The sequence below is a fragment of the Delphinapterus leucas genome, chromosome 19 (genome assembly GCF_059928025.1).
Source record: "Delphinapterus leucas isolate spDelLeu-1000000601 "Yukka" chromosome 19, BTC_Dleu_Yukka2, whole genome shotgun sequence".
NCBI lineage: Eukaryota > Metazoa > Chordata > Mammalia > Artiodactyla > Monodontidae > Delphinapterus > Delphinapterus leucas.
The window spans coordinates 2,162,841-2,234,929 of record NC_143147.1 but is presented as its reverse complement, the minus strand read 5'-3'; positions in this window follow the sequence as shown (position 1 = coordinate 2,234,929).

Below are 72,089 nucleotides of genomic sequence, written 5' to 3'. Positions count from 1 at the left end.
TCCTGCGTGGTTCACAGCCCCTTGCTGATGTGGGCACTCTGGTGAGAGTCTGATCCTGGCTGGGTTCCTTACCCTTCTGTGAGGTGGGCCCTCTGATGTGAGGTCACTCCTGCCTGGCTGGCTCACATCGCCTTGGCGATGTGGGCACTCTGTTGGCCATGAAAGCATGCTGGGAGCCCCCTACCCTCTTTAATGAGGGCCCTGAAAAAAGGCATATGCACTTTTTGACCAAGTGCATCATTGTCGACGTTCTGCCTCTTCTCCTATGCTTTAAATGCAATTCCCGTCTACCCGTGAAATCGTTTTCCTGCAATTCTGCCCCGCTTACAAGTCCTCTTCGCAGCATTCTTTCAATATTTTTTTGGGCTATAGCAGTCATTTATAACTCTGCAGGTTTTTGAGTTACAGTGCCCCTGAGCTCCTTTCTTCAACTCGCTATCTTGTGAGCTGGCCGCAAATCCGCAGGATTGCTTCAGGCCCTAATCTGGTTCCGGCACGGCATGCTGAGCCTTTGGTTAATTCCTCTTCCTGGTGGGAAATGAGCATTAAATTTGCCCGTGCAAACACCTACAGCTAGTCTCTCATTGGTTCTCCCTATTCCTGTTCATCTTGTGCAGAAATTGCAAACTGTGCCAAACAGGAGATTAAAGGCAGTGACTCTCCAAGTGGGGAGAGTGTTAGGAAAGGGTCTGGAATGGTGAATCCGAGTAAAAGGGGACGAAAACTGAGATGCATTTGAAAACGTTTCCCGGTCACACGGTGCACCATACTGTGGGTTTCCCATGCATGTTTTAGCTGAAGGAAGAATCCCTGAAACCTGGAGAGTTGGGACCCATGGAATGGGTACCATGTAGTATGACTTCAAAAGGTCTGCATTTGCTCATCGAACCTCACCAATGCTATCAGCCTGAAGTGCCCAACCTTATGTCTCACTCAGCTCTGGGTGTAGATGTGGTAAATCCAGGTTGCATCACAAGCCCTGAATGAATTATTTAAGAATTGCTCTCTATTTCACTGTCCTTGTGTTTTGTTTTTGTAATTCATTTTGATAATGGGATTTATCGGATTTTCTCTGCTGCATTCATCCCACTGTACACACTCTTCATTCTCTTATGGAGACATATAAATCCATGGGTTTGAAGATTCTTACTAGTCAGGTGTATTCCTAGGCTTTGAATATGGGGTGATTAGTCCATTTCGTTGAGCAAGGTGTAGGTCTTGACTATTACATATTTGGCTTATGGAAAGGTATCTGTGCTAATTTCTATCTCTGGTTTTATGCAGCACCCCAACTCACCTTTCCCCTTTAGCAAGCATAAGTTGGTTTTCTAAATTTGAGACCCTGTTCTGTTTGGTAATTCCGTTCATATGTAGCCAAGATTACATTCGGTGTATTAGTGATATCTTATGATGTTTCATTTTCTGTGTGACTTATTTCACTTAGAATCATCGTACCTGAATCCACTCATTATGCTGCGACGGGCCTGATGACAGAGATTACATTGCTGAGTGATATTCCATTGTACGTAGGTAAAACAACTTCTTTATCCATTTTTCACATTCTGGGATATTTAACTTGTACCGTAGACGAGGTTCTTGTAAACAGAGCCGTCCGAAATTTTGGGTTGGCTGTGTGTTTTTGATTTTAATTTCCCTAAGCTATAGGACCATAAGTGGAAGTGCCGTAGGCTCCGTTGCTTTGTTTCTTAGGTGTTCCAGGAAACACCATACACTTCTCCAGAGTGGCTGTTGGCAATTTACATCCCGCCCATCAGCATAACAAGGCTCCCTGTTCTCCATGGCCTGTCCTGCATTTCTGGATTTTACACTTTTTTCAGATGGCCCTTTTGACCGGGGGGCAGGGAGACTTCATTGTAGTGCAGATTTCTTTAACATGCTTGCTTGGTTGGCCAAAAAGGGCGAATGCGTTTTTTCCTGAATATATTCAGGAATAAACGCATACACTCTTTTTGGCCAAGAGCATCATTGTCGACGTTCTGCCTCTTTTCCTATGCTTTAAATGCAATTCCCGTCTACCCCCTGAAATCGTTTTACTGCAATTCTGCCATACATAGAAGTTCTCTTCGCAGCCTTCCTTCAATATATTTTTGGACGATAGCTGTCATTTATAACTCTGCAGGTTTGTGAGTTACAGTGCCCCTTAGCTCCTTTCTTCTACTCGCTATCTTGTGAGCTGGCCGCAAACACGCAGGATTGCTTCAGGCCCTAATCTGGTTCCGGCATGGCATGCTGAGCCTTAGGTTAATTCCTCTTCCTGGTGGGAAATGAGCGTTAAATTTGCCCGTGCAGACAGCTACAGCTAGTCTCTCATTGGTTCTCCCTATTCCTGTTCATCTTGCGCAGAAATTACAAACTGTGCCAAACAGGAGGTTAAAGGCAGTGACTCTCCAAGTGGGGAGAGTGTTAGTAAAGGGTCTGGAATGGTGAACCCGAGTAAAAGGGGACAAAAACTGAGATGCATTTGAAAACCTTTGCCGGTCACACGGTGTACCATACTGTGGGTTTCCCATGCATGTTTTAACTGAAGGAAGAATCCCTTAAACCTGGAGAGTTGGGTCCCATGGAATGGGTACCATGCAGAATGACTTCAAAGGGTCTGCATTTGCTCATCGGACCTCACCAATGCTATCAGCCCAAAGTGTCCAACCTTATGTCTCACTCAGCTCTGGGTGTAGATGTGGTAAATCCAGGTTGCATCACAAGCCCTGAATGAATTATTTAAGAATTGCTCTCTATTTCACTGTCCTTGTGTTTTGTTTTTTAATTCATTTTGATAATGGGATTTATCGGATTTTCACTGCTGCATTCATCCCACTGTACACAGGCTTCATTCTCTTACGGAGACATATAAATCCATGGGTTTGAAGATTCTTACTTGTCAGGTGTATTCCTAGGCGTTGAATATGGGGTGTTTAGTCCATTTCGTTGATCAAGGTGTAGGTCTTAACTATTACATATTTGGCTTATGGAAAGGTATCTGTGCTAATTTCTATCTCTGGTTTTATGCAGCACCCCAACTCACCTTTCCCCTTAAGCAAGCATAAGTTGGTTTTCTAAACTTGAGACCATGTTCTGTTTTGTAATTCAGTTCATGTGTAGCCAAGTTTACATTCCGTGTATTAGTGATATCTTACGATGTTTCATTTTCTGTGTGACTTATTTCACTTAGAATCATCGTACCTGAATCCACTCATTATGCCGCGGCGGGCCTGATGACATAGATTTCATTGGTGACTGGTATTCCATTGTACGTACGTACCACAACTTCTTTATCCATTTTTCACTTTCTGGGATATTTAACTTGTACCGTAGCCGAGGTTTTTGTAAACAGAGCCGTCCGAAACTTTGGGGTGGCTGTGTGTTTTTGATTTTAATTTCCCTAAGCTATAGGACCATAATTGGAAGTGCAGTAGGCTCCGTTGCTTTGTTTTTTAGGTGTTCCAGGAAACACCAAACACTTCTCCAGAGTGGCTGTTGGCAATTTACATCCCGCCCATCAGCATAACAAGGCTCCCTGTTCTCCATGGCCTGTGCTGCCTTTCTGGATTTTACACTATTTTCAGATGGCCCTTTTGACCAGGGGGCAGTGAGACTTCATTGTAGTGCAGATTTCTTTAACATGCTTGCTTGGTTGGCCAAAAAGTGCGTATGGGTTTCTTCCTGAATATATTCAGAAAAAAACGCATACGCCCTTTTTGGCCAAGAGCATCATTGTCGACGTTCTGCCTCTTTTCCTATGCTTTAAATGCAATTCCCGTCTACCCCCTGAAATCGTTTTCCTGCAATTCTGCCATGCATAGAAGTTCTCTTCGCAGCCTTCCTTCAATATATTTTTGGACGATAGCTGTCATTTATAACTCTGCATGTTTGTGAGTTTCAGTGCCCCTGAGCTCCTTTCTTCTACTCGCTATCTTGTGAGCTGGCCGCAAACCCGCAGGATTGCTTCAGGCCCTAATCTGGTTCCAGCATGGCATGTTGAGCCTTAGGTTAATTCCTCTTACCTGTGGGAAAAGAGCGTTAAATTTGCCTGTGCAGACAGCTACAGCTAGCCTCTCATTTGTTCTCCCTATTCCTGTTCATCTTGCGCTGAAATTGTAAACTGTGCCAAACAGGAGGTTAAAGGCACTGACTCTCCAAGTGGGGAGAATGTTAGTTAAGCGTCTGGAATGGTGAACCCGAGTATAAAGGGAGGAAAACTGAGATGCATTTGAAAACGTTTCCCAATCACATGGTGGACGATACTCTGGGTTTCCCATACATGATTTAGCGGAAGGAAGAATCCCTTAAACCTGGAGAGTTGGGACCCATGGAATGGGTACCATGCAGTATGACTTCAAATGGTCTGCATTTGCTCACCGAACCTCACCAATGCTATAAGAACGAAGTGTCCGGCATTATGTCTCCCCGTCTCTGGGTGTAGATGTGGTAAATCCAGGTTGCATCAGAAGCCCTGAGTGAATTATTTAAGAATTGCTCTCTATTTCACTGTCATTGTGTTGTGTTTTTGAAATTTATTTTGATAATGGGATTTATCAGATTTTCACTGCTGCGTTCAGGCCACTGAACACACGCTTGATTCTCTTACGGAGACATATAAATCCATGGGTTTTAAGATTCTTACTAGGCAGGTATATTCCTAGGCGTTGAATATGGGGTGTTGAGTCCATTTCGTTGAGCAAGGAGTAGGTCATGTCTATTACATATTTGGCTTATGGAATGGTTTCTGTGCGAATTTATATCTGTTTTTATGCAGCACCCAAACTCACCTTTCCCAAAAAGCAAGCATAAGTTGGTCTTCTAAATTGGAGACCCTGTTCTGTTTTGTAATTCAGTACATGTGTAGCCAAGTTTACATTCCGTGTATTAGTGATATCTTATGATGTTTCTTTTTCTGTGTGACCTATTTCACCTAGGATCATCGTACCTGAATCCACGCATTATGCCGCTATGGGCCTGATGACATAGGTTTCATTGCTGAGTGATATTCCATTGTACGTACGTACCACAACTTCTTTATCCATTTTTCGCTCTCTGGGATATTTAACTTGTACCGTAGACGAGGTTCTTGTAAACAGAGCCGTTCCAAACGTTGGGGTGGCTGTGTGGTTTTGATTTTAATTTCCCTAACTATAGGACCATAAGCGAAAGTGCCATAGGCGGTGTTGCTTTTGTTATTTATGTGTTTCAGGAAACACCATACACTTCTCCAGAGTGGCTGTTGGCAATTCACATCCCGCCCATCAGCATAACAATGCTCCCTGTTTTCCATGGCCTGTCCTGCCCCTCTGGATTTTATACTTTTTTCAGATGGCCCTTTTGACCGGGGGGCAGTGAGACTTCATTGTAGTGCAGATTTCTTTAACATGCTTGCTTGGTTGGCCAAAAAGGGCGTATGCGTATTTTCCTGAATATATTCAGAAAAAAACGCATACGCCGTTTTAGGCCAAGTGCATCATTCTCGCCGTTCTGCCTCTTTTCCTATGCTTTAAGTGCAATTCCAGTCTACCCCCTGAAATCGTTTTCCTGAATTTCTGCCCAACTTCCAAGTCCTCTTCGCAGCCTTCCTTCAATATATTTTTGGACGATAGCTGTCATTTATAACTCTGCAGGTTTGTGAATTACAGTGCCCTTGAGCCCCTTTCTTCAACTCGCTTTCCTGTGAGCTGGCCGCAAAACCGCAGGATTGCTTCAGGCCCTAATCTGGTTCCGGCACAGCATGCTGAACCTTTGGTTAATTCCTCTTCCTGGTGGGAAATGTGTGTTACATTTGCCCGTGCAGACACCTACAGCTGGTATCTCATTGGTTCTCACTTTTCCTATTCATCTTGCACAGAATTTGCAAACTGTGCCAAACAGGAGGTTAAAGGCACTGACTCTCCAAGGGGGGAGAGTGTTAGTAAACCGTGTGGAATGGTGAACCCGAGTACCAGGGGACGAAAACTGTGATGCATTTGAAAACGATTCCCACTCACAGGGAGGACGTTACTCTGGGTTTCCCATGCATGTTTTAACGGAAGGAAGAATCCCTTAATCCTGGAGAGTTGGGACCCATGGAATGGTACCATGCAGTATGACTTCATACGGTCTGCATTTGCTCACGGAACCTCACCAATGCTATCAGCCCGAAGTGTGCAGCGTTATGTTTCACCCAGCTCTGGGTGTAGATGTGGTAAATCCAGGTTGCATCACAAGCCCTGAATTAATTATTTAATAATTGCTCCCTATTTCACTCTCATTGTGTTCTGTATTTAAAATTTATTTTGATAATGGGATTTATCGGATTTTCACTGCTGCGTTTATGCCGCTGTACACACGTTGATTCTCTTATGGAGACATATAAATCCATGGGTTTTAAGATTCTTACTAGTCAGGTATATTCCTAGGCGTTGAATATGGAGTGTTGAGTCCATTTCGTTGAGCAGCGAGTAGCTCTTGACTATTACACATTTGGCTTATGGAACGGTATCTGTACTACTTTCAATCTCTGGTTTTATGCAGCATCCCAACTCACCTTTCCCCATTAGCAAGCATAAGTTGGGTTCCTAATTTCAGACCCTGTTCTGTTTTGTATTTCAGTTCATGTGTAGCCAAGTTTACATTCCGTGTATTAGTGATATCTTATGTTGCTTTAAATGATATCTTATGTTGTGTGTCTTTTTCTTTTGAATTATGTGACTTCGAACGATCATACGTAACTCCTCTGGAGTTGTTACAACTGGCCGTATTTCTTTGATTTCCAGGCTGAGTAAAATTCCGGTCTACATAAGTACCACATCTCTATCCATTTTTTCCCTCCAGAGACATTTAAGTTATATCCTAGTCGAGGATCTTTTAAACTGAGAGGCGGTAAATATTGGGGTGCCTGAGTCCTCTCGATTTTTGTTTTTCCCAAGATATACGTCCATGAGTGCTAGTGCCCTGTGCCCTGTAGCTCATTTTTTAGATGCTTTAGTAAACACAATACACTTCTCCAGAGTGACCGTTGGCAATATACGTTTCCACTATAAGCCTCACAGGGCTCCCTTTTCTCCTTGCCCTGTCCTGCATTTCTGGTGTTTACACTTTATGAGGAAGGCTCTTCTGACTGATGCGAAGTGATATCTTTTGTAGTATTGATTTCCAGTGCCCACCTGTTTGGTTGGCTAAAAAGTGTATGCCCTTTTCTTGAATATATACAGAAAAAAACGCATATACACTTTTTGGCCAACTGCAATGTTGGCAATGTTCAACCCCTTTTCTTGTGCTTAATGGCGAGTCCTTTCTACCTCTTCCAATCCCTTTCCTGCCATTCTCCATTGCTTACAAGTCCTTTTCTCTGACTTTCCTCAAGACATTTTTCAGTGATAGATATTTTCAACTCTGCAGTTTCGTGAATTTTAGTGCCCCTGAGTTCCATTTTTCAAATTGTGTTTATGGGAACTGGCCACAAAGCAGTGGAATTTCCTCAAGCCCTATTCTGTTACCATGGGCAACCCTAGCCTTTGGTCAATTCGTCTTCCTGATTGGAAATGAGAGTGACACGTGCCTGTCCGAACACCTAGGACTTGCCAGTCATTGTTCCTCCTCCTTCCGCTTCATCCTCTGGACAAATTCCAAACTGTATGCAACAGGATTTTGACAATGCTGACATCTCCAAGTGGGGAGACTGTTATTAAAGACGCTGGAGGGGTGAACCCTAGTACCAGGAGATGAGGAGATGAGATGCCTTTTCCAAACTCATCCTGATCAGACGGTATACCATCCTCTGGGTGTGACAGGCAAGTTTTAGTTGTAGGAAGGGTCCCATTCATGTGAGGAGAACACCAGGGCTTTTTCAAAATCAGTGTCTCTCCACAACCCAAACTGGGGAATTTTTTAAGCTACGGCTACACATATGTTCATTAAGGGCCTTGGGAAGTAGGCAGAGTCCAAGCTTTAGATGATTGAAGTCTTCAGGGTCAGAAGCACTCACCACCGGCTTCCCTTAGGTTCCATTTTAACTGTCATTGATAGATGATGTCAATAAAAATATCTATTCTTTTTCAGATTATTTCCCCTTATAGGTTATTGCAAAATATTGAGTGTAGTTCCCTGTGCTATACAGTAGTTCCTTGTTGATGATCGATTTTATACATAGCAGTGTGTATGTGTTAATCCCAAACTGTTAATTTATCCCTCCTCCCAACTTTCCCCTTTGGTAATAATAAATTATAAGATTTTATACTTCTCAGAAATGGGGGAGCTGAAAGAGAGGTATCATTTTCAATGGAAAAGCATTTAAAACAAGATTCAAGCTTTAACCAAGGTTATTAGATGTACATCCTTGGAAAGAAATCACTTCGTTTCTCTAATATTGACCTGACAAATAAGACAAACCTTTTCACTGAACTTGCTTATAATAAAGTGATGGAAATATCAAATGGAAGTGTTAGAAACATCTTATTTTACCCGAGCCTTATACACTGTTCTATGTTAATTACAGTTTGGCTCACACATCTGTTCATTGAAGTTACAATGTTCTCAATTTCTGTTACTGATCCTCCAGAGTGGACCCCAACAAGTGTCCCCCTGCCCGGTGTCATTGGAGCCAACAGATCGAGACTGAGTTTGGTTCAGAAGCAAAGGAAACTTTATATTTTGATCAGAGAATGGAGAGGTGAGAGCATGTGTTACCCTGTGGGCTGTGGGCTGGGCTGCTGTGTAGAGATCCTGTCAGAGTCAGTGGGAGGGAGGGGGCGGAGCTCTCGAGGGCCCGGTTGGCTGCAGCTCAGGATCTATATCACGGAGTCTGCACTGGGCCCCAGGAGCTGATGTGTCGACCCAGCCATTCTGCACTAGAAAATCTGGTCTGAAGTGCCAGGTGTGGAACCAATGTATGCGGGACTCTAGGAGCACGTGAAATTAGACAAAGCACAAAGGATAAAAAAGTTTAGACTTTATTTTATTGCCCAGATTCTATTTTTATCTCACAGGGATTTTTAAGGGGTTTGCCTGGGACAAACCCCTCTTCTGCCTTTTGTCCCCTTCCTCATTCTTGGAGTGCTGAGGGTGCAGACCCTTCTTCTGTAACTGCTGAGTGCTGAGTTAGGAGCCCTCATACCCGCGGGTGAGGGTCAGATCTTCTCCCCAGTAGCCTGCAGATGACATTGATTGTTCCCAGGCCTCCTGCCTCCCTCTTCGTCCGCCTGAGCACCAGTATTGGAAGTGTGATAGATTCTAATGACCTTTAAGGGTCCAGGAAGGAGATGTGCAGTGATGCTGTGAGGTCCAGTTTCACCCCGCCCCACATTTGTTCGGCCAACTTAGGCTGACCTTTTCTGCCAGGCTAGATGCTCTGACCAGTAGTCTGTGCTTTCTTCAATTAGACCCCTGAATTAACGTAAAAACAGCACCAGGTGTCAGGACTCTGCCCGCTCAACTCCTAGACAGTCCAGGGTCAGTGGTGATGATGGACCATGATGGCCACTGAGTTAACAGCCTTTTGAAGTAAACAGGAGTCCAGCCGGTCTTATTGGCCACCATCATCACGGTGTCTGTAGGCTTTTCTATGGTGACAGCGTGATATACGGTTCCCCCGCCAAGATTATTAGGTCCGCTCTGGGTGCAGTAAGTCCTGCAAGCAGTAGTCTACTCTTTTGGGACACACTCTTGTTGTTTTATGAGAGAAACTCCAGGTCAAGTGATGGTCACACGAGTCGTCATGTTGCCCCATTGCCCCCGGTTATCTCTCTGGAGGTTGGAGTTGGAGGGCCTCCTCACTCGAGGTCAGTGTGCCCACGGAGCAAACCCTGCAACTTCAGGGCATGCCTGGGGGTTAGGATCACCACGTGTGGTCCTTTTCCCTTAGGAGGGAGGTGGCCTTTTGGGCTGCTGATTTCCAGGTTTTTAGATACCGCCAGTATCTTGGCCAGATGTGGTGGTGGGCCAAGCCCCTTGGTGACCGTAGTTTATCCTACCTGGATGGCATTCTTGCATTGTTCCATTTCAAGTGGTCCCAGGTTTTGCACTAATACCCCAATGGCGATTCACCTTTCACCAGGAATGTAAAGGTCAAAGGGTTTAGCTAAATTAGGGAGTTCCAGGGCAAGGGTCTGAATTGACTGCTCTTTCCATTCTTGAAAGGCCACTTCTGGATTCTATTCTAAAGGATCATCATCTCTTCCTTTCAGTGTTTCATATAGAGGCCCAGCTAGTAGACTGTCGTTAGGGATCCAGAAGCAGCAAACCCTGGCCTCCCCAGGAAGCCCTCATCTGTCTTCTAACTTTAGAAAGGGGTAAGGCTGAAAATTGTTTCTTCTCTTTCCTGGAATGGGCTTCTCCGTCCTTCTGTGAGAATGAAGCCCAGGCAGGTCACCATAGTCTGTGATATTTGAGCTTTTTCTTGGACACCTTCTATCCTTTATTGGCTTGGTAGTTCAGAGGCCTCCTTAGTAGGGCTGGTGACCAGAATGTCATCTGCATATTGAAGGAATGTTTCCTTTTCCAGAGGTAGAACTTTTAGGTCTTTAGCTGAGCTTTCCCCAAAGATGGTGTGGGAATTTTTGAACCCTTGGGTCAAGACGGCCCGGAAATATTGTTTTAGTTGTATGTTGAGTCCTGCCACTCACAAGCCAAAATTTCTTGTGACTCTGGGACTAATGGAATACAAAAGAAGGCATCATTGAAGACTAATACAGAATACCAAGTCCTGGTGGTTGGTAGAATGACCAGCAGGGTGTAGGATTTAGGAACTACTGGAGGTATATCCTCAGTGGCTTCACTGACTGTCCTGACATCCTTTACCAGGACTCCAGCAGCCCATGGGGCTTTCGAGGTCAGGCCAAACCCAGGATATGGAGCTCACCTGGGCATGTACCCCACCCCCAAGCTAGCCCACGGGGCTCTCGTGTTCAGGCCCCTCCCAGGATATGGTGTTCCCTGGGCACGTCCCCTGCAGCCCATGGGGCTCTCGTGGTCAGGCCGCTCCCAGTATACAGAGCTACCCTTGCAGGTACCATGGCAGGGCTGGGCACACAGGAACCGTGCACATAGCCCTAATTGCAGAGCACTGCCAGCTCACCTGTCGCTCAGGTCTGACACAGAGCACCTCAGAGCAGGACTTGAACTAACAAACAGCAGCTCTGACAGGTCTGTGACCCTGGGCATCACTCTGTGTGGCCTCCCTCCACCTGGTCTTCCAGAGACTTCCACTGCACCCGGGGCACCAGGCCTCTGTCTCCACCCACCACCCAACCCTCCTCTCCCTGACTCCTGGCTTCCTCTCATTAGGAGAGGGTTTTCTTGAAATTGTCTCCCACTCATGGGCCAGATAATATGATTTGAAAACAAGCCAGAGCTGCAGAGCCTTGTCTATCCTGACTCTCAGGAGCCCACACCTGTTCCTTGGACCTGGCCGATTCAGCAAGTTCCATTTTCCGCAACTATGAGCCCCTGAGTGGTGATTATTGGCTGGCCTGGGAAGCCTGACTGTGCTGGCCAGCCCTCCCCAGGTGTGCCTGGGTTCGGATCAATATAAACACCGCTCCAGGCAGCAAGAGCCCCTGCAGCTGTACCTGACGCCATTTTCTCTGCCCTGTCAGCAGTCTCGGGGCTGGGCTCGTGGGAGGGAGTGAGAAGCCACGGCTTTGTGGTTGGCCCAGTGTGAGTGGGGCTCTGCTGGACTTTCTGCAGCAGTTGCCAAGATGCCACCTGCTAAAGAAGAGGATGTGTCACCCATACCTGCTGCTGGAATTTCTCCCTGGGCAGAGGTGAGGAAGGAAGAAAGCAGTGGGGGCTGGGACAGCAGGGGTATCTCAGGCAGGGAAATGGAAAGCTTCCAGAAGAACACCCAGGGCCAGGACCATCCTGGCTGACCTGCAGACACCATGTCGCCTGGCATGCTGTCGCTCATGTGGCTCCATAGCCCTTCCTCTAGGCTTTCAAGTCCTTGTACATATTCAGATGTTTTACCTGGGATGGGTGGGAACATTTCAGCAGCAGCTGGCCTGGGTCTCGGCCCACGTTTACTCACAGATGCCTCGGCACGGTACCCCAGCATTGCAATTGGGACGCTTGTTGCGTGGGGCCTGCTGGCTGAATGGGAGATGATTCCCCACCACTGACCAACTTCAGAATTGTTTACAACTGGAACAAGTGCCTTGATACGGTTTTCCTCTGTGTAACTGGTGGGTTCTGTTTTTTTTTTTTCTTTTTTTCGTTTTTGGTTCAAGGTAGATTTTATTCCTCTTTTTTGTATTTACAGATATAAGCATGGAAATAATTTATTCATATAAATACATGTATGTGAAGGGAAGAATATTTTTTCTGTTTTACTTTTTTAAATTTTATTTTTTTTAAATTTGAATTTTATTTTATTTTTTTATACAGCAGGTTCTTTATGGTTATCTATTTTATACATATAAATGTATACATGCCAATCCCAATCTCTCAACTCCTCCCACCACCACCCACCCAACAGCTTTCCCCCCTTGGTGTCCATACGTTTGTTGTCTAGATGTGTTGCTCTATTTCTGCCTTGCAAAACGGTTCATCTGTACAATTTTTCTAGGTTCCACGTATATGCATTAATATACAAGATTTGTTTCTCTCTTTCTGACTTACTTCACTCTGTATGACAGTCTCTAGATCCATGAACGTCTCTACAAATGACCCAATTTCATTCCTTTTTATGGCTTAGTAATATTCCATTTTATATATGTACCTCATCTTTATGCATTCGTCTGTCTGTGGGCATTTAGGTTGCTTCCATTACCTGGATATTGTAAATAGTGATGCAATGAACATCACGATGAATGTCTCTTTTTGATTTATGGTTTTGTCTGGGTATATGCCCAGTAGTGGGATTGCTATATCATATGGTATTTCTATTGTTAGCTTTATAAGAAACTCCATAATGTTCTCCAGAGTGACTGTATCAATTTACATTCCCAACAATAGTGGAAGAGGGTTCCTTATCTCCACACCCTTTCCAGCATTTGTTGTTTGTAGATTTTCTGATGATGCCCATTCTAACAGGTGTGAGGTGATACACCATGGATGAGTCTATTTCGTTGAGCAAAGAGTAGGTCTTGTCTATTACATATTTGGCTTATGGAACGGTATGTGTGCTAATTTCAATCTCTGGTTTTATACAGCACCCCAACTCAACTTTCCCCTTAAACAAGCATAAGTTTTTTACCTAAATGTGAGACTCTGTTCGGTTTTGTAATTCAGTTTATGTGTAGCCAAGTTTACACTCCCTCTATTAGTGATATCTTATGATAATTATCTTTCTTTGTGTGACATATTTCTCTTAGAATCATCATACTCAAATCCACTCAATTTGCTGCTACAGGCCTGATGACATTGATTTCATTGCTGAGTGACATTCCGTTGTACGTAAGTAGCACAACTCCTTTATACATTTTTTTTCTTTCTGGGATATTTAATTTGTACTGGACTTGAGGTTCTCGTAAACACAGCAGCCCTAAATTTTGTGTTGGCTGTGTCTTGTTGAGTTTAATTTTACTAAGCTATAGGGCCATAAGTGGAAGTGCCCTAGGCTCTGTAGCTTTGTTTTTTAGATGTTTCAGGATACACCATAAACATCTCCAGAGTGTCTGTTGGAAATTTCCATCCCGCCCATCAGCATAACAAGGCTCCGTGTTCTCCATGGTCTGTCCTGTGTTTCTGGTTTTTACACTTCTTTGCAGACTTACTTCAATATATTTTTGACAATAGCTGTCATTTATAACTCTGCAGGTTTGTAAATTACAGTGCCCCTGATTTCCTTTCTTAACTCGTTTCCTTGTAAGCTGGCCACAATACCGCAGGTTTGCTTCAGGCCGTAATCTGGTTCTGGCACGGAACGCTGACCGTTTGGTTAATTCCACTTCCTGGTGGGAAATGAGAGTTAAATGTGCCCGTCCAGACACCTGCCTCACTCCCAGCCCCTTAGTGATGTGTGTCCTCTGGTTTGAGACCACATGTGCTGGGTTCCTCACCTTTCAATGATGTGGCCCCAATGGTGTGAGGAAACTCCTGCCTGGTTCCAATCCCCTTGGTGATGTGGGCCCTCTGGTGAGAGTCTGATCCTGGCTGGGTATCTCACCCTTCTGTGAGGTGGGCCCTCTGCTGTGAGGTAACTCCTGCCTGGCTTGCTCCCGTTGCCTTGGAGATGTAGGCCCTCTGGTGGCAGTTGGAGCCTGCTGGGTGCCTCCTCTCCTCGGTGATGAGTGCCCTCTGGCGTCAGGTTCTAACTGCTGTGCTCCCCACGTTTTTTGATGTGAGCCCAGTGATGCCAGGACACTCTTGTAAGGTTCCCATCCCCATGGGGATGTGGCCCTTCTGCTCTGAGGTCCCAACGCCTGGGTTGCTTACAGTTTCATGGTGTTGGCTCTCTGGTGTTAGTTCACTCAGGCCTAGATCCCATAGCCTCTGTGCTCTGGGCCACCTGCTGCGAGGTTCCAACTGCTGGATTCCTCACCATTTTTATTCTTTGTGCCCTGTGTTGTGAGGCACCTCCTGCCTGCCTCACTCCCCACCATTGGTGATGTAGGTCCTGTGGTTTGAGGCTACATGTGCCGGTTTCCTCACCTTTTAGTGATGTGACCCCACTGGTGTGAGGACACTCCTGCCTGGTTCCCATCCCCTTGGTGACGTGGGCCCTCTGGTGAGAGTCTGATCCTGCCTGGATTCTTCACACTTCTGGGAGGTGGGCCCTCTTCTGTGAGGTCACTCCTGCCTGTCTGGCACACGTCACCTTGGCCACGTGGGCCCTCTGGTTGCAGTTGGAGCAGGCTGGGAGCCTCCTCCCCTCGGTGATGAGGGCCCTCTGGCATCAGGCCCTAACTGCTGGGCTCCCCACATTTTCTGATGTGTGCCCACTGGTGTGATGACACTCCTGCCAGGTTCCCATCCCCATGGGGATGTGGGTCTTCTGCTCTGAGGTCCCAAAGGCTGGGTTGCTCACAGTGTCAGGATGTGGGCCCTATGCTGTGAGTACCCGCCGGCATGGATTCCATAGCCTTGGTGCTCTGGGCCACCTGCTTGGAGCTTCCAACTGCTGGATTCCTCACCTTTTTTATTCTATGGACCGTCTGTTGTGAGTCTCCTCCTGCATGCCTCACTCCCAGCCCCTTCGTGATGTGTGTCCTCTTGTTTGAGGCCACACGTCCGGGGTTCCACACCTTTCGATGATGTGGCCCCACTGGTGTGAGGGCACTCCTGCCTGGTTCCCATCCACTTGGTGATATGTGCCCTCTGGTGAGAGTCTTATCCTGGTTGGGTTCGTCACACTTCTGTGAAGTGAGCCCTCTGCTCTGAGGCCAATCCTGCCTGGGTGGCGCACCCTGCCTTGGCGACATCGGCCCTCTGGTGGCAGTTGGAGCCTGCTGGGAGCCTCCTCCCCTTGGTGATGAGGGCGCTGTGGCGTCAGGCTTTAACTGCTGGCCTCCCAACATTTTCTGATGTGTGCCCACTGGTGCGATGACACTCCTGCCAGGTTCCCATCCCCAAGGGGATGTGGGCCTTGTGCTCTGAAGTCCCAATGGCTGGGTTGCTCACAGTATCATGATGTGAGCCCTCTGTTGTGAGTTCACTGCGGCCTAGATCCCATAGACTCGGTGCCCTGGGCCGCCTGCTGGGAGGTTCCAATTACTGGATTCCTCACCTTTTTTATTGTATGGGCCCTGTGTTGTGAGGCTACTCCTGCCTGCCTCACTCCGAGGCCCTTGGAGATGTGGGTCCTCTGGTTTGAGGCCACATGTGCTGGGTTCCTCACCTTTCTATGATGTGGCCACACTGGTGTTAGGACACTCCTGCGTGGTTCCAATCCCCTTGGTGATGTGAGCCCTCTGGCGAGAGTCTTATCCTGGCTGGGTTCCTCACCCTTCTGTGAGGTAGGCCCTCTGCTGTGAGGTCACTCCTGCCTGGCTGGCTCACGTCACCTTGGCGACGTGGGCCCTCAGTTGTGTGTTGGTGTCTGCTGGGAGTCTCCTTCCCTCGGTAATGAGGGCCCTCTGGCGTCAGGCCCTAACTCCTGGGCTCTCAAAATTTTCTGATGTGCGCCCTGTGGTGCCAGTACACTCCTGCCAGGTTCCCAACCCCATGGGAATGTGGGCCTTCTGCTCTGAGGTCCCAAAGGCTGGGTTTCTCACAGTTTCATGATGAGGGCCCTCTGGTGTGAGTTCACCCAGCCTGGATCCCATAGCCTCGCTACTCCTGGCCACCTGCTGCGAGGTTCCAACTGCGGGATTCCTCACCGTCTTTATTCTATGGGCCCTCTGTTTTGAGGCTCCTCCTGCCTGCCTCACTCCCAGCCCCTTGTTGATGTGTGTCCTCTGATTAGAGGCCACGTGTGCTGGGTCCCACACCTTTCGATGATGTGGCCCCACTGGTGTGAGGATACTTGTGCCTGGTTCCCCTCCCCTTGGTGATGTGGGCCCTCTGGTGAGAGTCTGATCCTGGCTGGGTTCCTCACACTTCTGTGAGGTGGGCCCTCTGCTGTGAGGTAACTCCTGCCTGGCTTCCCATTGCCTTGGTTACGTCGGCCCTCTGGTGGCAGTTGGAACCTATTGGGAGCCTCCTACCCTCGGTGATGAGGGCCCTCTAGTGTCAGGCCGTAACTGCTGGGCTCCCCACGTTTTCTGATGTGAGCCCAGTGATAACAGGACACTCCTGTAAGGTTCCCATCCCCATGGGGATGTGGGTCTTCTGCTCTGTGGTTCCAACGCCTGGGTTGCTCACAGTTTCATGACATAGGCTCTCTGGTGTTAGTTCGCTCAGGCCGGGATCCCATAGCCTGTGTGCTCTGGGCCGCCTGCTGGAAGATTCCAACTTCTGGATACCTCAACTTTTTTATTCTTTGGGCCCTGTGTTGTGAGGCTCCTCCTGCCTGCCTCACTCCCAGGCCCTTGGTGATGTGGGCCCTCTGGTGAGAGTCTGATCCTGGCTTGATTCCTCACACTTCTGGGAGGTGGGCCCTCTGCTGTGAGGTTACTCCTGCCTGGCTGGCACACGTCGCCTTGGCCACATGGGCCCTCTGGTTGCAGTTGGAGCGTGCTGGGAGCCTCCTCCCATCGGTGATAAGGGCCCTCTGGCGTCAGGCCCTAACTGCTGGGCTCCCCACATTTTCTGATGTGTGCCCACTGGTGCGATGACACTCTTGCCAGGTTCCCATCCCCATGCGGATTTGGGCCTTCTGTTCTGAGGTGCCAACGGCTGGGTTGCTCACAGTGTCTGGATGTGGGCCCTCTGCTGTGAGTTCACTCCGGTATGCATCCCATACCCTCGGTGCTCTGGGCCACCTGCTTGGAGCTTCCAACTGCAGGATTCCTTACCTTTTTTCTTCTATGGGCCGTGTGTTGTGAGACACTTCCTGCCTGCCTCACTTTGAGCCCCTTGTTGATGTGGGTCTTCTGGTTTGAGGCCACATGTGGAGGGTTCCTCGCCTTTCAATGATGTGGCCCCACTGGAGTGAGAACACTCCTGCCTGGTTCCCATCCCCTTGGTGATGTGGGTCCTCTGGTGAGAGTCTCATCCTTGTTGGGTACCTCACAGTTTCTTAAGGTTGGCCCTCTGTCATGAGGTCACTCCTGCCTGGCTGGCACACCCCGCCTTGGTGACGTCGGCCCTCTGGCGGCAGTTGGAGCGTGCTGGGAGCCTTCTCCTATCGGTGAAGAGGACACTCTTGTGTCAGGCCCTAACTGCTGGGTACCCACATTTTCTGATACGTGCTAAGTGGTGAGAGGACACTCCTGCCAGGTTCCCATCCCCATGTGGTTTTGGGCCTTCTGCTCTGGGGTCACAATGGCTGGGTTGCTCACAGTGTCAGGATGTGGCCCCTCTGCTCTGAGTTCAATCCGGCATGGATCCCATAGCCTCGGTGCTCTGGGACAACTGCTTGGAGCTTCCAACTGCTGGATTCCTCACATTTTTTATTCTATGGGCCCTGCGTTGTGAGGCTAGTCCTCCGAACCCCTTGGAGGTGTGGGTCCTCTGGTTTAGGTCCTCTGGTTTAGGCCACATGTTCTGGGTTCCTCACCTTTCTATGATTTGGCCACACTGGTGTGAGGCCACTCCTGCCTGGATCCGATCCCCTTGGTGATGTGGGCCCTCTGGTGAGAGTCTTATCCTGGCTGGGTACCTCACCCTTCTGTGACGTAGGCCCTCTGCTGTGAGGTCACTCCTGCCTGGCTGGCACACGTCACCTTGGCGACGTGGGCCCTCAGTTGGGAGTTGGTGCCTGCTGGGGGTCTCCTCCCCTCGGTAATGAGGGCCCTCTGGCGTCAGGCCCTAACTCCTGGGCTCCCATACTTTTCTGATGTGTGCCCTCTGGTGGGAGTACACTCCTGCCAGGTTCCCAACCCCATGAGAATGTGGGCCTTCTGTTCTGTGGTCCCAACCGCTGTGTTGTACACAGTTTCGTGATGAGGGCCCTCTGTTTTGAGTTCACACCGGCCGGGATCCCATAGCCTCGCTGCTCCTAGCCGCCTGCTGGGAGGTTCCAACTGCGGGATTCCTCACCTTTTTTATTTTATGGGCCCTCTGTTTGAGACGCCTCCTGCCTGCCTTACTCTGAGCCCCTTGTTGATGTGGGTCCTCTGGATTAGGCCATATGTTCTGGGTTCCTCACTTTTCTATGATTTGGCCATACTGGTGTGAGGCCACTCCTGCCTGGTTCTGATCCCCTTGGTGATGTAGGCCCTCTGGTGAGAGTCTTATCCTGGCTGGGTTCCTCCCCCTTCTGTGACGTAGGCCCGCTTCTGTGAGGTCACTCCTGCCTGGCTGACGCACGTCACCTTGGCGACGTGGGCCCTCAGTTGGGAGTTGGTGCCTGCTAGCAGTCTGCTCCCCTCGGTAATTAGGGCCGTCTGGCGTCAGGCCCTAACTCCTGGGCTCCCAAAATTTTCTGATGTGTGCCCTGTGGTGCGAGTACACTCTTGCCAGGTTCCCAACCCCATGGGAATGTGGGCCTTCTGTTCTGTGGTCCCGAAACCTGTGTTGTTCACAGTTTCATGATGAGGGCCCTCTGTTGTGAGTTCACACCGGGCGGGATCCCATAGCCTCTCTGCTCCTTGCTGCGTGCTAGGAGGTTCCAACTGCGGGATTCCTCACCTTTTTTATTCTATGGGTCCTCTCTTTTGAGGCTCCTACTGCCTGCCTCACTCCCAGCCCCTTGGAGATGTGGGTCCTCTTGTTTAGGCCACATGTTCTGGGTTCTTCACCTTCCTATGATTTGGCCACACTGGTGTGAGGCCACTCCTGCCTGGCTTGCTCCCGTTGCCTTGGTGACGTCGGACCTCTGGTGGCAGTTGGAGCCTTCTTGTACCCTCCTCTCCAAGGTGATGAGGGCCCTCCTACGTCAGGCTCTAACTTCTGGGCTCCCCACGATTTCTGATGTGAGCCCAGTGATGCCAGGACACTCCTGTAAGGTTCCAATCCTCATGGGGATGTGGGCCTTCTGCTCTGTGGTCGCAACGCCTGTGTTGCTCACAGTTTCGTTATGTTGGCACTCCGGTGTTAGTTCACTCAGGCCTAGATCCCATAGCCTCTGTGCTCTGGGCCGCCTGCTGGGAGGTTCAACTTCTGGATTCCTCACCTTTCTTATACTTTGGGCCCTGTGTTGTGAGGCTCCTCCTGCCTGCCTCACACTGAGCCCCTTGGTGATGTAGGTCTTCTGGTTTGAGACCACGTGTGCCGTTTGCCTCACCTTTTAGGGGTGTGGCCCTACTGGTGCGATGACCCTCCTGCCAGGTTCCCATCCCCATGCAGATTTGGACCTTCGGTTCTGAGGTCCCAGCATCTGGGTTGCTCACAGTGTCAGGATGTGGGCCCTCTGCTGTGAGATCACTCCGGCATGGATCCCAAAGACTCGGTGCTCTGGGCCACCTGCTTGGAGTTTCCAACTGCTGGATTCCTCACCTTTTTTCTTCTATAGGCCCTGTGTTGTGAGACATCTCCTACCTGACTCACTCCGAGCCCCTTTTTGATGTGGCTCTTCTGGTTTGAGGCCACATGTGCTGGGTTCCTCACCTTTCAATGATGTGGCCCCACTGGTGTGAGCACACTCCTGCCTGGTTCCCATCCCCTTGGTGATATGGGCCCTCTGGTGAGAGTCTGATCCTGGTTGGGTTCCTCACTCTTTTGTGAGCTTGGCCCTCTGCTCTGAGGTCACCGCTGCCTGGCTGGCACACCCCACCTTGGCGACGTCGGCCCTCTGGTGGCAGTTGGAGCGTGCTGGGAGCCTCCTCCCCTCAGTGATGAAGGCCCTTTGGCGTCAGGCCCTAACTGCTGGATTCCCACATTTTCTAATACGTACTAAGTGGTGCGAGGACACTCCTGCCAGGTTCCCATCCGCATGGGGATGTGGGCCTTCTGCTCTGAGGTCTCAACGGCTGAGTTGCTCAGTTTCATGATGTGGGCCCTCTGCTGTGAGTTCACTTTGTCCTGGATCCCATAGACTCCGTGCTCTGGGCCGCCTTCTGCGAGGTTCCAACTGCTGGATTCCTCACATTTTTTAATCTATGGGCCCTGTGTTGTTAGGCTAGTCCTGCCTGCCTCACTCCGAGCCCCTTGGAGATGTGAGTCCTCTGGTTTAGGTCCTCTGGTTTAGGCCACATGTTCTGGGTTCCTCACCTTTCTATGATTTGGCCACACTGGTGTGAGGCCACTCCTGCCTGGATCTGATCCCCTTGGTGATGTGGGCCCTCTGGTGAGAGTCTTATCCTGGCTGGGTACGTCACCCTTCTGTGACATAGGCCCTCTGCTGTGAGGTCACTCCTTCCTGGCTGGCGCACATCACCTTGGCGACGTGGGCCCTCAGTTGGGAGTTGGTGCCTGCTGGGAGTCTCCTCCCCTCGGTAATGAGGGCCCTCTTGCGTCAGGCCCTAACTCCTGGGCTCCCATACTTTTCTGATGTGTGCCCTCTAGTGAGAGTACACTCCCGCCAGGTTCCCAACGCCATGGGAATGTGGGCCTTCTGCTCTGTGGTCCCAACCGCTGGGTTGTTCACAGTTTCGTGATGAGGGCCCTCTGTTTTGAGTTCACACCGGCCGGGATCCCATAGCCTCGCTGCTCCTAGCCGTCTGCTGGGAGGTTCCAACTGCGGGATTCCTCACCTTTTTTATTTTATGGGCCCTCTGTTTGAGACACCTCCTGCCTGCCTCACTCTGAGCCCTTTGTTGATGTGGGTCCACTGGTTAGGCCATATGTTCTTGGTTCCTCACTTTTCTATGATTTGGCCACACTGGTGTGAGGCCACTCCTGCCTGGTTCTGATCCCCTTGGTGATGTGGACCCTCTGGTGACAGTCTGATCCTGGTTGGGTTCCTCACACTTCTGTGAGCTTGGCCCTCTGCTCTGAGGTCATTCCTTCCTGGCTGGCCCACCCCACCTTGGCGACGTCGGCCCTCTGGTGGCTGTTGGAGCGTGCTGAGAGCCTCCTCGCCTCAGTGATGAGGGCCTTTTGGCGTCAGCCCCTAACTGCTGGGTACCCACATTTTCTACTACGTACTAAGTGGTGCGAGGACACTCCTGCCAGGTTCCCATCTTCATGGGGATGTGGGCCTTCTGCTCTGAGGTCCCAACGGCTGGGTTTCTCACATTTTCATGATGTTGGCCTTCTGCTGTGAGTTCACTTTGGCCTGGATCTCATAGACTCTGTGCTCTGGGCCGCCTGCTGCAAGGTTCCAACTGCTGGATTCCTCACATTTTTTAATCTATGGGTCCTGTGTTGTTAGGCTAGTCCTGCATGCCTCACTCCGAGCACCTTAGAGATGTGGTTCCTGTGGTTTAGGCCACATGTTCTGGGTTCCTCACCTTTCCATTATTTGGCCACACTGGTGTGAGGATACTTCTGCCTGGTTCCGATCCCCTTGGTGATGTGGGCCCTCTGGTGAGAGTCTTAACCTGGCTGGGTTCCTCACCCTTCTGTGACGTATGCCCTCTGCTGTGAGGTCACTCCTGCCTGGCTGGCGCACTTCACCTTGGCGACGTGGGCCCTCAGTTGGGATTTGGTGCCTGCTGGGAGTTTCCTCCCTTCGGTAATGAGGGTCCTCTGGCGTCAGGCCCTAACTCCTGGGCTCCCAAACTTTTCTGATGTGTGCCCTGTGGTGCGAGTACACTCCTGCCAGGTTCCCAACCCCATGGGAATGTGGGCCTTCTGCTCTGTGGACACAACGGCTGTGTTGTTCACAATTTCATGATGAGGGCCCTCTGTTGTGAGTTCACACCAGCCGGGATCCCATAGCCTCACTGTTCCTTGCCGCCTGCTGGGACGTTCCAACTGCGGGATTCCTCACTTTTTTACTCTATGGGCCCTCGGTTTTGAGGCTACTCCTGCCTGCCTCCGTCCCAGCCCCTTGGTGATGTGTGTCCTCTGGTTTGCGGCCACGTGTGTTGCGTCCCTCACCTTTTGATGATGTGGCCCCATTGGTGTGAGAACACTCCTGCCTGGTTCCCATCCCCTTGGTGTTGTGGGCCCTCTGGTGAGAGTCTGATCTTTGCTGGGTTCCTGACCCTTCTTTGAGGTGGGCCCTCTTCTGTGAGGTAACTCCTGCCTGGCTTGCTCCCATGGCCTTGGTGACGTCGGCCATCTGGTGGCAGTTGGAGCCTGCTGGGAACCTCCTCTCCTAGGTGATGAGGGCCCTCTGGCATCAGGCTCTAACTGCTGGGCACCCCACGTTTTCTGACTGAGCCCAGTGATGCCAGCACACTCCTGTAAGGTTCCCATCCCCATGGGGATGTGGGCCTGCTGCTCTGTGGTCCCAACGCCTGGGTTGCTCACAGTTTCGTGATGTTGGTTCTCTGGCGTTAGTTCACTCAGGCCTAGATCCCATAGCCTCTGTGCTCTGGGCCGACTGCTGGGAGGTTCCAACTGCGGGATTCCTCACCTTTTTTATTCTATGGGCCCTGTGTTGTGAGGCTCCTCCTGCCTGCCTCACTCCAAGCCCCTTGGTGATGTAGGTCCTCTCGTTTGAAGCCACATGTGCCAGTTGCCTCTCCGTTTAGGTATGTGGCCCCACTGGAGTGAGGACACTCCTGACTGGTTCCCATCCTCTTGTTGATGTGGGCCTTCTGGTGAGAGTCTGATCCTGGCTTGATTCCTCACACTTCTGGGAGGTGGATCCTCTGCTGTTTGGTCACTCCTGCCTGGCTGGCACACGTCGCCTTGGCCACATGGGCCCTCTGGTTGCAGTAGGAGCGTGCTGGGAGCCTCCTCCCATCGGTGATGAGGGCCCTTTCGCGTCAGGCCCTAACTGCTGGGCTCCCCACATTTTCTGACGTGCGCCCACTGGTGCGATGACACTCCTGCCAGGTTCCCATCCCCATGCGGATTTGGGCCTTCTGTTCTGAGGTGCCAACGGCTGGGTTGCTCACAGTGTCAGGATGTGGGCCCTCTGCTGTGAGTTCACTCCGGCATGGATCCCATAGCCTCGGTGCTCTGAGCCACATGCTTGGAGCTTCCAACTGCAGGATTCCTTACCTTTTTTCTTCTATGGGCCGTGTGTTGTGAGACACTCCCTGCCTGCCTCACTCTGAGCCCCATGTTGATGTGGGTCTTCTGGTTTGATGCCACATGTGGTGGGTTCCTCGTCTTTCAATGATGTGGCCCCACTGGAGTGAGAACACTCCTGCCTGGTTCCCATGCCCTTGGTGATGTGGGGTCTCTGGTGAGAGTCTCATCCTGGTTGGGTTCCTCACAGTTCTGTAAGGTTGGCCCTCTGCCCTGAGGTCACTCCTGCCTGGCTGGCACACCCTGCCTTGGTGTCGTCAGCCCTCTGGCGGCAGTTGGAGCATGCTGGGAGCCTTCTCCTCTCGGTGATGAGGACCCTCTGGTTCAGGCCCTAACTGCTGGGTACCCACATTTTCTGATACGTGCTAAGTGGTGAGAGGACACTCCTGCCAGGTTCCCATCCCCATGCGGTTTTGGGCCTTCTGCTCTGGGGTCACAACGGCTGGGTTGCTCACAGTGTCAGGATGTGGTTCCTCTGCTGTGATTTCACTCCAGCATGGATCCCATAGCCTCGGTGCTCTGGGACAACTGCTTGGAGCTTCCAACTGCTGGATTCCTCACCTTTTTTCTTCTATGTGCACTGTGTTGTGAGACACCTCCTCCCTGCCTCACTCCGAGCCCCTTTTTGATGTGGGTCTTCTGGTTCGAGGCCACATGTGCTGGGTTCCTCACCTTTCAATGATGTGGCCCCACTGGTCTCAGAACACTCCTGCCTGGTTCCCATCGCCTTGGTGATGTGGGCCCTCTGGTGAGAGTCTGATCCTGCTTGGGTTCCTCACACTTCCGTGAGCTTGGCCCTCTGCTCTCAGGTCACACCTGCCTGGCTGGCACAAACCGCCTTGGTGATGTCGGCCCTCTGGCGGTAGTTGGAGCGTGCTGGGAACCTCCTCTCCTCGGTGATGAGGGCACTGTCGCGTCAGACCCTAACTGCTGGGTACCCACATTTTCTGATACGTACTAAATGGTGCGAGGACACTCCTGCCAGGTTCCCATCCCCATGGGGATGCGGGACTTCTACTCTGATGTCCAAACGGCTGGGTTGCTCAAAGTTTCATGATGTTGGCCCTCTGCTGTGAGTTCACAGTGGCCTGGATCCCATAGACTGGGTGCTGTGGGCCACCTGCTGGGAGGTTCCAACTGCAGGATTCCTCACATTTTTTATTCTATGGGCCCTGCATTGTGAGGCTAGTCCTGCCTGCTTCACTCCGAGCCCCTTGGAGATGTGGGTCCTCTGGTTTAGGCCATATGTTCTGGGTTCCTCACTTTTCTATGATTTGGCCACACTGGTGTGAGGCCACTCCTGCATGGTTCTGATCCCCTTGGTGATGTGGGCACTCTGGTGAGAGTCTTATCCTGGCTGCGTTCCTCCCCCTTCTGTGACGTAGGCCCTCTGCTGTGAGGTCACTCCTGCCTGGCTGACGCACATCAACTTGGCAACGTGGGCCCTCAGTTGGGAGTTGGTGACTGCTAGGAGTCTGCTCCCCTCGGTAATTAGGGCCATCTGGCGTCAGGCCCTAACTCCTGGGCTCCCAAAATTTTCTGAGGTGTGCCCTGTGGTGCGAGTACACTCCTGCCAGGTTTCCAACCCCACCGGAATGTGGGCCTTCTGTTCTGTGGTCCCAACAGCTGTGTTGTTCACAGTTTCATGGTGAGGGCCCTCTGTTGTGAGTTCACACCGGCCGGGATCCCATAGCCTCGCTGCTCCTTGCCGCATGCTAGGAGGTTCCAACTGCGGGATTCCTCACATTTTTTTTTCTATGGGTCCTCTGTTTTGAGGCTCCTCTTTCCTGCCTCACTCCCAGCCCCTTGTTGATGTGTGTCCTCTGATTAGAGGCCACGTGTGCTGGGTCCCTCAACTTTTGATGATGTGGCTCCACTGGTGTGAGGACACTCCTGCCTGGTTCCCATCCCCTTGGTGATGTGGGCCCTCTGGTGAGAGTCTGATCCTGGCTGGGTACCTCACCCTTCTGTGAGGTGGGCCCTCTGACATGATGCCACTCCTGCCTGGCTGGCACACGTCGCCTTGGTGACATGGGCTCTCTGTTGGCCATTGGAGTGTGCTGGGAGCCTCCTCCCTTCTTTAATGAGGGCCCTGCATAAAACGCATATGCCCTTCTTGGCCAAGTGCATCATTGTCGACGTACTGCCTCTTTTCCTATGCTTTAAATGCAATTACTGTCTACCTCCTGAAATCGGTTTCCTGAAATTCTGCCCCACTTTCAAGTCTGCTTCGCAGCCTTACTTCAATATATTTTTGGAAGATAGCTGTCATTGATAACTGCAGATTTGTGAATGACAGTGCCCCTGAGCTCTTTTTTGCAACTCGCTTTCTTTTGAGCTGGCCACAAAACTGCAGGATTGCTTCAGGCCCTAATCTTGTTCCGGCATGGCACGCTGAGGCTTTGGTTCATTCCTCTTCCTGGTGGGAAATGAGAGTTAAATTTGCCCGTGCAGACAGCTACAGCTACTCTCTCATTAGTTGTCCCTATTCCTGTTCATCTTCCGCAGTAATTGCAAACTTTGCCAAACAGGAGGTTAAAGGCACTGACTCTTCAAGTGGGGAGAGTGTTAGAAAAGCGTCTGGAATGGTGAACCTGAGTACCAGGGGACGAAAACTGAGATGCATTTGAAAACGTTCCCAGGTGACACGGTACACCATACTGTGGGTTACCCATGCATGTTTTAGCTGAAGGAAGAATCGCTTAAACCTGGAGATTTGGGACCCTTGGAATGGGTACCAGGCAGTATGACTTCAAAGGGTCTGCATTTGCTCATCGAACCTCACCACTGCTACCAGCCCGAAGTGTCCAACCTTATGTCTCACTCAGCTTTGGGTGTAGATGTGGTAAGACCTGGTTGCATCACACGCCCTGAATGAATTATTTAAGAATTGCTCTCTATTTCACTGTCATTGTGTTTTGTTCTTGGAATTCATTTTGATAATGGGATTTATCGGATTTTCTCTCCTGCCTTCATGCAGCTGTACACACGCTTGATTCTCTTATGGAGACATATAAATCCATGGGTTTGAAGATACTTACTAGTCAGGTGTATTCCTAGGCGTTGAATATAGGGTGTTTAGTCCATTTCGTTGAGCAAGGGGTAGGTGTTGACTATTACATATTTGACTTATGGAATGGTATCTGTGCTAATTTCTATCTCTGGTTTTATGCAGCACCCCAACTCACCTTTCCCCTTAAGCAAACATATGTTGGTTTTCTAAATTTGAGACCCTGTTCTGTTTTGTAATTCAAGTCATGTGTAGCCAAGATTACATTCCGCATATTAGTGATATCTTATGATATTTCATTTTCTGTGTGACTTATTTCACTTAGAATCATCATACCTGAATCCACTCATTATGCCACGACGGGCCTGAGGATATAGATTTCATTGGTGAGTGATATACCATTGTACGTACGTACCACAACTTCTTTATCCATTTTTCGCTTTCTGGGATATTTAACTTGTACCGTAGACGAGGTTCTTGTAAACAGAGCCGTCTGAAACTTTGGGGTGGCTGTGTGTTTCTGATTTAATTTCCCTAAGCTATAGGAACATAAGTGGAAGTGCCATAGGCTGTGTTGCTTTGTTTCCTACGTGTTTCAGGAAACACCATACACTTCTCCAGAGTGGCTGTTGGCAATTCACATCCCGCCCATCAGCATAACAAGGCTCCCTCTTCTCCATGGCCTGTCCTGCTTTTTCGATTTTACACTTTTTTCAGATGGCCCTTTTGACCGGGGGGCCGTGAGACTTCATTGTAGTCCAGATTTCCTTTACACGCTTTCTTGGTTGGCCAAAAAGGGCGTATGTGTTTTTTCCTGAATATATTCAGGAAGAAACGCATACTCACTTTTTGGCCCAGTGCATCATTGTCGACATTCTCCCTCTTATCCTATGCTTTAAGTGCAATTCCAGTCTACCCCCTGAAATCGTTTTCCTGAAATTCTGCCCCGCTTTCAAGTCCTCTTTGAAGACTTACTTCAATACATTTTTGGACGATAGCTGTCGTTCATAATTCTGCAGGTTTGTGAATTACAGTGCCCCTGAGCTCCTTTCTTCAACTCGCTATCTTGTGAGCTGGCCGCAAAACCGCAGGATTGCTTCAGGCCCTAATCTGGTTCCGGCAGGGCCCGCTGAGCCTTTCGTTAATTCCTCTTCCTGGTGGGAAATGAGCGTTCCATTTGCCCGTGCAGACACCTACAGCTAGTCTCTCATTGGTTCTCCCTATTCCTGTTCATCTTGTGCAGAAATTGCAAACTGTGCCAAACAGCAGGTTAAAGGCACTGACTCTACAAGTGGGGAGAGTGTTAGTAAAGGGTCTGGAATTGTGAACCCGAGTAAAAGGGGATAAAAACTGAGATGCATTTGAAAACGTTTCCCGGTCACACGGTGCACCATACTGTGGGTTTCCCATGCATGTTTTAGCTGAAGGAAGAATCGCTTAAACCTGGAGAGTTGGGACCCATGGAATGGGTACCATGCAGTATGACTTCAAATGGTCTGCATCTGCTCATCGAACCTCACCAATGCTATCAGCCCGAAGTGTCCAACTTTATGTCTCACTCAGCTCTGGGTGTAGATGAGGTAAATCCAGGTTGCATCACAAGCCCTGAATGAATTATTTAAGAATTGCTCTCTATTTCACTGTCATTGTGTTTTGTTTTTGTAATTCATTTTGATAATGGGATTTATCGGATTTTCTCTGCTGCCTTCATGCAGCTGTACACACGCTTGATTCTCTTATGGAAACATATAAATCCATGGGTTTGAAGATTCTTACTAGTCAGGTGTATTCCTAGGCGTTGAATATAGGGTGTTTAGCCCATTTCGTTGAGCAAGGGGTAGGTCTTGACTATTACATATTTGACGTATGGAATGGTATCTGTGCTAATTTCTATCTCTGATTTTATGCAGCACCCGAACTCACCTTTCCCCTTAAGCAAACATAAGTTGGTTTTCTAAATTTGAGTCACTGTTCTATTTTGTAATGCAGTTCATGTGTAGCCAAGATTACATTCGGTGTATTAGTGATATCTTATGATGTTTCATTTTCGGTGTGACTTATTTCACCTAGAATCATCGTACCTGAATCCACTCATTATGCCACGACGGGCCAGATGACATAGATTTCATTGGTGAGGGATATTCCATTGTACGTACGTACCACAACTTCTTTCTCCATTTTTCGCTTTCTGGGATATTTAACTTGTACCGTAGACGAGGTTCTTGTAAACAGAGCCGTCTGAAACTTTGGGGTGGCTGTGTGTTGTGGAATTCAATTTCCCTAAGCTATAGGACCATAAGTGGAAGTGCCGTAGGCTCCGTTGCTTTGTTTTTTAGGTGTTTCAGGAAACACCATACACTTCTCCAGAGTGGCTGTTGGCAGTTTACATCCCACCCATCAGCATAACAAGGCCCCCTGTTCTGCATGGACTGTTCTGCATTTCTGGATTTTACACTTTTTTCAGATGGCCCTTTTGACCGGGGGGCAGTGAGACTTCATTGTAGTGCAGATTTCTTTAACATGCTTGCTTGGTTGGCCAAAAAGGGCGTATGCGTTTTTTCCTGAATATATTCAGGAAAAAACGCATAGGCCCTTTTTGGCCAAGTGCATCATTGTCGACATTCTGCCTCTTTTCCTATGCTTTAAATTCAATTCCAGTCTACCCCCTGAAATCGTTTTCCTGCAATTCTGCCCCGCTTTCAAGTCCTCTTCGCAGCCTTCCTTCAATATATTTTTGGACGATAGCTGTCATTTATATCTCTGCAGGTTTGTGAATTAGAGTGCCCCTGAGCTCCTTTCTTCAAATCGCTTTCTTGTGAGCTGGCCGCAAACCCGCAGCATTGCCTAAGGCCCTAATCTAGTTCCGGCACGGCATGCTGAGCCTTTGGTTAATTTCTATTTCTGGTGGGAAATGAGCGTAAAATTTGCCCGTGCAGACACCTACAGCTAGTCTCTCATTGGTTCTCCCTATTTCTGTTCATCTTGCACAGAAATTGCAAACTGTGCCACACAGGAGGTTAAAGGCACTGACTCTCCAAGTGGGGAGAGTGTTAGTAAAGGGTCTGGAATTGTGAACCCGAGTAAAAGGGGACGAAAACTGAGATGCCTTTGAAAACGTTTCCTGGTCACACGGTGCACCATACTGTGGGTTTCCCATGCATGCTTTCGCTGAAGGAAGAATCGCTTAAACCTGGAGAGTTGGGACCCATGGAATGGGTTCCATGTATTATGACTTCAAATGGTCTGCATTTGCTCATCGAACCTCACCAACGCTATCAGCACAAAGTGTCCAACTTTATGTCTCACTCAGCTCTGGGTTAGATGAGGTAAATCCAGGTTGCATCACAAGCCCTGAATGAATTATTTAAGAATTGCTCTCTATTTCACTGTTATTGTGTTTTGTTCTTGTAATTCATTTTGATAATAGGATTTATCGGATTTTCTCTGCTGCCTTCATGCAGCTGTACACACGCTTGATTCTCTTATGGAGACATATAAATCCATGGGTTTGAAGATTCTTACTAGTCAGGTGTATTCCTAGGCGTTGAATATAGGGTGTTTAGCCCATTTCGTTGAGCAAGGGGTAGGTCTTGACTATTATATATTTGACGTATGGAATGGTATCTGTGCTAATTTCTATCTCTGGTTTTATGCAGCCCCCCAACTCACCTTTCCCCTTAAGCAAACATAAGTTGGTTTTCTAAATTTGAGACCCTGTTCTGTTTTGTAATTCATTTCATGTGTAGCCAAGATTACATTCGGTGTATTAGTGATATCTTATGATGTTTCATTTTCTGTGTGACTTTTTCTCTTAGAATCATCATACCTGAATCCACTCATTATGCCATGACGGGCCAGGTGACATAGATTTCATTGGTGAGTGATATTCCATTGTACGTACGTACCACAACTTCTTTATCCATTTTTCGCTTTCTGGGATATTTAACTTGTACCTTAGACGAGGTGCTTGTAAACAGAGCCGTCTGAAACTTTGGGGTGGCTGTGTGTTGTGGATTTTAATTTCCCTAAGCTATAGGACCATAAGTGGAAGTGCCGTAGGCTCCATTGCTTTGTTTTTTAGGTGTTTCAGGAAACACCATACACTTCTCCAGAGTGGCTGTTGGAAATTTACATCCCACCCATCAGCATAACAAGGCTCCCTGTTCTCCATGGCCTGTGCTGCATTTCTGGATTTTACACTTTTTTCAGATGGCCCTTTTGACAGGGGGGAAGTGAGACTTCATTGTAGTGCAGATTTCTTTAACATGCTTGCTTGGTTGGCCAAAAAGGGCGTATGCGTTTTTTCCTGAATATATTCAGGAAAAAACGCATAGGCCCTTTTTGGCCAAGTGCATCATTGTCGACGTTCTGCCTCTTTTCCTATGCTTTTAATGCAATTCCAGTCTACCCCCTGAAATCGTTTTCCTGCAATTCTGCCCCGCTTTCAAGTCCTCTTCGCAGCCTACCTTCAATATATTTTTGGACGATAGCTGTCATTTATAACTCTGCAGGTTTGTGAATTAGAGTGCCCCGGAGCTCCTTTCTTCAAATCGCTTTCTTGTGAGCTGGCCGCAAACCCGCAGGATTGCTTCAGGCCCTAATCTGGTTCCGGCACGGCATGCTGAGCCTTTGGTTAATTCCTCTTCCTGGTTGGAAATGAGCTTTAAATTTTCCCGTGCAGACACCTACAGCTAGTCTCTCATTGGTTCTCCCTAATCCTGTTCATCTTGCGCAGAAATTGCAAACTGTGCCAAACAGGAGGTTAAAGGCACTGACTCTCCAAGTGGGGAGAGTGTGAGTAAAGGGTCTGGAATTGTGAACCCGAGTAAAAGGGGACAAAACCTGAGATGCATTTGAAAACGTTTCCCGAACACACGGTGCACCATACTGTGGGTTTCCCATGCATGCTTTAGCTGAAGGAAGAATCGCTTAAACCTGGAGAGTTGGGACCATGGAATGGGTACCATGCAGTATGACTTCAAATGATCTGCATTTGCTCATCGAACCTCACCAATGCTATCAGCCCGAAGTGTCCAACTTTATGTCTCACTCAGCTCTGGGTGTAGATGAGGTAAATCCAGGTTGCATCACAAGCCCTGAATGAATTATTTAAGAATTGCTCTCTATTTCACTGTCATTGTGTTTTGTTTTTGTAATTCATTTTGATAATGGGATTTATCGGATTTTCTCTGCTGCCTTCATGCAGCTGTACACACGCTTGATTCTCTTATGGAGACATATAAATCCATGGGTTTGAAGATTCTTACTAGTCAGGTGTATTCCTAGTTGTTGAATATAGGGTGTTTAGCCCATTTCGTTGAGCAAGGGGTAGGTCTTGACTATTACATATTTGACGTATGGAATCGTACTTGTGCTAATTTCTATCTCTGGTTTTATGCAGCACCCCAACTCACCTTTCCCTTAAGCAAACATAAGTTGGTTTTCTAAATTTGAGACCCTGTTCTGTTTTGTAATTCAGTTCATGTGTAACCAAGATTACATTCGGTGTATTAGTGATATCTTATGATGTTTCATTTTCTGTGTGACTTATTTCTCTTAGAATTATCGTACCTGAATCCACTCATTATGCCACGAATGGCCAGGTGACATAGATTTCATTGGTGAGTGATATTCCATTGTACGTACGTACCACAACTTCTTTCTCCATTTTTCGCTTTCTGGGATATTTAACTTGTACCGTAGACGAGGTTCTTGTAAACAGAGCCGTCTGAAACTTTGTGGTGGCTGTGTATTGTGGATTTCAATTTCCCTAATCTATAGGACCATAAGTGGAAGTGCCGTAGGCTCCGTTGCTTTGTTTTTTAGGTGTTTCAGGAAACACCATACACTTCTCCAGAGTGGCTGTTGGCAATTTACATCCCACCCATCAGCATAACAAGGCCCCCTGTTCTGCATGGACTGTTCTGCATTTCTGGATTTTACACTTTTTTCAGATGGCCCTTTTGACCGGGGGGCAGTGAGACTTCATTGTAGTGCAGATTTCTTTAACATGCTTGCTTGGTTGGCCAAAAAGGGCGTATGCGTTTTTTCCTGAATATATTCAGGAAAAAACGCATAGGCCCTTTTTGGCCAAGTGCATCATTGTCGACATTCTGCCTCTTTTCCTATGCTTTAAATTCAATTCCAGTCTACCCCCTGAAATCGTTTTCCTGCAATTCTGCCCCGCTTTCAAGTCCTCTTCGCAGCCTTCCTTCAATATATTTTTGGACGATAGCTGTCATTTATATCTCTGCAGGTTTGTGAATTAGAGTGCCCCTGAGCTCCTTTCTTCAAATCGCTTTCTTGTGAGCTGGCCGCAAACCCGCAGCATTGCCTAAGGCCCTAATCTAGTTCCGGCACGGCATGCTGAGCCTTTGGTTAATTTCTATTTCTGGTGGGAAATGAGCGTAAAATTTGCCCGTGCAGACACCTACAGCTAGTCTCTCATTGGTTCTCCCTATTTCTGTTCATCTTGCACAGAAATTGCAAACTGTGCCACACAGGAGGTTAAAGGCACTGACTCTCCAAGTGGGGAGAGTGTTAGTAAAGGGTCTGGAATTGTGAACCCGAGTAAAAGGGGACGAAAACTGAGATGCCTTTGAAAACGTTTCCTGGTCACACGGTGCACCATACTGTGGGTTTCCCATGCATGCTTTCGCTGAAGGAAGAATCGCTTAAACCTGGAGAGTTGGGACCCATGGAATGGGTTCCATGTATTATGACTTCAAATGGTCTGCATTTGCTCATCGAACCTCACCAACGCTATCAGCACAAAGTGTCCAACTTTATGTCTCACTCAGCTCTGGGTTAGATGAGGTAAATCCAGGTTGCATCACAAGCCCTGAATGAATTATTTAAGAATTGCTCTCTATTTCACTGTTATTGTGTTTTGTTCTTGTAATTCATTTTGATAATAGGATTTATCGGATTTTCTCTGCTGCCTTCATGCAGCTGTACACACGCTTGATTCTCTTATGGAGACATATAAATCCATGGGTTTGAAGATTCTTACTAGTCAGGTGTATTCCTAGGCGTTGAATATAGGGTGTTTAGCCCATTTCGTTGAGCAAGGGGTAGGTCTTGACTATTATATATTTGACGTATGGAATGGTATCTGTGCTAATTTCTATCTCTGGTTTTATGCAGCCCCCCAACTCACCTTTCCCCTTAAGCAAACATAAGTTGGTTTTCTAAATTTGAGACCCTGTTCTGTTTTGTAATTCATTTCATGTGTAGCCAAGATTACATTCGGTGTATTAGTGATATCTTATGATGTTTCATTTTCTGTGTGACTTTTTCTCTTAGAATCATCATACCTGAATCCACTCATTATGCCATGACGGGCCAGGTGACATAGATTTCATTGGTGAGTGATATTCCATTGTACGTACGTACCACAACTTCTTTATCCATTTTTCGCTTTCTGGGATATTTAACTTGTACCTTAGACGAGGTGCTTGTAAACAGAGCCGTCTGAAACTTTGGGGTGGCTGTGTGTTGTGGATTTTAATTTCCCTAAGCTATAGGACCATAAGTGGAAGTGCCGTAGGCTCCATTGCTTTGTTTTTTAGGTGTTTCAGGAAACACCATACACTTCTCCAGAGTGGCTGTTGGAAATTTACATCCCACCCATCAGCATAACAAGGCTCCCTGTTCTCCATGGCCTGTGCTGCATTTCTGGATTTTACACTTTTTTCAGATGGCCCTTTTGACAGGGGGGAAGTGAGACTTCATTGTAGTGCAGATTTCTTTAACATGCTTGCTTGGTTGGCCAAAAAGGGCGTATGCGTTTTTTCCTGAATATATTCAGGAAAAAACGCATAGGCCCTTTTTGGCCAAGTGCATCATTGTCGACGTTCTGCCTCTTTTCCTATGCTTTTAATGCAATTCCAGTCTACCCCCTGAAATCGTTTTCCTGCAATTCTGCCCCGCTTTCAAGTCCTCTTCGCAGCCTACCTTCAATATATTTTTGGACGATAGCTGTCATTTATAACTCTGCAGGTTTGTGAATTAGAGTGCCCCGGAGCTCCTTTCTTCAAATCGCTTTCTTGTGAGCTGGCCGCAAACCCGCAGGATTGCTTCAGGCCCTAATCTGGTTCCGGCACGGCATGCTGAGCCTTTGGTTAATTCCTCTTCCTGGTTGGAAATGAGCTTTAAATTTTCCCGTGCAGACACCTACAGCTAGTCTCTCATTGGTTCTCCCTAATCCTGTTCATCTTGCGCAGAAATTGCAAACTGTGCCAAACAGGAGGTTAAAGGCACTGACTCTCCAAGTGGGGAGAGTGTGAGTAAAGGGTCTGGAATTGTGAACCCGAGTAAAAGGGGACAAAACCTGAGATGCATTTGAAAACGTTTCCCGAACACACGGTGCACCATACTGTGGGTTTCCCATGCATGCTTTAGCTGAAGGAAGAATCGCTTAAACCTGGAGAGTTGGGACCATGGAATGGGTACCATGCAGTATGACTTCAAATGATCTGCATTTGCTCATCGAACCTCACCAATGCTATCAGCCCGAAGTGTCCAACTTTATGTCTCACTCAGCTCTGGGTGTAGATGAGGTAAATCCAGGTTGCATCACAAGCCCTGAATGAATTATTTAAGAATTGCTCTCTATTTCACTGTCATTGTGTTTTGTTTTTGTAATTCATTTTGATAATGGGATTTATCGGATTTTCTCTGCTGCCTTCATGCAGCTGTACACACGCTTGATTCTCTTATGGAGACATATAAATCCATGGGTTTGAAGATTCTTACTAGTCAGGTGTATTCCTAGTTGTTGAATATAGGGTGTTTAGCCCATTTCGTTGAGCAAGGGGTAGGTCTTGACTATTACATATTTGACGTATGGAATCGTACTTGTGCTAATTTCTATCTCTGGTTTTATGCAGCACCCCAACTCACCTTTCCCTTAAGCAAACATAAGTTGGTTTTCTAAATTTGAGACCCTGTTCTGTTTTGTAATTCAGTTCATGTGTAACCAAGATTACATTCGGTGTATTAGTGATATCTTATGATGTTTCATTTTCTGTGTGACTTATTTCTCTTAGAATTATCGTACCTGAATCCACTCATTATGCCACGAATGGCCAGGTGACATAGATTTCATTGGTGAGTGATATTCCATTGTACGTACGTACCACAACTTCTTTCTCCATTTTTCGCTTTCTGGGATATTTAACTTGTACCGTAGACGAGGTTCTTGTAAACAGAGCCGTCTGAAACTTTGTGGTGGCTGTGTATTGTGGATTTCAATTTCCCTAATCTATAGGACCATAAGTGGAAGTGCCGTAGGCTCCGTTGCTTTGTTTTTTAGGTGTTTCAGGAAACACCATACACTTCTCCAGAGTGGCTGTTGGCAATTTACATCCCACCCATCAGCATAACAAGGCCCCCTGTTCTGCATGGACTGTTCTGCATTTCTGGATTTTACACTTTTTTCAGATGGCCCTTTTGACCGGGGGGCAGTGAGACTTCATTGTAGTGCAGATTTCTTTAACATGCTTGCTTGGTTGGCCAAAAAGGGCGTATGCGTTTTTTCCTGAATATATTCAGGAAAAAACGCATAGGCCCTTTTTGGCCAAGTGCATCATTGTCGACATTCTGCCTCTTTTCCTATGCTTTAAATTCAATTCCAGTCTACCCCCTGAAATCGTTTTCCTGCAATTCTGCCCCGCTTTCAAGTCCTCTTCGCAGCCTTCCTTCAATATATTTTTGGACGATAGCTGTCATTTATATCTCTGCAGGTTTGTGAATTAGAGTGCCCCTGAGCTCCTTTCTTCAAATCGCTTTCTTGTGAGCTGGCCGCAAACCCGCAGCATTGCCTAAGGCCCTAATCTAGTTCCGGCACGGCATGCTGAGCCTTTGGTTAATTTCTATTTCTGGTGGGAAATGAGCGTAAAATTTGCCCGTGCAGACACCTACAGCTAGTCTCTCATTGGTTCTCCCTATTTCTGTTCATCTTGCACAGAAATTGCAAACTGTGCCACACAGGAGGTTAAAGGCACTGACTCTCCAAGTGGGGAGAGTGTTAGTAAAGGGTCTGGAATTGTGAACCCGAGTAAAAGGGGACGAAAACTGAGATGCCTTTGAAAACGTTTCCTGGTCACACGGTGCACCATACTGTGGGTTTCCCATGCATGCTTTCGCTGAAGGAAGAATCGCTTAAACCTGGAGAGTTGGGACCCATGGAATGGGTTCCATGTATTATGACTTCAAATGGTCTGCATTTGCTCATCGAACCTCACCAACGCTATCAGCACAAAGTGTCCAACTTTATGTCTCACTCAGCTCTGGGTTAGATGAGGTAAATCCAGGTTGCATCACAAGCCCTGAATGAATTATTTAAGAATTGCTCTCTATTTCACTGTTATTGTGTTTTGTTCTTGTAATTCATTTTGATAATAGGATTTATCGGATTTTCTCTGCTGCCTTCATGCAGCTGTACACACGCTTGATTCTCTTATGGAGACATATAAATCCATGGGTTTGAAGATTCTTACTAGTCAGGTGTATTCCTAGGCGTTGAATATAGGGTGTTTAGCCCATTTCGTTGAGCAAGGGGTAGGTCTTGACTATTATATATTTGACGTATGGAATGGTATCTGTGCTAATTTCTATCTCTGGTTTTATGCAGCCCCCCAACTCACCTTTCCCCTTAAGCAAACATAAGTTGGTTTTCTAAATTTGAGACCCTGTTCTGTTTTGTAATTCATTTCATGTGTAGCCAAGATTACATTCGGTGTATTAGTGATATCTTATGATGTTTCATTTTCTGTGTGACTTTTTCTCTTAGAATCATCATACCTGAATCCACTCATTATGCCATGACGGGCCAGGTGACATAGATTTCATTGGTGAGTGATATTCCATTGTACGTACGTACCACAACTTCTTTATCCATTTTTCGCTTTCTGGGATATTTAACTTGTACCTTAGACGAGGTGCTTGTAAACAGAGCCGTCTGAAACTTTGGGGTGGCTGTGTGTTGTGGATTTTAATTTCCTTAAGCTATAGGACCATAAGTGGAAGTGCCGTAGGCTCCATTGCTTTGTTTTTTAGGTGTTTCAGGAAACACCATACACTTCTCCAGAGTGGCTGTTGGAAATTTACATCCCACCCATCAGCATAACAAGGCTCCCTGTTCTCCATGGCCTGTGCTGCATTTCTGGATTTTACACTTTTTTCAGATGGCCCTTTTGACAGGGGGGAAGTGAGACTTCATTGTAGTGCAGATTTCTTTAACATGCTTGCTTGGTTGGCCAAAAAGGGCGTATGCGTTTTTTCCTGAATATATTCAGGAAAAAACGCATAGGCCCTTTTTGGCCAAGTGCATCATTGTCGACGTTCTGCCTCTTTTCCTATGCTTTTAATGCAATTCCAGTCTACCCCCTGAAATCGTTTTCCTGCAATTCTGCCCCGCTTTCAAGTCCTCTTCGCAGCCTACCTTCAATATATTTTTGGACGATAGCTGTCATTTATAACTCTGCAGGTTTGTGAATTAGAGTGCCCCGGAGCTCCTTTCTTCAAATCGCTTTCTTGTGAGCTGGCCGCAAACCCGCAGGATTGCTTCAGGCCCTAATCTGGTTCCGGCACGGCATGCTGAGCCTTTGGTTAATTCCTCTTCCTGGTTGGAAATGAGCTTTAAATTTTCCCGTGCAGACACCTACAGCTAGTCTCTCATTGGTTCTCCCTAATCCTGTTCATCTTGCGCAGAAATTGCAAACTGTGCCAAACAGGAGGTTAAAGGCACTGACTCTCCAAGTGGGGAGAGTGTTAGTAAAGGGTCTGGAATTGTGAACCCGAGTAAAAGGGGACAAAACCTGAGATGCATTTGAAAACGTTTCCCGAACACACGGTGCACCATACTGTGGGTTTCCCATGCATGCTTTAGCTGAAGGAAGAATCGCTTAAACCTGGAGAGTTGGGACCATGGAATGGGTACCATGCAGTATGACTTCAAATGATCTGCATTTGCTCATCGAACCTCACCAATGCTATCAGCCCGAAGTGTCCAACTTTATGTCTCACTCAGCTCTGGGTGTAGATGAGGTAAATCCAGGTTGCATCACAAGCCCTGAATGAATTATTTAAGAATTGCTCTCTATTTCACTGTCATTGTGTTTTGTTTTTGTAATTCATTTTGATAATGGGATTTATCGGATTTTCTCTGCTGCCTTCATGCAGCTGTACACACGCTTGATTCTCTTATGGAGACATATAAATCCATGGGTTTGAAGATTCTTACTAGTCAGGTGTATTCCTAGTTGTTGAATATAGGGTGTTTAGCCCATTTCGTTGAGCAAGGGGTAGGTCTTGACTATTACATATTTGACGTATGGAATCGTACTTGTGCTAATTTCTATCTCTGGTTTTATGCAGCACCCCAACTCACCTTTCCCTTAAGCAAACATAAGTTGGTTTTCTAAATTTGAGACCCTGTTCTGTTTTGTAATTCAGTTCATGTGTAACCAAGATTACATTCGGTGTATTAGTGATATCTTATGATGTTTCATTTTCTGTGTGACTTATTTCTCTTAGAATTATCGTACCTGAATCCACTCATTATGCCACGAATGGCCAGGTGACATAGATTTCATTGGTGAGTGATATTCCATTGTACGTACGTACCACAACTTCTTTCTCCATTTTTCGCTTTCTGGGATATTTAACTTGTACCGTAGACGAGGTTCTTGTAAACAGAGCCGTCTGAAACTTTGTGGTGGCTGTGTATTGTGGATTTCAATTTCCCTAATCTATAGGACCATAAGTGGAAGTGCCGTAGGCTCCGTTGCTTTGTTTTTTAGGTGTTTCAGGAAACACCATACACTTCTCCAGAGTGGCTGCTGGCAATTTACATCCCACCCATCAGTATAACAATGCTCCCTGTTCTCCATGGCCTGTGCTGCATTTCTGGATTTTACACTTTTTTCAGATGGCCCTTTTGACCGGGGGGCAGTGAGACTTCATTGTAGTGCAGATTTCTTTAACATGCTTGCTTGGTTGGCCAAAAAGGGCGTATGCGTTTTTTCCTGAATATATTCAGGAAAAAACGCATACGCCCTTTTTGGCCAAGTGCATCATTGTCGACGTTCTGCCTCTTTTCCTATGCTTTAAATGCAATTCCAGTCTAACCCCTGAAATCGTTTCCCTGCAATTCTGCCCCGCTTTCAAGTCCTCTTCGCAGCCTTCCTTCAATATATTTTTGGACGATAGCTGTCATTTATAACTCTGCAGGTTTTGAATTAGAGTGACCCGGAGCTCCTTTCTTCAAATCGCTTTCTTGTGAGCTGGCCGCAAACCCGCAGGATTGCTTCAGGCCCTAATCTGGTTCCGGCACGGCATGCTGAGCGTTTGGTTAATTCCTCTTCCTGGTTGGAAATGAGCATTAAATATGCCCGGGCAGACACCTACAGCTAGTCTCTCATTGGTTCTCCCTATTCCTGTTCATCTTGCGCAGAAATTGCAAACTGTGCCAAACAGGAGGTTAAAGGCACTGACTCTCCAAGTGGGGAGAGTGTTAGTAAAGGGTCTGGAATTGTGAACCCGAGTAAAAGGGGACGAAACCTGAGATGCATTTGAAAACGTTTCCCGGTCACACGGTGCACCATACTGTGGGTTTCCCATGCATGTTTTACCTGAAGGAAGAATCGCTTAAACCTGGAGAGCTGGGACCCATGGAATGGGTACCATGCAGTATGACTTCAAATGGTCTGCATTTGCTCATCGAACCTCACCAATGCTATCAGCCCGAAGTGTCCAACCTTATGTCTCACTCAGCTCTGGGTGTAGATGAGGTAAATCCAGGTTGCATCACAAGCCCTGAATGAATTATTTAAGAATTCCTCTCTATTTCACTGTCATTGTGTTTTTTTCGTAATTCATTTTGATAATGGGATTTATCGGATTTTCTCTGCTGCCTTCATGCACCTGTACACACGCTTGATTCTCTTATGGAGACATATAAATCCATGGGTTTGAAGATTCTTACTAGTCAGGTGTATTCCTAGGTGTTGAATATAGGGTGTTTAGCCCATTTTGTTGAGCAAGGGGTAGGTCTTGACTATTACATATTTGACGTATGGAATGGTATCTGTGCTAATTTCTATCTCTGATTTTATGCAGCACCCCAACTCACCTTTCCCCTTAAGCAAACATAAGTTGGTTTTCTAAATTTGAGACCCTGTTCTGTTTTGTAATTCAGTTCATGTGTAGCCAAGATTTCATTCGGTGTATTAGTGATATCTTATGATGTTTCATTTTCTGTGTGACTTATTTCACTTAGAATCATCGTACCTGAATCCACTCATTATGCCACGACGGGCCAGAGGACATAGATTTCATTGGTGAGTGATATTCCATTGTACGTACGTACCACAACTTCTTTATCCATTTTTCGCTTTCTGGGATATTTAACTTGTACCGTAGACGAAGTTCTTGTAAACAGAGCCGTCTGAAACTGTGGGGTGGCTGTGTGTTTTTGATTTTAATGTCCCTAAGCTATAGGACCATAAGTGGAAGTGCCGTAGGCTCCGTTGCTTTGTTTTTTAGGTGTTTCAGGAAACACCATACACTTCTCCAGAGTGGCTGTTGGCAATTTACATCCCACCCATCAGCATAACAAGGCTCCCTATTCTCCATGGCCTGTGCTGCATTTCTGGATTTTACACTTTTTTCAGATGGCCCTTTTGACAGGGGGGAAGTGAGACTTCATTGTAGTGCAGATTTTTTTAACATGCTTGCTTGGTTGGCCAAAAAGGGCGTATGCGTTTTTTCCTGAATATAGTCAGGAAAAAACGCATACGCCCTTTTTGGCCAAGTGCATCATTGTCGACGTTCTGCCTCTTTTCCTATGCTTTAAATGCAATTCCAGTCTACCCCCTGAAATCGTTTTCCTGCAATTCTGCCCCGCTTTCAAGTCCTCTTCGCAGCCTTCCTTCAATATATTTTTGGACGATAGCTGTCATTTATAACTCTGCAGGTTTGTGAATTACAGTGCCCCTGAGCTCCTTTCTTCAAATCGCTTTCTTGTGAGCTGGCAGCAAACCCGCAGGATTGCTTCAGGCCCTAATCTGGTTCCGGCACGGCATGCTGAGCCTTTGGTTAATTCCTCTTCCTGGTGGGAAATGAGCGTTAAATTTGCCCCTGGAGACACCTACAGCTAGTCTCTCATTGGTTCTCCCTATTCCTTTTCATCTTGCGCAGAAATTGCAAACTGTGCCAAACAGGAGGTTAAAGGCACTGACTCTCCAAGTGGGGAGAGTGTTAGTAAAGGGTCTGGAATTGTGAACCCGAGTAAAATGGGACAAAAAGTGAGATGCATTTGAAAACGTTTGACGGTCACACGGTGCACCATACTGTGGGTTTCCCATGCATGCTTTAGCTGAAGGAAGAATCGCTTCAACCTGGAGAGTTGGGACCCATGGAATGTGTACCATGTATTATGACTTCAAATGGTCTGCATTTTCTCATCGAACCTCACCAATGCTATCCGCCCGAAGTGTCCAACCTTATGTCTCACTCAGCTCTGGGTTTAGATGAGGTAAATCCAGGTTGTACCACAAGCCCTGAATGAATTATTTAAGAATTGCTCTCTATTTCACTGTCATTGTGTTTTGTTTTTGTAATTCATTTTGATAATAGGATTTATCGGATTTTCTCTGCTGCCTTCATGCAGCTGTACACACGCTTGATTCTTTTATGGAGACATATAAATCCATGGGTTTGAAGATTCTTACTAGTCAGGTGTATTCCTAGGCGTTGAATATAGTGTGTTTAGCCCATTTCGTTGAGCAAGGTGTAGGTCTTGAGTATTACGTATTTGACTTATGGAATGGTATCTGTGCTAATTTCTAACTCTGGTTTTATGCAGCACCCCAACTCACCTTTCCCCTTTCGCAAACATAAGTTGGTTTTCTAAATTTGAGACCCTGTTCTGTTTTGTAATTCAGTTCATGTGTAGCCAAGATTACATTCGGTGTATTAGTGATATCTTATGATGTTTCATTTTCGGTGTGACCTATTTCACTTAGAATCATCGTACCTGAATCCACTCATTATGCCACGACGGGCCAGATGACATAGATTTCATTGGTGACTGATATTCCATTGTAGTACGTACCACAACTTCTTTATTCGTTTTTCGCTTTCTGGGATATTTAACTTGTACCGTACATGAGGTTCTTGTAAACATGGCCGTCTGAAACATTGGGGTGGCTGTGTGTTTTTTATTTTAATTTCCCTAAGCTATAGGACCATAAGTGGAAGTGCCGTAGGCTCCGTTGCTTTGTTTTTTAGGTGTTTCAGGAAACACCGTACACTTCTCCAGAGTGGCTGTTGGCAATTTACGTCCCACCCATCATCATAACAAGGCCCCCTGTTCTCCATGGCCTGTGCTGCATTTCTGGATTTTACACTTTTTTCAGATGGCCCTTTTGACCGGGGGGCAGTGAGACTTCATTGTAGTGCAGATTTCTTTAACATGCTTGCTTGGTTGACCAAAAAGTGCATATGCGTTTTTTCCTGAATATATTCAGGAAAAAACGCATACGCCCTTTTTGGCCAAGTGCATCATTGTCGACGTTCTGCCTCTTTTCCTATGCTTTAAATGCAATTCCAGTCTACCCCCTGAAATCGTTTTCCTGCAATTCTGCCCCGCTTTCAAGTCCTCTTCGCAGCCTTCCTTCAATATATTTTTGGACGATAGCTGTCATATATAACTCTGCAGGTTTGTGAATTACAGTGCCCCTGAGCTCCTTTCTTCAAATCGCTTTCTTGTGAGCTGGCCACAACCCGCAGGAATGCTTCAGGCCCTAATCTGGTTCTGGCACGGCATGCTGAGCGTTTGGTTAATTCCTCTTCGTGGTTGGAAATGAGCGTTAAATTTTCCCGTGCAGACACCTACAGCTAGTCTCTCAGTGGTTCTCCCTATTCCTGTTCATCTTGCGCAGAAATTGCAAACTGTGCCAAACAGGAGATTAAAGGCACTGACTCTCCAAGTGGGGAGAATGTTAGTAAAGGGTCTGGAATTGTGAACACGATAAAAGGGGACAAAAACTGAGATGCATTTGAAAATGTTTCCCGCTCACACGGTGCACCATACTGTGGGTTTCCCATGCATGCTTTAGCTGAAAGAAGAATCGCTTAAACCTGGAGAGTTGGGACCCATGGAATGGGTACCATGTAGTATGACTTCAAATGGTCTGCATTTGCTCATCGAACCTCACCTATGCTATCAGCCCGAAGTGTCCAACCTTATGTCTCACTCAGCTCTGGGTTTAGATGAGGTAAATCCAGGTTGCATCACAAGCCCTGAATGAATTATTTAAGAATTGCTCTCTATTTCACTGTCATTGTGTTTTGTTTTTGTAATTCATTTTGATAATGGGATTTATCGGATTTTCTCTGCTGCCTTCATGCACCTGTACACACGCTTGATTCTCTTATGGAGACATATAAATCCATGGGTTTGAAGATTCTTACTAGTCAGGTGTATTCCTAGGTGTTGAATATAGGGTGTTTAGCCCATTTTGTTGAGCAAGGGGTAGGTCTTGACTATTACATATTTGACGTATGGAATGGTATCTGTGCTAATTTCTATCTCTGATTTTATGCAGCACCCCAACTCACCTTTCCCCTTAAGCAAACATAAGTTGGTTTTCTAAATTTGAGACCTTGTTCTGTTTTGTAATTCAGTTCATGTGTAGCCAAGATTTCATTCGGTGTATTAGTGATATCTTATGATGTTTCATTTTCTGTGTGACTTATTTCACTTAGAATCATCGTACCTGAATCCACTCATTATGCCACGACGGGCCAGATGACATAGATTTCATTGGTGACTGATATTCCATTGTACGTACGTACCACAGCTTCTTTATTCATTTTTCGCTTTCTGGGATATTTAACTTGTACCGTCGACGATGATCTTGTAAACAAAGCCGTCTGAAATTTTGGGGTGGCTGTGTGTTTTTGATTTTAGTTTCCCTAAGCTATAGGACCATAAGTGGAAGTGCCGTAGGCTCCCTTGCTTTGTTTTTTAGGTGTTTCAGGAAACACCATACACTTCTCCAGAGTGGCTCTTGGCAATTTACATCCCACCCATCAGCATAACAAGGACTCCTGTCCTCCATGGCCTGTGCTGCATTTCTGGATTTTACACTTTTTTCAGATGGCCCTTTTGACCGGGGGAAGTGAGACTTCATTGTAGTGCAGATTTCTTTAACATGCTTGCTTGGTTGGCCAAAAAGGGCGTATGCGTTTTTTCCTGAATATATTCAGGAAAAAACGCATACGCCCTTTTTGGCCAAGTGCATCATTGTCGACGTTCTGCCTCTTTTCCTATGCTTTAAATGCAATTCCAGTCTACCCCCTGAAATCGTTTTCCTGCACTTCTGCCCCGCTTTCAAGTCCTCTTCGCAGCCGTCCTTCAATATATTTTTGGACGATAGCTGTCATTTATAACTCTGCAGGTTGGTGAATTACAGTGCCCCTGAGCTCCTTTCTTCAAATCGCTTTCTTGTGAGCTGGCAGCAAACCCGCAGGATTGCTTCAGGCCCTAATCTGGTTCCGGCACGGCATGCTGAGCCTTTGGTTAATTCCTCTTCCTGGTGGGAAATGAGCATTAAATTTGCCCCTGGAGACACCTACAGCTAGTCTCTCATTGGTTCTCCCTATTCCTTTTCATCTTGCGCAGAAATTGCAAACTGTGCCAAACAGGAGGTTAAAGGCACTGACTCTCCAAGTGGGGAGAGTGTTAGTAAAGGGTCTGGAATTGTGAGCCCGAGTAAAATGGGACAAAAACTGAGATGCATTTGAAAACGTTTGACGGTCACACGGTGCACCATACTGTGGGTTTCCCATGCATGCTTTAGCTGAAGGAAGAATCGCTTCAACCTGGAGAGTTGGGACCCATGGAATGTGTACCATGTATTATGACTTCAAATGGTCTGCATTTTCTCATCGAACCTCACCAATGCTATCAGCCCGAAGTGTCCAACCTTATGTCTCACTCAGCTCTGGGTTTAGATGAGGTAAATCCAGGTTGCACCACAAGCCCTGAATGAATTATTTAAGAATTGCTCTCTATTTCACTGTCATTGTGTTTTGTTTTTGTAATTCATTTTGATAATAGGATTTATCGGATTTTCTCTGCTGCCTTCATGCAGCTGTACACACGCTTGATTCTTTTATGGAGACATATAAATCCATGGGTTTGAAGATTCTTACTAGTCAGGTGTATTCCTAGGCGTTGAATATAGTGTGTTTAGCCCATTTCGTTGAGCAAGGTGTAGGTCTTGAGTATTACGTATTTGACTTATGGAATGGTATCTGTGCTAATTTCTAACTCTGGTTTTATGCAGCACCCCAACTCACCTTTCCCCTTTCGCAAACATAAGTTGGTTTTCTAAATTTGAGACCCTGTTCTGTTTTGTAATTCAGTTCATGTGTAGCCAAGATTACATTCGGTGTATTAGTGATATCTTATGATGTTTCATTTTCTGTGTGATTTATTTCACTTAGAATCATCGTACCTGATTCCACTCATTATGCCACGACGTGCCAGATGACATAGATTTCATTGGTGAGTGATATTCCATTGTACGTACGTACCACAACTTCTTTATCCATGTTTCGCTTTCTGGGATATTTAACTTGTACCGTAGACGAGGTTCTTGTAAACAGAGCCGTCTGAAACTTTGGGGTGGCTGTGTGTTTTTGATTTTAATTTCCCTAAGCTATAGGACCATAAGTGGAAGTGCCGTAGGCTCCGTTGCTTTGTTTTTTAGGTGTTTCAGGAAACACCATACACTTCTCCAGAGTGGCTCTTGGCAATTTACATCCCACCCATCAGCATAACAAGGCTCCCTGTTCTCCATGGCCTGTGCTGCATTTCTGGATTTTACACTTTTTTCAGATGGCCCTTTTGACTGGGGGGCAGTGAGACTTCATTGTAGTGCAGATTTCTTTAACATGCTTGCTTGGTTGGCCAAAAAGGGCGTATGCGTTTTTTCCTGAATATATTCAGGAAAAAACGCATACGCCCTTTTTGGCCAAGTGCATCATTGTCGACGTTCTGCCTCTTTTCCTATGCTTTAAATGCAATTCCAGTCTACCCCCTGAAATCGTTTTCCTGCAATTCTGCCCCACTTTCAAGTCCTCTTTGCAGCCTTCCTTCAGTATATTATTGGACGATAGCTGTCATTTATAACTCTGCAGGTTTGTGAATTAGAGTGCCCCTGAGCTCCTTTTTCAAATCGCTTTCTTGTGAGCTGGCCGCAAACCCGCAGGATTGCTTCAGGCACTAATCTGGTTCCGGCACGGCATGCTGAGCGTTTGGTTAATTCCTCTTCCTGGTTGGAAATGAGCGTTAAATTTGCCCGTGCAGACACCTACAGCTAGTCTCTCATTGGTTCTCCCGATTCCTGTTCATCTTGCGCAGAAATTGCAAATTGTGCCAAACAGCAGGTTATAGGCACTGACTCTCCAAGTGGGGAGAGTGTTAGTAAAGGGTCTGGAATTGTGAACCCGAATAAAAGGGGCGAAAACTGAGATGCATTTGAAAACGTTTCCCGGTCACACGGTGCACCATACTGTGGGTTTTCCATGCATGTTTTAGCTGAAGGAAGAATCGCTTAAACCTGGAGAGTTGGGACCCATGGAATGTGTACCATGTATTATGACTTCAAATGGTCTGCATTTCCTCATCGAACCTCAACAATGCTCTCAGCCCGAAGTGTTCAACCTTATGTCTCACTCAGCTCTGTGTTTAGATGAGGTAAATCCAGGTTGCATCACAAGCCCTGAATGAATTATTTAAGAATTGCTCTCTATTTCACTGTCATTGTGTTTTGTTTTTGTTATTCATTTTGATAATAGGATTTATCGGATTTTCTCTGCTGCCTTCATGCAGCTGTACACACGCTTGATTCTCTTATGGAGACATATAAATCCATGGGTTTGAAGATTCTTACTAGTCAGGTGTATTCCTAGGCGTTGAATATAGGGTGTTTAGCCCATTTCGTTGAGCAAGGGGTAGGTCTTGACTATTACATATTTGACGTATGGAATGGTATCTGTGCTAATTTCTATCTCTGGTTTTATGCAGCACCCCAACTCACCTTTCTCCTTACGCAAACATAAGTCGGTTTTCTAAATTTGAGACCCTGTTCTGTTTTGTAATTCAGTTCATGTGTAGCCAAGATTACATTCGGTATATTAGTGATATCTTAAGATGTTTCAATTTCTGTGTGACTTATTTCACTTAGAATCATAGTACCTGAATGCACTCATTATGCCATGATGGGCCAGATGACATAGATTTCATTGGTGAGTGATATTCCATTGTACGAACGTACCACAACTTCTTTATCCATTTTTAACTTTCTGGGATATTTTACTTGTACCGTAGACGAGTTTCTTGTAAACAGAGCCGTCTGAAATTTTGGGGTGGCTGTGTGTTTTTGATTTTAATTTCCCTAAGCTATAGGACCATAAGTGGAAGTGCCTTAGGCTCCGTTGCTTTGTTTCTTAGGTGTTTCAGGAGACACCATACACTTCTCCAGAGTGGCTCTTGGCAATTTACATCCCACCCATCAGCATAACAAGGCTCCCTGTTCTCCATGGCCTGTGCTGCATTTCTGGATTTTACACTTTTTTCAGATGGCCCTTTTGACCAGGGGAAAGTGAGAGTTCATTGTAGTGCAGATTTCTTTAACATGCTTGCTTGGTTGGCCAAAAAGGGCGTATGCGTTTTTTCCTGAATATATTCAGGAAAAAACGCATACGCCCTTTTTGACCACGTGCATCACGGTCGACGTTCTGCCTCTTTTCCTATGTTTTAAATGCAATTCCAGTCTACCCCCTGAAATCGTTTTCCTGCAATTCTGCCCCGCTTTCAAGTCCTCTTCGCAGCCTTCCTTCAATATATTTTTGGACGATAGCTGTCATTTATAACTCTGCAGGTTTGTGAATTACAGTGCCCCTGAGCTCTTTTCTTCAAATCGCTTTCTTGTGAGCTGGCGGCAAACCCGCAGGATTGCTTCAGGCCCTAATCTGGTTCCGGCACGGCATGCTGAGCCTTTGGTTAATTCCTCTTCCTGGTGGGAAATGAGCGTTAAATTTGCCCGTGCAGACACCTACAGCTAGTCTCTCATTGGTTCTCCCTATTCCTGTTCATCTTGTGCAGAAATTGCAAACTGTGCCAAACAGCAGGTTAAAGGCACTGACTCTCCAAGTGGGGAGAGTTTTAGTAAAGGGTCTGGAATTGTGAACCTGAGTAAAAGGGGACGAAAACTGAGATGCATTTGAAAACGTTTCCCGGTCACACGGGGCACCATACTGTGGGTTTCCCATGCATGTTTTAGCTGAAGGAAGAATCGCTTAACCCTGGAGAGTTGGGACCCATGGAATGGGTACCATGCAGTATGACATCAAATGGTCTGCATTTGCTCATCGAACCTCACCAATGCTATCAGCCCGAAGTGTCCAACCTTATGTCTCACTCAGCTCTGGGTGTAGATGAGGTAAATCCGGGTTGCATCACAAGCCCTGAATGAATTATTTAAAAATTGCTCTCTATTTCACTGTCATTGTGTTTTGTTTTTGTAATTCATTTTGATAATGGGATTTATCGAATTTTCTCTGCTGCCTTCATGCAGCTGTACACACGCTTGATTCTCTTATGGAGACATATAAATCCATGGGTTTGAAGATTCTTTCTAGTCAGGTGTATTCCTAGTCGTTGAACATAGTGTGTTTAGCCCATTTCGTTGAGCAAGGGGTAGGTCTTGACTATTACATATTTGACGTATGGAATGGTATCTGTGCTAATTTCTATCTCTGGTTTTATGCAGCACCCCAACTCACCTTTCCCCTTAAGCAAACATAAGTTGGTTTTCTAAATTTGAGCCCCTGTTCTGTTTTGTAATTCAGTTCATGTGTAGCCAAGATTACATTCCGTGTATTAGTGATATCTTATGATGTTTCATTTTCTGTGTGACTTATTTCACTTAGAATCATCGTACCTGAATCCACTCATTATGCCACGACGGGCCAGATTACATAGATTTCATTGGTGAGTGATATTCCATTGTACGTACGTACCACAACTTCTTTATCCATTTTTCGCTTTCTGGGATATTTAACTTGTACCGTAGACGAGGTTCTTGTAAACAGAGCCGTCTGAAACTTTGGGGTTGCTGTGTGGTTTTGATTTTAATTTCCCTAAGCTATAGGACCATAAGTGGAAGTGCCGTAGGCTCTGTTGCTTTGTTTTTTAGGTGTTTCAGGAAACACCATACACTTCTCCAGAGTGGCTGTTGGCAATTTACATCCCACCCATCAGCATAACAAGGCTCCCTGTTCTCCATGGCCTGTGCTGCATTTCTGGATTTTACACTTTTTTCAGATGGCCCTTTTGACCGGGGGGCAGTGAGACTTCATTGTAGTGCAGATTTCTTTAACATGCTTGCTTGGTTGGCCTAAAAGGGCGTATGCGTTTTTTCCTGAATATATTCAGGAAAAAACGCATACGCCCTTTTTGGCCAAGTGCATCATTGTCGACGTTCTGCCTCTTTTCCTATGCTTTAAATGCAATTCCAGTCTACCCCCTGAAATCGTTTTCCTGCAATTCTGCCCCGCTTTCAAGTCCTCTTCGCAGCCTTCCTTCAATATATTTTTGGACGATAGCTGTCATTTATAACTCTGCAGGTTTGTGAATTACATTGCCCCTGAGCTCCTTTCCTCACATCACTTTCTTGTGAGCTGGCCGCAAACCCGCAGGATTGCTTCAGGCCCTAATCTGGTTCTGGCAGGGCATGCTGAGCCTTTGGTTAATTCCTCATCCTGGTGGGAAATGTGCGTTACATTTGCCCGTGCAGTCACCTACAGCTAATCTCTCATTGGTTCTCCCTATTCCTGTTCATCTTGCGCAGAAATTGCACACTGTGTCAAACAGGAGGTTAAAGGCACTGACACTCCAAGCGGGGAGAGTGTTATTATACCGTCCGGAATGGTCAACCCGAGTATCAGGGGACGAAAACTTAGATGCATTTAAAAACGTTGTGCAGTCACAGGGACCATACTCTGGGTTTCCCATGCATGTTTTAGCTAAAGGAAGAATCCCTTAAACCTGGAGAGTTGGGACCCATGGAATGGTTATCATGCAGTATGACTTCAAAGGGTCTGCATTTGCTCACCGAACCTCACCAATGCTATCAGCTCAAAGTGTTCCGCCTTATGTTTCACCCAGCTCTGGGTGTATATATGGTAAATCCAGGTTGCATCACAAGTCCTGAATGAATTATTTAAGAATTGCTTTCTATTTCACTGTCATTGTGTTTTGTTTTTATAATTCATTTTGATAATGGGATTTATCGGATTTTCACTGCTGCGTTTATACCGCTCTACACACGCTTGATTCTCTTATGGAGACATATAAATCCATGGGTTTGAAGATTCTTACTAGTCAGGTATATTCCTAGGCGTTGAATTTGGCGTGTTGAGTCCATTTTATTGAGCAAGGAGTAGGTCTTGACTATTGCATATTTGGCTTATGGAACGGTATCTGTGCTAATTTCAATCTCTGGTTTTATGTAGCACCCCAACTCACCTTTCGCCTTAAGCAAGCATTGGTTGGTTTGCTAAATTTGAGACCCTGTTCTGTTTTGTAATTCAGTTCATGTGTAGCCAACTTTACATTACGTGTATTAGTGATATCTTATGATGTTTCTTTCTCTGTGTGACTAATTTCACTTAGAGTCTTCATACCTGAATCCACTCATTATGCCGCGACGGGCCTGAAGACATAGATTTCATTGCTGAGTGATATTCCATTGTACGTTCGTAGCACAACTTCTTTATCCATTTTCTGCTTTCTGGGATATTTAACTTGTACCATAGATGAGTATATTGTAAACAGAGCAATTCGAAAATTTGGGGTGGCTGCGTCTTTTTGATTTTAATTTCCCTAAGCTATAGGACCATAAGTGGAAGTGCCGTAGGCTCCGTTGCTTTGTTTTTTAGGTGTTTCAGGAAACACCATACACTTCTCCAGAGTGGCTGTTGGCAATTTACATCCCGCCCATCAGCATAACAAGGCTTCCTGTTCTCCATGGCCTGTGCTGCCTTTCTGGATTTTACACTTTTTTCAGATGGCCCTTTTGACCGGGGGGCAGTGAGACTTCATTGTAGTGCAGATTACTTTAACATGCTTGCTTGGGTGGCCAAAAAGGGCGTATGCGTTTTTTCCTGAATATATTCAGGAAAAAACGCATATGCCCTTTTTGGCCAAGTGCATCATTGTCGACGTTCTGCCTCTTTTCCTATGCTTTAAATGCAATTCCAGTCTACCCCCTGAAATCGTTTTCCTGCCATTCTGCCCCGCTTTCAAGTCCTCTTCGCAGCCTACCTTCAATATATTTTTGGACGATAGCTGTCAATTATAACTCTGCCCGTTTGTGAATTACAGTGTCCCTGAGCTCCTTTCTTCAACTCGCTTTCTTGTGAGCTATCCGCAAACACGCAGGATTGCTTCAGGCCCTAATCTGGTTCCGGCACGGCATGCTGAGCCTTTGGTTAATTCCTCTTCCTGATGGGAAATGAGCGTTAAATTTGCCCGTGCAGACACCTACAGCTAGTCACTCATTTGTTCTCCCTATTCCTGTTCACCTTGTGCGGAAATTGCAAACTGTGCCAAACAGGAGGTTAAAGGCACTGACTCTCCAAGTGGTGAGAGTGTTAGTAAATGGTCTGGAATTGTGAACACGAGTAAAAGGGGACGAAAACTGAGATGCATTTGAAAAGACTTCCCGGTCACACGGTGCACCATACTCTGGGGTTCCCAAGAATGTTTAAGTTGAAGGAAGAATCCCTTAAACCTGGAGAGTTGGGACCCAAGGATTGGGTACCATGCAGTATGACTTCAAAGGGTCTTCATTTGCTTACCGAACCTCACCAATGCTATCAGCCCGAAGTCTCCAGCCTTATGTCTCACCCATCTCTGGGTGTAGATGTGGTAAATCCAGGTTACATCACAAGCCCTGAATGAATTATTTAAGAATTGCTCTCTATTACACTGTCATTGTGTTGTGTTTTTGAAATTTATTTTGATAATGGGATTTAGCTGATTTTCACTGCTGATTTTATGTCACTGTACAAACGCTTGATTCTCTTACCGAGACATATAAATCCATAGGTATTAAGACTCTTACTCATCCCGTATATTCCTAGGTGCTGAATATGGGGTGTTGAGTCCATTTCGTTGACCAGGGAGTAGGTTTTCTCTATTACATATTTGGCTTATGGAACGGTATCTGTGCTAATTTCAATCTCTGGTTTTATGCAGCACCCCAACTCTCCTTTATCCTTAAGCAAGCATAAGTTGGTTTTCTAAATCTGAGACCCCGTTCTGTTTTGTAATTCAGTTCATTTGTAGCCTCGTTTATATTCCATGTATTAGTAGTATCGTATGTCTTTTTCTTTTTGAATTATGTGACTTCGAATGATCATATGTAACTCCTCTGGGGTTGTTACAACTGGCCATATTTCATTGATTTTCAGGCTGAGTAATATTCCACTCTACATAAGTGCCACATCTCTATCCATTTTTTCCCTCCACAGACATATAAATTATATCCTAGTCGAGGATCTTTTAAACAGAGAGGCGGTAAACATTGGGGTGCCTGTGTCCTCTCCATTTTTGTTTTTCCCAAGATATACGTCCATGAGTGCAAGTGCCCTGTGCTCTGTAGCTCATTTTTTAGATGCTTTAGTAAACACAATACACTTATCCAGAGTGACCGTTGGCAATATACATTTCCACTATAAGCCTCACAGGGCTCCCTTTTCTCCTTGCCCTGTCCTGGATTTCTGGTGTTTACACTGTACGAGGAAGGCTCTTCTGACTGATGCGAAGTGATATGTTTTGTAGTATTGATTTCCAGTGCCCACCTGTTTGGTTGGCTAAAAAAGTGTATGCCCTTTTCTTGAATATATACAGAAAAAGACACATTCACCCTTTTTGGCCAACTGCAATGTTGGCAATGTTCAGCCCCTTTTCTTGTGCTTAATGGCGAGTCCTTTCTACCTCTTCCAATCCCTTTTCTGCCATTCTCCATTGCTTACAAGTCCTTTTCTCTGACTTTCCTCAAGACATTTTTCAGTGATAGATATTTTCAACTCTGCAGTTTCGTGAATTTTAGTGTCCCTGAGTTCCATTTTTCAACTTGTGTTTATGGGAACTGGCCACAAAGCAGCGGGATTTCCTCAAGACCTATCCTGTTTCCATGGGCAACCCTAGCCTTTGGTCAATTCGTCTTCCTGATTGGAAATTAGAGTGACATGTGCCTGTCCGAACACCTAGGACTTGTCTCTCATTGTTCCTCCTCCTTCTGCTTCATCCTCTGGACAAATTCCAAACAGGATGTTGACAGTGCTGACATCTCCAAGTGGGGAGACTGTTCGTAAAGACGCTGGAGGGGTGAACCTGAGCACCAGGAGATGAGGAGATGAGATGCCTTTTCCAAACTCTTCCCGATCAGACGGTATACCATCCTCTGGGTGTGACAGGCATGTTTTAGCTGTAGGAAGTGTCCCATTCATGTGAGGAGAACACCAGGGCTTTTTCAAAATCAGTGTCTCTCCACAGCCCAAACTGGGGAATTTTTTAAGCTACGGCTACACATATGTTCATTAAGGGCTTTGGGAAGTAGGCAGAGTCCCAACTTTAGATGATTGAAGTCTTCAGGATCAGAAGCACTCACCACTGGCTTCCCTTAGGTTCCATTTTAACTGTCATTAATAGATGATGTCAATAAAAACATCTATTCGGTTTCAGATTATTTCCCCTTATAGGTTATTGCAAAATTTTGAGTGTAGTTCCCTGTGCTATACAGTAGTTCCTTGTTGATGATCGATTTTATACATAGCAGTGTGTATGTGTTAATCCCAAACTGTTAATTTATCCCTCCTCCCACCTTTCCCATTTGGTCATAATAAATTATAAGATTTTATACTTCTCAGAAATGGGGGAGCTGAAAGAGAGGTATCATTTTCAATGGAAAAGCATTTAAAACAAGATTGAAGCTTTAACCAAGATTATTAGATGTACATCCTTGGAAAGAAATCACTTCGTTTCTCTAGTATTGACCTGACAAATAAGACCTTTTCACTGAACTTGCTTATAATAAAGTGATGGAAATATCAAATGGAAGTGTTAGAAACATCTTATTTTGCCCGAGCCTTATACACTGTTCTATGTCAATTACAGTTTGGCTCACACATCTGTTCATTGAAGTTACAATGTTCTCAATTTCTGTTACTGATCCTCCAGAGTGTACCCCAACAAGTGTCCCCCTGCCCAGTGTCATTGGAGCCAACAGATTGAGACTGAGTTTGGTTCAGAAGCAAAGGAAACTTTATATTTTGATCAGAGAATGGAGAGGTGAGAGCATGTGCTACCCCGTGGGCTGTGGGCTGGGCTGCTGTGTAGAGATCATGTCAGAGTCAGTGGGTGGGAGGGGGCGGAGCTCTCGAGGGCCCAGTTGGCTGCAGCTCAGGCTCTATATCGCGGAGTCTGCACTGTGCCCCAGGAGCTGAGGTGTCGACCCAGCCATTCTGCACTAGGAAATCTGGCCTGAAGTGCCGGCTGTTGAACCTCTGTATGTGGGACCCTAGGAGCACGTGAAATTAGACAAAGCACAAAGGATAAAAAAGGTTAGACTTTATTTTATTGCCCAGATTCTATTTTTATCTCCCAGGGATTTTTAAGGGGCTTTGCCTGGGACAAACCCCTCTTCTGCATTTTGTCCCCTTCCTCATTCTTAGAGGGCTGAGGGTGCAGACCCTTCATCTGTAACTGCTGAGTGCTGAGTTAGGAGCCCTCATACCCGTGGGCGAGGGTCAGAACTTCTCCCCAGCAGCCTCCAGGTGACGTTGATTGTCCCCAGGCCTCCTGCCTCCCTGCTTGTCCGCCTGAGCACAAGTATTGGTAGTGTTATAGATTCTAATGACCTTTAAGGGTCCAGGAAGGAGATGTGCAGTGATGCTGTGAGGTCCAGTTTCAACCCGCCCCACATTTGTTCGGCCACCTTAGGCTGACCGTTTCTGCCAGCGTAGATGCTCTGACCAGTAGTCTGTGCTTTCTTCAATTAGGCCACTGAATTAACGTAAAAACAGCACAAGGTGTCAGGACCCTGCCTGCTCAACTCCCAGACAGTCCAGGGTCAGTGGTGATGAAGGACCATGATGGCCACTGAGTCAACAGCGTTTTGAAGTAAACAGGAATCCAGCCGGTCTTATTGGCCACCATCATCACAGTGTCTGTAGGCTCTTCTATGGTGACAGCGTGATATACGTTCCCCCGCCAAGATTATTACCTCCCCTCTGGCTGCAGTACGTCCTGCAAGCAGTAGTCTACTCTTTTGGGACACACTCTTGTTGTTTTATGAGAGAAACCCCAGGTCAAGTGATGGTCACACGAGTCGTCATGGTGCCCCTTTGCCCCGGTTATCTCTCTGGAGGTTGGAGTTGGAGGGCCTCCTCACTCAAGGTCAGTGTGCCCACGGAGCAAACGCTGCAACTTCAGGGCATGGTTGGGGGTTAGGATCACCACGTGGTGTCCTTTTCCCTTAGGAGTGAGGTGGCCTTTTGGGCTGCTGATTTCCAGGTTTTCAGATACTGCCAGTATCTTGGCCAGATGTGGCGGTGGGCCAAGCCCCTTGGTGACCGTAGTTTATCCTACCTGGATGGCATTCTTGCATTGTTCCATTTCAAGTGGTCCCAGGTTTTGCACTAATACTCCAATGGCGATTCACCGTTCACCAGGAATGTAAAGGTCAAAGGGTTTAGCTAAATTAGGGAGTTCCAGGGCAAGGGTCTGAATTGACTGCTCTTTCCATTCTTGAAAGGCCACTTCTGGATTCTATTCAAAAGGATCATCATCTTTTCCTTTCAGTGTTTCATATAGAGGCCCAGCTAGTAGACTGTAGTTAGGGATCCAGAAGCAGCAAACCCTGGCCTCCCCAGGAACCCGTAAGCTGTCTTCTAGTTTTAGAAATGGGTAAGGCTGTAAATTGTTTCTTCCCTTTCCTGGGATGGGCTTCTCCGACCTTCTGTGAGAATGAAGCCCAGGCAGGTCACCGTAGTCTGTGATATTTGAGCTTTTTCTTGGACAACTTGTATCCTTTATTGGCTTGGTAGTTCAGAGGTCTCCTTAGTAGGGCTGGCGATCAGAATGTCGTCTGCATATTGAAGGAGTGTTTCCTTTTCCAGAGGTAGAACTTTTAGGTCTTTAGCTGAGCTTTCCCCAAAGATGGTGTGGGAATTTTTGAACCCTTGGTGCAACACGGCCCGGAAGTATTGTTTTAGTTGTATGTTGAGTCCTGCCACTCACAAGCCAAAATTTCTTGTGACTCTGGGACTAATAGAATACAAAAGAAGGCATCATTGAAGACTAATACAGAATACCATGTCCTGGTGGTTGGTAGAATTACCAGCAGGGTGTAGGATTTAGGAACTACTGGAGGTCTATCCTCGGTGGCTTCACTGACTGTCCTGACATCCTTTACCAGGACTCCAGCAGCCCATGGGGCTCTCGAGGTCAGGTCAATCCCAGGATATGGAGCTCACCTGGGCAGGTACCTCACCCCCACCCCAGCCCACGGGGCTCTCGTGTTCATGCCCCTCCCAGGATATGGGGTTCCCTGGGCAGGTTCCCCTGCAGCCCATGGGGCTCTCGTGGTCAGACCCCTCCCCGGATACAGAGCTACCCTTGCAGATACCCTGGCAGGGCTGGGCACACAGGAACCATGCACATCGCCCTCAATTCAGAGCACTCCCAACTCACCTGTCACTCAGATCTGACACAGAGCACCTCAGAGCAGGACTTAAACTAACAAACAGCAGCTCCGACAGGTCTGTGACCCTGGGCATCACTCTGTGTGGCCTCCCTCCACCTGGTCTTCCAGAGACTTCCACTGCACCCGGGGCACCAGGCCTCTGTCTCCACCCACCACCCACCCCTCCTCTCCCTGACTCCTGGGTTCCTCTCATTAGGAGAGGGTTTTCTTGAAGCTGTCTCCCACTCATGGGCCAGATAATATAATTAGAAAACAAGCCAGAGCTGCAGCCCCTTGTCTATCCTGACTCTCAGGAGCCCACACCTGTTCCTTGGACCTGGCCGATTCAGCAAGTTCCATTTTCGGCAACTGTGAGCCCCTGAGGGGTGATTATTGGCTGGCCTGGGAAGCCTGACCGTGCCGGCCAGCCCTCCCCAGGTGTGCCTGGTTTGAGATCAATATAAACACCGCTCCAGGCAGCAAGAGCCCCTGCAGCTGTGCCTGACGCCATTTTCTCTGCCCTGTCAGCAGTCTCGGGGGTGGACTGGTGGGAGGGAGTGAGAGGCCATGGCTTTGTTGGTGGCCCAGTGTGAGTGGGGCTCTGCTGGACTTTCTGCAGCAGTTGCCAAGATGCCACCTGCTAAAGAAGAGGATGTGTCACCCATACCTGCCGCTGGAATTTCTCCCTGGGCAGAGGTGAGTGAGGAAGAAAGCAGTGGGGGCCGGAACAGCAGGGGTATCTCAGGCAGGGAAATGGAAAACATCCAGAAGAGCACCCAGGGCCAGGACCATCCTGGCTGGCCTGCAGGCACCAAGTCGGCTGGCATGCTCTTGCTCATGTGGCTCCATGGCCCTTCCTCTAGGATTTCATGTCCTTGTACATATTCAGGTGTTTTACCTGGGAAGGGTGGGAACATTTCAGCAGCAGCTGGCCTGGGGCTCGGCCCACGTTTACTCACAGATGCCTTGGCACGGTCCCCCAGCTTTGCAATGAGGACGCTTGTTGTGTGGGGCCTGCTGGCTGAATGGGAGATGATTCCCCAACACTGACCAACTTCAGAATTGTTTACAACTGGAGCAAGTGCCCTGATACGGTTTTCCTCTGTGTAACTGGTGGGTTCTGTTTTTTTTTCTTTCTTTCGTTTTTGGTTCAAGGTAGATTTTATTCCTCTTTTTTGTATTTACAGATATAAGCATGGAAATAATTTATTCATATAAATACATGTATGTGAAGGGAAGAATATTTTGTCTGTTTTACTTTTTTAATTTTGAATTTTATTTTATTTTTTTATACAGCAGGTTCTTTTTGGTTATCTATTTTATACATATAAATGTATACATGCCAAGCCCAATCTCTCAACTCCTCCCACCACCACCCCCCAACAGCTTTCCCCCCTTGGTGTCCGTACGTTTGTTGTCTACATCTGTTGCTCTATTTCTGCCTTGCAAAACGGTTCATCTGTACAATTTTTCTAGGTTCCACATATATGCATTAATATACAATATTTGTTTTTCTATTTCTGACTTACTTCACTCTTTATGACAGTCTCTAGATCCATCAACGTCTCTACAAATGACCCAATTTCATTCCTTTTTATGGCTTAGTGATATTCCATTTTATATATGTACCACATCTTTATGCATTCGTCTGTCTGTGGGCATTTAGGTTGCTTCCATTACCTGGATATTGTAAATAGTGATGCAATGAACATTGCGGTGAATGTCTCTTTTTGATTTATGGTTTTGTCTGGGTATATGCCCAGTAGTGGCATTGCTGTATCATATGGTAATTCTATTCTTAGTTTTATAAGAAACTCCATAATGTTCTCCACAGTGACTGTATCAATTTACATTCCCAACAATAGTGGAAGAGGGTTCCTTATCTCCACACCCTTTCCAGCATCTGTTGTTTGTAGATTTTCTGATGATGCCCATTCTAACAGGTGTGAGGTGATACACCATGGATGAGTCTATTTCTTTGAGCAAAGAGTAGGTCTTGCTTATTACATATTTGGCTTATGGAACGGTATGTGTGCTAATTACAGTCTCTGGTTTTATACAGCACCCCAACTCAACTTTCCCCTTAAGCAAGCATAAGTTTTTATCTAAATGTGAGACTCTGTTCGGTTTTGTAATTCAGTTTATGTGTAGCCAAGTTTACACTCTCTCTATTAGTGATATCTAATGATAATTATCTTACTCTGTGTGACATATTTCTCTATTTCTCTTAGAATCATCATACTTAAATCCACTCAATTTGCTGCTACAGGCCTGATGACATTGATTTCATTGCTGAGTGATATTCCGTTGTACGTAAGTAGCACAACTCCTTTATCCATTTTTTTCTTTCTGGGATATTTAATTTGTACTGGATTCGAGGTTCTTGTAAACACAGCAGCCCTAAATTTTGTGTTGGCTGTGTCTTGTTGATTTTAATTTTCCTAAGCTATAGGGCCAAAAGTGGAAGTGCCCTAGGGTCTGTAGCTTTGTTTTTCAGATGTTTCAGGATACACCATAAACATCTCCAGAGTGTCTGTTGGCAACTTACCTCCCGCCCATCAGCATAACAAGGCTCCCTGTTCTCCATGGCCTGTCCTGTGTATCTGGTTTTTACACTTTTTTCAGATGGCCCTTTTGACGAATGGGAAATGAGACTTCATTGTAGTGCAGATTTCCATTGCTCGAGTGCTTGGTTGGCCAAAAAGGGCATATGCGTTTTTTCCTGAATATATTCAGGAAAAAATGTATACGCACTTTTGTCCAAGTGCATCACTGTCAAAGATCTGCTGCTTTTCACATGCTTTAAATGCAATTCCAATCTACCTCCTGAAATATGATTCCTGCAATTCTGCCTCGTTTTCAAGTCCTCTTTGCAGACTTACTTCAATATATTTTTGCCAATAGCTGTCATTTATAACTCTGCAGGTTTGTGAATTACAGTGCCCGTGATTTCCTTTAAAACTCGTTTCCTTGAAAGCTGGCCACAGAACCGCAGGTTTGCTTCAGGCCGTAATCAGGGTCTAACACGTCACTCTGAGCCTTTGGTTAATTCCTCTTCCTGGTGGGAAATTAGAGTTAAATGTGCCCCTCCAGACACCTGCCTCACTCCCAGCCCCTTGGTGATGTGTGTCCTCTGGTTTGAGGCCCCATGTGCTGGGTCCCTCACCTTTCGCTGATGTGGCCCCACTGGTGTGAGGACACTCCTGCCTGGTTCCCATCCTCTTGGTGATGTGGGCCCTCCGGTGAGAGTCTGATACTGGTTGGGTTACTCACACTTCTGTGAGGTGGGACCTCTTCTCTGAGGTCACTCCTGCCTGGCTGGCACACCCCGCCTTGGCGACGTCGGCCCTCTGGTGGGAGTTGATGCCTGCTGGGAGTCTCCTCCCCTCGGTAATGAGGGCCCTCTGGCATCAGGCCATAACTCCTGGGCTCCAAAAATTTTCTGATGTGTGCCCTGTGGCGCGAGTACACTCCTGCCAGTTTCCCAACCCCATGGGAATGTGGGCCTTCTGCTCTGAGGTCCCAACGTTGGGTTGCTCAGTTTCATGATGAGGGCCCTCAGGTGTGAGTTCACTCCGGCCTGGATCCCATAGCCTCGCTGCTCCTGGCCACCTGCTGGGAGATTCCAACTGCGGGATTCCTCACCTTTTTTCTTCTATGGGCCCTCTGTTTTGAGACTCCTCCTGCCTGCCTCACTCCCAGCCCCTTGGTGATGTGTGTCCTCTTGTTTGAGGCCACGTGTGCTGGGTCCCTCACCTTTCGATGATGTGGCCCCACTGGTGTGAGGACACTCCTGCCTGGTTCCTATCCCTTTGAGGATGTGGGCCCTCTGGTGAGAGTCTGATCCTGGCTGGGTTCCTCACCCTTCTGTGAGGTGGGCCCTCTGCTGTGAGGTCACTCCTGCCTGGCTGGCACACCCCGCCAGGGCAACATCGGCCCTCTTGTGGCAGTTGGAGCCTGCTGGGAGCCTCCTCCCCTCGGTGATGACGGCCCTCTTGCATCAGGCCCTAACTGCTGGGTACCCACATTTTCTGATACGTGCTAAGTGGTGCGAGGACACTCCTGCGAGGTTCCCATCCCCATGGGGATGTGGGCCTTCTGCTCTGAGGTCCCAATGGCTGGGTTGCTCACAGTTTCATGATGTGGGCCCTCTGCTGTGAGTTCACTGCAGCCTGGATCGCATAGACTCGGTGATCGGGGCCGCCTGCTGGGAGGTTCCCACTGCAGGATTCCTCAGCTTTTTTATTCTATGGGCCCTGTGTTTTGAGGCTCCTCCTTCCTGCCTCAGTCCAAGCCCCTTGGAGATGTGGGTCTTCTGGTTTAGGCCACATGTGCTGGGTTCCTCACCTTTCTATGATGTGGCCACACTGGTGTGAAGACAGTCCTGCCTGTTTCTGATCCCCTTGGTGATGTGGGCCCTCTTGTGAGAGTCTTATCCTGGCTGGGTTCCTCACCCTTCTGTGAGGTAGGCCTTCTGCTGTGAGGTCACTCCTGCCTGGCTGTCACACATCACCTTGGCGACATGGGCCCTCAGTTGGGAGTTGGTGCCTGCTTGGAGTCTCCTCCCCTTGGTAATGAGGGCCCTCTGGCATCAGGCCCTAACTTCTGAGTTCCCAAAATTCTCTGATGTGTGCCCTGTGGTGCGAGTACACTTATGTCATGTTCCCAACCACATGGGAATGTGGACCTTCTGCTCTGAGGTCCCAACGGCTGGGTTGCTCAGAGTTTCATGATGAGGGCCCTCTGTTTTGAGTTCAGTCAGGTCTGGATCCCATAGCCTCGCTGCTCCTGGCCGCCTGCTGGGAGGTTCCAACTGCTGGATTCCTCACCATTTTTATTCCATGGGCCCTATGTTTTGAGGCTCCTCCTGCCTGCCTCACTCCCAGCCCCTTGGTGATGTGTGTCCTCTGGTTTGAGGCCACGTGTGCTGGGTCACTCACATTTCGGTGATGACGCCTCACTGGTGTGAGGACACTCCAGCCTGGTTCCCATTCCCTTGGTGATGTGGGCCCTGTGGTGAAAGTCTGATCCTCTTTTGGTTCCTCACACTTTTGTGAGGTGGGCCCTCTGCTCTGAGGTCACTCCTGCCTGGCTGGCACATCCCGCATTGGTGATGGCGGCCCTCTGGTAGCAGTTGGAGCCTGCTGGGAGCCTCCTCTCCTCGGTGATGAGAGCCCTCTGGCGTCAGGCCCTAACTGCTGGGCTCCCCACATTTTCTGATGTGTGCCCACTGGTGCGATGACACTCCTGCTTGGTTCCCTTCCCCATGGGGATGTGGGCCTTGTGCTCTGAGGTCACAACGGCTGGTTTGCTCACAGTTTCATGATGAGGGCCCTCTGTTGTGAGTTCATCACTGCCTGGATCCCATAGCCTCGGTGCTCTGGGCCGCCTGCTGGGATGTTCCAACTGCTGGGTTCCTCAACTTTTTTATACAATGGGCCATGTGTTGTGAGGTTAATCCTGCCTGCCTCGCTCCGAAACTCATGGTGATGTGGGTCCTCTGGTTTGAGGCCACATTTTTTGTGTACCTCAACTTTTGATGATGTGGCCCCATGGGTGTGATGATACTCCTGCGTGGTTCACAGCCCCTTGCTGATGTGGGCACTCTGGTGAGAGTCTGATCCTGGCTGGGTTCCTTACCCTTCTGTGAGGTGGGCCCTCTGATGTGAGGTCACTCCTGCCTGGCTGGCTCACATCGCCTTGGCGATGTGGGCACTCTGTTGGCCATGAAAGCATGCTGGGAGCCCCCTACCCTCTTTAATGAGGGCCCTGAAAAAAGGCATATGCACTTTTTGACCAAGTGCATCATTGTCGAGGATCTGCCTCTTCTCCTATGCTTTAAATGCAATTCCCGTCTACCCGTGAAATCGTTTTCCTGCAATTCTGCCCCGCTTACAAGTCCTCTTCGCAGCATTCTTTCAATATTTTTTTGGGCTATAGCAGTCATTTATAACTCTGCAGGTTTTTGAGTTACAGTGCCCCTGAGCTCCTATCTTCAACTCGCTATCTTGTGAGCTGGCCGCAAACCCGCAGGATTGCTTCAGGCCCTAATCTGGTTCCGGCACGGCATGCTGAGCCTTTGGTTAATTCCTCTTCCTGGTGGGAAATGAGCATTAAATTTGCCCGTGCAAACACCTACAGCTAGTCTCTCATTGGTTCTCCCTATTCCTGTTCATCTTGTGCAGAAATTGCAAACTGTGCCAAACAGGAGGTTAAAGGCACTGACTCTCCAAGTGGGGAGAGTGTTAGTAAAGGGTCTGGAATGGTGAATCCGAGTAAAAGGGGACGAAAACTGAGATGCATTTGAAAACGTTTCCCGGTCACACGGTGCACCATACTGTGGGTTTCCCATGCATGTTTTAGCTGAAGGAAGAATCCCTTAAACCTGGAGAGTTGGGACCCATGGAATGGGTACCATGCAGTATGACTTCAAAAGGTCTGCATTTGCACATCGAACCTCACCAATGCTATCAGCCCGAAGTGCCCAACCTTATGTCTCACTCAGCTCTGGGTGTAGATGTGGTAAATCCAGGTTGCATCACAAGCCCTGAATGAATTATTTAAGAATTGCTCTCTATTTCACTGTCCTTGTGTTTTGTTTTTGTAATTCATTTTGATAATGGGATTTATCGGATTTTCTCTGCTACATTCATCCCACTGTACACACTCTTCATTCTCTTATGGAGACATATAAATCCATGGGTTTGAAGATTCTTACTAGTCAGGTGTATTCCTAGGCGTTGAATATGGGGTGTTTAGTCCATTTCGTTGAGCAAGGTGTAGGTCTTAACTATTACATATTTGGCTTATGGAAAGGTATCTGTGCTAATTTCTATCTCTGGTTTTATGCAGCACCCCAACTCACCTTTTCCCTTAAGCAAGCATAAGTTGGTTTTCTAAATTTGAGACCCTGTTCTGTTTTGTAATTCAGTTCATGTGTATCCAAGTTTACATTCCGTGTATTAGTGATATCTTATGATGTTTCATTTTCTGTGTGACTTATTTCACTTAGAATCATCGTACCTGAATCCACTCATTATGCTGAGACGGGCCTGATGACACAGATTTCATTGCTGAGTGATATTCCATTGTACGTACGTAAAACAACTTCTTTATCCATTTTTCACATTCTGGGATATTTAACTTGTACCGTAGACGAGGTTCTTGTAAACAGAGCCGTCCGAAATTTTGGGTTGGCTGTGTGTTTTTGATTTTAATTTCCCTAAGCTATAGGACCATAAGTGGAAGTGCCGTAGGCTCCGTTGCTTTGTTTTTTAGGTGTTCCAGGAAACACCATACTCTTCTCCAGAGTGGCTGTTGGCAATTTACATCCCGCCCATCAGCATAACAAGGCTCCCTGTTCTCCATGGCCTGTCCTGCATTTCTGGATTTTACACTTTTTTCAGATGGCCCTTTTGACCGGGGGGCAGGGAGACTTCATTGTAGTGCAGATTTCTTTAACATGCTTGCTTGGTTGGCCAAAAAGGGCGAATGCGTTTTTTCCTGAATATATTCAGGAATAAACGCATACACTCTTTTTGGCCAAGAGCATCATTGTCGACGTTCTGCCTCTTTTCCTATGCTTTAAATGCAATTCCCGTCTACCCCCTGAAATCGTTTTACTGCAATTCTGCCATACATAGAAGTTCTCTTCGCAGCCTTCCTTCAATATATTTTTGGACGATAGCTGTCATTTATAACTCTGCAGGTTTGTGAGTTACAGTGCCCCTTAGCTCCTTTCTTCTACTCGCTATCTTGTGAGCTGGCCGCAAACACGCAGGATTGCTTCAGGCCCTAATCTGGTTCCGGCATGGCATGCTGAGCCTTAGGTTAATTCCTCTTCCTGGTGGGAAATGAGCGTTAAATTTGCCCGTGCAGACAGCTACAGCTAGTCTCTCATTGGTTCTCCCTATTCCTGTTCATCTTGCGCAGAAATTACAAACTGTGCCAAACAGGAGGTTAAAGGCAGTGACTCTCCAAGTGGGGAGAGTGTTAGTAAAGGGTCTGGAATGGTGAACCCGAGTAAAAGGGGACAAAAACTGAGATGCATTTGAAAACCTTTGCTGGTCACACGGTGTACCATACTGTGGGTTTCCCATGCATGTTTTAGCTGAAGGAAGAATCCCTTAAACCTGGAGAGTTGGGTCCCATGGAATGGGTACCATGCAGAATGACTTCAAAGGGTCTGCATTTGCTCATCGGACCTCACCAATGCTATCAGCCCAAAGTGTCCAACCTTATGTCTCACTCAGCTCTGGGTGTAGATGTGGTAAATCCAGGTTGCATCACAAGCCCTGAATGAATTATTTAAGAATTGCTCTCTATTTCACTGTCCTTGTGTTTTGTTTTTTAATTCATTTTGATAATGGGATTTATCGGATTTTCACTGCTGCATTCATCCCACTGTACACAGGCTTCATTCTCTTACGGAGACATATAAATCCATGGGTTTGAAGATTCTTACTAGTCAGGTGTATTCCTAGGCGTTGAATATGGGGTGTTTAGTCCATTTCGTTGATCAAGGTGTAGGTCTTGACTATTACATATTTGGCTTATGGAAAGGTATCTGTGCTAATTTCTATCTCTGGTTTTATGCAGCACCCCAACTCACCTTTCCCCTTAAGCAAGCATAAGTTGGTTTTCTAAACTTGAGACCATGTTCTGTTTTGTAATTCAGTTCATGTGTAGCCAAGTTTACATTCCGTGTATTAGTGATATCTTACGATGTTTCATTTTCTGTGTGACTTATTTCACTTAGAATCATCGTACCTGAATCCACTCATTATGCCGCGGCGGGCCTGATGACATAGATTTCATTGGTGACTGGTATTCCATTGTACGTACGTACCACAACTTCTTTATCCATTTTTCACTTTCTGGGATATTTAACTTGTATCGTAGCCGAGGTTTTTGTAAACAGAGCCGTCCGAAACTTTGGGGTGGCTGTGTGTTTTTGATTTTAATTTCCCTAAGCTATAGGACCATAATTGGAAGTGCAGTAGGCTCCGTTGCTTTGTTTTTTAGGTGTTCCAGGAAACACCATACACTTCTCCAGAGTGGCTGTTGGCAATTTACATCCCGCCCATCAGCATAACAAGGCTCCCTGTTCTCCATGGCCTGTGCTGCCTTTCTGGATTTTACACTATTTTCAGATGGCCCTTTTGACCAGGGGGCAGTGAGACTTCATTGTAGTGCAGATTTCTTTAACATGCTTGCTTGGTTGGCCAAAAAGTGCGTATGGGTTTCTTCCTGAATATATTCAGAAAAAAACGCATACGCCCTTTTTGGCCAAGAGCATCATTGTCGACGTTCTGCCTCTTTTCCTATGCTTTAAATGCAATTCCCGTCTACCCCCTGAAATCGTTTTCCTGCAATTCTGCCATGCATAGAAGTTCTCTTCGCAGCCTTCCTTCAATATATTTTTGGACGATAGCTGTCATTTATAACTCTGCATGTTTGTGAGTTTCAGTGCCCCTGAGCTCCTTTCTTCTACTCGCTATCTTGTGAGCTGGCCGCAAACCCGCAGGATTGCTTCAGGCCCTAATCTGGTTCCAGCATGGCATGCTGAGCCTTAGGTTAATTCCTCTTCCCTGTGGGAAAAGAGCGTTAAATTTGCCTGTGCAGACAGCTACAGCTAGCCTCTCATTTGTTCTCCCTATTCCTGTTCATCTTGCGCTGAAATTGTAAACTGTGCCAAACAGGAGGTTAAAGGCACTGACTCTCCAAGTGGGGAGAATGTTAGTTAAGCGTCTGGAATGGTGAACCCGAGTATAAAGGGAGGAAAACTGAGATGCATTTGAAAACGTTTCCCAATCACATGGTGGACGATACTCTGGGTTTCCCATACATGATTTAGCGGAAGGAAGTATCCCTTAAACCTGGAGAGTTGGGACCCATGGAATGGGTACCATGCAGTATGACTTCAAATGGTCTGCATTTGCTCACCGAACCTCACCAATGCTATAAGAACGAAGTGTCCGGCATTATGTCTCCCCGTCTCTGGGTGTAGATGTGGTAAATCCAGGTTGCATCAGAAGCCCTGAGTGAATTATTTAAGAATTGCTCTCTATTTCACTGTCATTGTGTTGTGTTTTTGAAATTTATTTTGATAATGGGATTTATCAGATTTTCACTGCTGCGTTCAGGCCACTGAACACACGCTTGATTCTCTTACGGAGACATATAAATCCATGGGTTTTAAGATTCTTACTAGGCAGGTATATTCCTAGGCGTTGAATATGGGGTGTTGAGTCCAATTCATTGAGCAAGGAGTAGGTCATGTCTATTACATATTTGGCTTATGGAATGGTTTCTGTGCGAATTTATATCTGTTTTTATGCAGCACCCAAACTCACCTTTCCCAAAAAGCAAGCATAAGTTGGTCTTCTAAATTGGAGACCCTGTTCTGTTTTGTAATTCAGTACATGTGTAGCCAAGTTTACATTCCGTGTATTAGTGATATCTTATGATGTTTCTTTTTCTGTGTGACCTATTTCACTTAGGATCATCGTACCTGAATCCACGCATTATGCCGCTATGGGCCTGATGACATAGGTTTCATTGCTGAGTGATATTCCATTGTACGTACGTACCACAACTTCTTTATCCATTTTTCGCTCTCTGGGATATTTAACTTGTACCGTAGACGAGGTTCTTGTAAACAGAGCCATTCCAAACGTTGGGGTGGCTGTGTGGTTTTGATTTTAATTTCCCTAACTATAGGACCATAAGCGAAAGTGCCATAGGCGGTGTTGCTTTTGTTATTTATGTGTTTCAGGAAACACCATACACTTCTCCAGAGTGGCTGTTGGCAATTCACATCCCGCCCATCAGCATAACAATGCTCCCTGTTTTCCATGGCCTGTCCTGCCCCTCTGGATTTTATACTTTTTTCAGATGGCCCTTTTGACCGGGGGGCAGTGAGACTTCATTGTAGTGCAGATTTCTTTAACATGCTTGCTTGGTTGGCCAAAAAGGGCGTATGCGTATTTTCCTGAATATATTCAGAAAAAAACGCATACGCCGTTTTAGGCCAAGTGCATCATTCTCGCCGTTCTGCCTCTTTTCCTATGCTTTAAGTGCAATTCCAGTCTACCCCCTGAAATCGTTTTCCTGAATTTCTGCCCAACTTCCAAGTCCTCTTCGCAGCCTTCCTTCAATATATTTTTGGACGATAGCTGTCATTTATAACTCTGCAGGTTTGTGAATTACAGTGCCCTTGAGCCCCTTTCTTCAACTCGCTTTCCTGTGAGCTGGCCGCAAAACCGCAGGATTGCTTCAGGCCCTAATCTGGTTCCGGCACAGCATGCTGAACCTTTGGTTAATTCCTCTTCCTGGTGGGAAATGTGTGTTACATTTGCCCGTGCAGACACCTACAGCTGGTATCTCATTGGTTCTCACTTTTCCTATTCATCTTGCACAGAATTTGCAAACTGTGCCAAACAGGAGGTTAAAGGCACTGACTCTCCAAGTGGGGAGAGTGTTAGTAAACCGTGTGGAATGGTGAACCCGAGTACCAGGGGACGAAAACTGTGATGCATTTGAAAACGATTCCCACTCACAGGGAGGACGTTACTCTGGGTTTCCCATGCATGTTTTAACGGAAGGAAGAATCCCTTAATCCTGGAGAGTTGGGACCCATGGAATGGTACCATGCAGTATGACTTCATACGGTCTGCATTTGCTCACGGAACCTCACCAATGCTATCAGCCCGAAGTGTGCAGCGTTATGTTTCACCCAGCTCTGGGTGTAGATGTGGTAAATCCAGGTTGCATCACAAGCCCTGAATTAATTATTTAATAATTGCTCCCTATTTCACTCTCATTGTGTTCTGTATTTGAAATTTATTTTGATAATGGGATTTATCGGATTTTCACTGCTGCGTTTATGCCGCTGTACACACGTTGATTCTCTTATGGAGACATATAAATCCATGGGTTTTAAGATTCTTACTAGTCAGGTATATTCCTAGGCGTTGAATATGGAGTGTTGAGTCCATTTCGTTGAGCAGCGAGTAGCTCTTGACTATTACACATTTGGCTTATGGAACGGTATCTGTACTACTTTCAATCTCTGGTTTTATGCAGCATCCCAACTCACCTTTCCCCATTAGCAAGCATAAGTTGGGTTCCTAATTTCAGACCCTGTTCTGTTTTGTATTTCAGTTCATGTGTAGCCAAGTTTACATTCCGTGTATTAGTGATATCTTATGTTGCTTTAAATGATATCTTATGTTGTGTGTCTTTTTCTTTTGAATTATGTGACTTCGAACGATCATACGTAACTCCTCTGGAGTTGTTACAACTGGCCGTATTTCTTTGATTTCCAGGCTGAGTAAAATTCCGGTCTACATAAGTACCACATCTCTATCCATTTTTTCCCTCCAGAGACATTTAAGTTATATCCTAGTCGAGGATCTTTTAAACTGAGAGGCGGTAAATATTGGGGTGCCTGAGTCCTCTCGATTTTTGTTTTTCCCAAGATATACGTCCATGAGTGCTAGTGCCCTGTGCCCTGTAGCTCATTTTTTAGATGCTTTAGTAAACACAATACACTTCTCCAGAGTGACCGTTGGCAATATACGTTTCCACTATAAGCCTCACAGGGCTCCCTTTTCTCCTTGCCCTGTCCTGCATTTCTGGTGTTTACACTTTATGAGGAAGGCTCTTCTGACTGATGCGAAGTGATATCTTTTGTAGTATTGATTTCCAGTGCCCACCTGTTTGGTTGGCTAAAAAGTGTATGCCCTTTTCTTGAATATATACAGAAAAAAACGCATATACACTTTTTGGCCAACTGCAATGTTGGCAATGTTCAACCCCTTTTCTTGTGCTTAATGGCGAGTCCTTTCTACCTCTTCCAATCCCTTTCCTGCCATTCTCCATTGCTTACAAGTCCTTTTCTCTGACTTTCCTCAAGACATTTTTCAGTGATAGATATTTTCAACTCTGCAGTTTCGTGAATTTTAGTGCCCCTGAGTTCCATTTTTCAAATTGTGTTTATGGGAACTGGCCACAAAGCAGTGGAATTTCCTCAAGCCCTATTCTGTTACCATGGGCAACCCTAGCCTTTGGTCAATTCGTCTTCCTGATTGGAAATGAGAGTGACATGTGCCTGTCCGAACACCTAGGACTTGCCAGTCATTGTTCCTCCTCCTTCCGCTTCATCCTCTGGACAAATTCCAAACTGTATGCAACAGGATTTTGACAATGCTGACATCTCCAAGTGGGGAGACTGTTATTAAAGACGCTGGAGGGGTGAACCCTAGTACCAGGAGATGAGGAGATGAGATGCCTTTTCCAAACTCATCCTGATCAGACGGTATACCATCCTCTGGGTGTGACAGGCAAGTTTTAGTTGTAGGAAGGGTCCCATTCATGTGAGGAGAACACCAGGGCTTTTTCAAAATCAGTGTCTCTCCACAACCCAAACTGGGGAATTTTTTAAGCTACGGCTACACATATGTTCATTAAGGGCCTTGGGAAGTAGGCAGAGTCCAAGCTTTAGATGATTGAAGTCTTCAGGGTCAGAAGCACTCACCACCGGCTTCCCTTAGGTTCCATTTTAACTGTCATTGATAGATGATGTCAATAAAAATATCTATTCTTTTTCAGATTATTTCCCCTTATAGGTTATTGCAAAATATTGAGTGTAGTTCCCTGTGCTATACAGTAGTTCCTTGTTGATGATCGATTTTATACATAGCAGTGTGTATGTGTTAATCCCAAACTGTTAATTTATCCCTCCTCCCAACTTTCCCCTTTGGTAATAATAAATTATAAGATTTTATACTTCTCAGAAATGGGGGAGCTGAAAGAGAGGTATCATTTTCAATGGAAAAGCATTTAAAACAAGATTCAAGCTTTAACCAAGGTTATTAGATGTACATCCTTGGAAAGAAATCACTTCGTTTCTCTAATATTGACCTGACAAATAAGACAAACCTTTTCACTGAACTTGCTTATAATAAAGTGATGGAAATATCAAATGGAAGTGTTAGAAACATCTTATTTTACCCGAGCCTTATACACTGTTCTATGTTAATTACAGTTTGGCTCACACATCTGTTCATTGAAGTTACAATGTTCTCAATTTCTGTTACTGATCCTCCAGAGTGGACCCCAACAAGTGTCCCCCTGCCCGGTGTCATTGGAGCCAACAGATCGAGACTGAGTTTGGTTCAGAAGCAAAGGAAACTTTATATTTTGATCAGAGAATGGAGAGGTGAGAGCATGTGTTACCCTGTGGGCTGTGGGCTGGGCTGCTGTGTAGAGATCCTGTCAGAGTCAGTGGGAGGGAGGGGGCGGAGCTCTCGAGGGCCCGGTTGGCTGCAGCTCAGGATCTATATCACGGAGTCTGCACTGGGCCCCAGGAGCTGATGTGTCGACCCAGCCATTCTGCACTAGAAAATCTGGTCTGAAGTGCCAGGTGTGGAACCAATGTATGCGGGACTCTAGGAGCACGTGAAATTAGACAAAGCACAAAGGATAAAAAAGTTTAGACTTTATTTTATTGCCCAGATTCTATTTTTATCTCACAGGGATTTTTAAGGGGTTTGCCTGGGACAAACCCCTCTTCTGCCTTTTGTCCCCTTCCTCATTCTTGGAGTGCTGAGGGTGCAGACCCTTCTTCTGTAACTGCTGAGTGCTGAGTTAGGAGCCCTCATACCCGCGGGTGAGGGTCAGATCTTCTCCCCAGTAGCCTGCAGATGACATTGATTGTTCCCAGGCCTCCTGCCTCCCTCTTCGTC